The sequence below is a fragment of the Colias philodice genome, chromosome 20, assembly GCF_061535455.1.
Source record: "Colias philodice isolate Cphi_HAF_F1 chromosome 20, ilColPhil1 Martin Lab GWU primary, whole genome shotgun sequence".
In the NCBI taxonomy this organism is placed as follows: Eukaryota; Metazoa; Arthropoda; class Insecta; order Lepidoptera; family Pieridae; genus Colias; species Colias philodice.
The window spans coordinates 1,699,528-1,771,616 of NC_143105.1; the positions used below are offsets into that span (position 1 = coordinate 1,699,528).

General features: G+C 35.4%; 4 protein-coding genes and 1 pseudogene across 5 annotated transcripts; 4 read left to right on the plus strand and 1 right to left on the minus strand.

Moving 5' to 3' along the window:
* Nucleotides 1-1,200: 1,200 nt before the first annotated feature.
* LOC149479269 (uncharacterized) lies at nucleotides 1,201-3,093 on the plus strand (annotated as a pseudogene). The gene is made up of 2 exons (XR_016317226.1): nucleotides 1,201-1,306; nucleotides 1,708-3,093. The product of XR_016317226.1 is annotated as an uncharacterized LOC149479269 (transcript).
* Nucleotides 3,094-3,955: 862 nt separating this feature from the next.
* Nucleotides 3,956-4,885, minus strand: LOC149479270 (uncharacterized). Its single transcript, XM_089708326.1, has one exon. It carries the CDS (start codon nucleotides 4,883-4,885, stop codon nucleotides 3,956-3,958), a length of 930 nt encoding a protein of 309 aa, XP_089564452.1.
* Nucleotides 4,886-14,634: 9,749 nt separating this feature from the next.
* On the plus strand, nucleotides 14,635-22,081 carry LOC149479271 (uncharacterized). The gene is made up of 4 exons (XM_089708327.1): nucleotides 14,635-14,850; nucleotides 17,572-17,673; nucleotides 19,118-19,746; nucleotides 20,563-22,081. The coding sequence occupies exons 1-4, from the start codon at nucleotides 14,635-14,637 to the stop codon at nucleotides 22,079-22,081; spliced, it is 2,466 nt and encodes an 821-aa protein (XP_089564453.1).
* A 13,737-nt stretch (nucleotides 22,082-35,818) lies between these two features.
* Nucleotides 35,819-36,561, plus strand: LOC149479272 (uncharacterized; the record flags this gene model as incomplete). The annotated part of the gene is made up of 2 exons (XM_089707893.1): nucleotides 35,819-36,359; nucleotides 36,461-36,561. Coding segments are annotated over 2 exons (579 nt in total), but the record flags the coding sequence as incomplete, so codon positions are not given.
* Nucleotides 36,562-41,934: 5,373 nt separating this feature from the next.
* Nucleotides 41,935-44,988, plus strand: LOC149479273 (uncharacterized). The gene is made up of 9 exons (XM_089707896.1): nucleotides 41,935-42,591; nucleotides 42,669-42,738; nucleotides 42,822-42,934; nucleotides 43,156-43,232; nucleotides 43,583-43,651; nucleotides 43,738-43,916; nucleotides 44,009-44,202; nucleotides 44,518-44,584; nucleotides 44,852-44,988. The coding sequence occupies exons 1-8, from the start codon at nucleotides 42,403-42,405 to the stop codon at nucleotides 44,560-44,562; spliced, it is 936 nt and encodes a 311-aa protein (XP_089564022.1). The 5' UTR covers nucleotides 41,935-42,402; the 3' UTR covers nucleotides 44,563-44,584; nucleotides 44,852-44,988.
* Nucleotides 44,989-72,089: the final 27,101 nt, after the last annotated feature.

Below are 72,089 nucleotides of genomic sequence, written 5' to 3' on the forward strand. Positions count from 1 at the left end.
GCGAGTTATAGAAATTGTTCATGACCAAAGTGTGCCCTAGGTTATATAAGGGCTTCACCAGATCATGGACAATTCTGGCGGTAGCGTTGGTGGGTAGTGGTGGCATGTCTCTCGACTCGTCAGTCAAGTCTATCTGTCTGTCTGTGAGGTCATTTGTATGTCCGTCTTTCTTTCCAGTAATGATGAAAAATCTCCACAAATAGCCGGTCTCTGATTCGCACAACTCGTAGGATTTTACTCCTACTCTCGCAGCTTTGGTAGCAATTTTTTGTGCGAATGACAGACGACCTGGCCATTTGAGGAGAGATTCATCTATAGCAATCTCCTGTCGCGGAAGATACAGCGAGCTGAACATCTTTTGCAAGTGATTCAACACTGGCTGTATCTTCCTCAACTTTCTTTCGTCATTCGTCAAACTTTGATCGTCAGTCGGGTCACTAAAGTGTATAAGTCGTTTTAGTAACACAAATCTGTTATATGTCATTATGTCACCGAAATATTTAAGTGCGAGATAGCCATTTTCCCCCCAATAATTTTTCTCGACAGGATTCGGGAACAAACCCTGCAAGATAATTATTGCGAGGAATTTGGCTATCTCATCTCTGTCCACATTTTTATAACAATTAAGTCTTTAGTGAGGTGTACAATTTTCGACAATCTTTTTAGTCGCGTATTTATTTTTCCGTGTCACTATGATGTCAAAAAGGTCGTCGTCAAAAAATTTCAAGAAAATGTCGAGTGGGGTCATATTTTCAGTCACTGTGAAGGTCGGTCCTGAAGTTGAGTCAGTGATCAACTGGGCGGCAATAAACTGGGCCACGTGGACCAGTTGTACATAATTAATTATGCCTACTATTTTTGTGGCCAACTGGGCCGAACGCGCTTTGATCTTGCGGACGTGATTTTATTATTTAATTTGCTGTGGTTAAGTGGGCCGAAAGTATACAGTACAGTCAGATACAGATTGTTTCAGTAATTTCAAATAGAATAAATATTTACCTCGTAGGTACCATTTTGTTTTTACTTAAATACAGTATCTACAGCCGTTACGAAAGTAGAGTGCGCTTTCTTTGAAAATAAACAAAGCTACTACAAGACTCTCAGATTACAATGAAAGAAGTAAGACGGCAACAAGGTCCCGATATATTTGTCTCTTTCTACTATTGTATCATGGGACGCGCGCGCCTGCGCTGCTCTTTGCCGGCAGTCTGGTTCATGTTCCTGTGGCGTGAATGTGTTTTTGATAATTTTATATATCATTGATGCTATTCAACGTGGAGAGTGTAAATAATGGAACATAGTGGAGGTAAGATTTATATAATTACATATTCTTAGCATAAAAAAATATCACAAACTTCATTCATTACGTTAAAGAAATTTCAATAAGAAGCTATATCTGCTCTTATTGGCGGCCGCCATTTTGTGGCGTCGTTATTACATTGTCATTACATTTTTAAGAATTACTAAGAATGTTTTACGGTTATAATTTTAGTAATTTCACAGTTTTATGAATTACACATAGTATGCGCTATAGTATGCACATATTTTAAGATTACTAGCAATTTAGATTTCAAATTACTAGAATTATTTTAATCATCCAGCAAAACTCAAAGGCTTTTATTAGAAATGGGTTCATATTAGTAGCGTAATGTGTAATTAGGCTGCCGCCGCTGATGCTATATATAGCTGCCATGAAAATATTTACAGGTGAACCAGGGCCATCAAATTCACAAAATTGTATCCAGTGGCAAATAGTAACATCGCAACGAGGCAAACGAGTGCTTCTTCGTGCAGGCCATAGATACCATGAGAAAAGGCGAAATAAAGATGGTTCCTGTGTTTGGAATTGCACTAAAAGAAAAAAATGTAAAGCTAAATTAATTATTGCCAATAATAATACCATTACACGGGATGACAAACATGACTGCGAGCCGGATTTTGCTTCAAACGAATTAGAAATACAATTTAACAAGTGCTGTGAACAAATCAAGTCTGATTATACTATTTCAATTCCAAGAGCTTATCGGGAAACTGTTGCGGGACTCGTGGATTGGACTTGACTGGACTTGTGGCATTGATTTCATTAAAAAAATACCTACATTGGAAAATATTAAGCATAAGCTCCATCGTAAAAGAAATAAATCACTTGGTGTACAAAAAATATGTTTTAATTCTATCAAAGAGATAATTGTGCCCGAAAGATATCAACATTTTTTATTAGCTGATTACAGTAATGGACCCAGTAGAATTTTCGCTAATCGAGAATGTAAAAAAATATTAACTAATCCAAATTTAACAATTTTATGTGATGGGACGTTCAAATTTTGTTTAAAACCATTTAATCAATTATATAGTTTACATGTAGATTTAGGTAGTAATGACACATACAATAATATTATACCAATTATTTATGCCTTACTGCCGAACAAAAACAAAAATACGTACATAACTATGTTTAAATTAATAAAAAGTCAAATTCCCCAATTTTCACCCCAATTATTTATACTTGACTTTGAACAAGCAGCTATGTCTGCTATTAAACATGTTTTCCCTAAGACTAAAATCAATGGCTGCTATTTTCATTTTGCGCAAAGCTTGTGGCGAAAAGCCGATGAGTTAAATATCACAAAATCAAAATTAGCCAGAAAACATGTTAAACGATGCACTGTTATGGCTCATTTGCCTAGAGAGGCTATAGACAATGCTTGGCTATATATAATGGCACAATGTCCTACAAACAAAAATGTCGTGCTATTTAACGATTACTTTGTGCAAACGTGGTTGAATGATAAGTCATTCTTTGCAGACAAATGGTGTAGTAATCATTTGCATCGAACAACAAATATGATTGAAAATTGGCATTCGATTTTAAATAAAAAAATTTCAAGTAAACCAAAAAACATTGCGCATTTTTTAACAATACTTGAAAAGGAAAACAATTACTATGAAGTTTTATATACCAACGGAACTAGTATTAGAAAAAAACTTCCAGAAACCCAAGAAATAGACCAACATAATATATCGCAGACGATTGAGGAATTTATTAGAGGGGACATTAATATTGATTTATGCATAGAGCGCCTTGTTTTATGATTTTATTTTAAAATTGGAAATTACTTAAACTGTGATTTTTTTTTATTAGGTTTGGAGACATTTATTTTCAAAGAATTTTACAATTCACTTATTCTAAAGTTTCACAGTATTTTACAAAGTTGTACACCTTGACAAAAAAAAATTAAAAAATTTGCGGGTGAGTGGAGATTATTTTGTGCAATAATATCGTCTTATGACGGTATGGCTGTGTTCGTGAGGAATGTTTACACGGATATAAAGCAACTAAATGTGACATCGATTGCATGAACTAAAATAAATATTAATTGTAAGTTTATTTAAAAATTAGAGTAAAAAGTAATTTAGTGTTGACTTAGCTGTTTAAAGTAATTTAATTAATACAATGTTATGTACCACCAGCAATGTAGTACACACTAGGTCAGAGGCGGAAATAAAACACACAAAAACGCTCTGACCGTATATTTCCAAGGGTCGCGGAACTACAACATCATTTTGCTTATATCTAGTTACAAAAAAATAACATAAGCGCGATTTAAAAACACAGCTTCTACAACTAGCGTCATCTATTATCGAATGATGGAACTAAACAATACTAAAAACTTATACTATTAAACCAACGGTTTAGACATACCGCCCGCCAAGGACGAATAGTCCTTCACAATACAAAAAAATACATCTATGCAAAAAGATACAGCAATACATAGAAGCAAATAGATCTCTTTAAACTAATAACTATTCCTTACTTACGAGTTACGGCTAACATGATATACATACATTTATATTTTTCTTTTTTACATTTATGTTTCTCTGACGGGCAACACACATAGTTTCGAAGTCGGTCTCTGTATGTGAGAACCCCTATATCTCAACGTGACAACACGTGTCACCTTATCCTTACCCGGGGGTAAGTCCACCACCACTCCGTACATCCATTTCGCAGGAGGCAAATTGTCTTCCCTAAGATCACGTCTCCTACCCTGATGCCGGGGACCTTACCTTCGGAAAAAATTGGGTAAGACACTCGTGGGACCAATGCTTCCAAAAATACTGGACCATCCTTTGTGTTAACCGCCAAAGACGCAAATTGGAAATTCTCAATTGCAAAAAAATTCCGCAACTCCTTAGAAGCACCTACACTTCGTGTATCTCCAGACTCATGCTTTTCTTCGGGGCGGAAAGGTAAGTCGAAAATATACCTTCCCTCCCTGTCTCTCTTACGTGTCCTCTCAAAAATATCTTCATACGCCTTTTCTTCGATTGTCATTATTTTATTGCTTACCAAACATGGCTCTGATTCTATTTCCCAAAACTTTTTTAGTAATTCATCTTCATTGCATCCAGCGTGCATGCTGACGATCACTCTCGGTTGTTGGTGCGTTCCAGAATCTAACATTTCTGATTGAATGTGCCCAGATAATATCCACCCTAAATGCGTTTTCTGTGCTAACGGACATCCAGGGGGACCCTTTATCATACCGTCCTCAAGTATCTGCGCATATACCTCTGCACCCAGCAACATATCAATTTTGTTTGGGACTTCATATTTCGGATCAGCCAACTGCAGATGTGAAAGCTCTGGCCCCAATTGCACATTGACTCTCCTTGGTAGAAGAAAAGATGTAAACTTACCGAGAACGTGCGCTTGGACGACCATGGTAAGCTTGGGATTGTAAATTGATCTGATTTTTACTTCTACCATAAATCTTGATGCTAAAGAATCTTCCTGAACTCCAACTCCAGAAATACAAACCTTATTTGGAATTTTCTTTAGCCCAAGAGCCTGGACCGTAGATTCTGTGATGAGAGAAACCATTGAGCCTTGATCCAATAAGCATCGCAAATTAAAATTAGCCTTACCTGTATTCGACTCCGCTTCCACAACTGCAGTAGCCAAAAGAACTTGACTACGGACATTCGAGAAACACGTAACAACATCGCGTTCAGATGTGGTGGCTGATGAGACAACCACATTCTTTTGATGGGACTCAACATTTTTAGATTCTTCGGGATGAAGCAATGGATGATGTTTACGCTTACAAACCTTGCATCCGGTGGATTGGCGACAGGAAAATACGGAGTGGCTGCTACTAAAACAATTCAAACATAAGCGACTATCTTGTACAAATTTATGTCTCACATCATAGTCCGACTTCGCAAACTCCTTACAATTATATAATTTATGAATTGCCTCCTTACAATACGGACACTTCGCTACATAAGACTGACCAGACTCAATACTATCCGTCAAAGTATAATTGTTAGGTAATTTTATGACAGATTTTTCTTGATACTCTCTTGACTCACTTGACTTACTTGACTTTACCACGGACCGGCTATTTCCATTTAATTCAATCAAAGCATCTTTCAATTCAGTTTTGTAATCTATATATAGTTCTTCGGTCTCAATATATATAGAATTTTTAATATAACTAGAAGAGTCTAACTCCCTCTTAGAAATCTCGCTAATTATTTGGCGATGAGTATCGCGAAATGATTGCCACTGATTTTCTAAATATTCTAAACGAGTTTCAACATACGAAACAGTAATTCTTTCCTTAGGGAATTTTTTAAAATTTACTTTATTCTTAGAGATAAGCTCTTTACTATTTTCTTGAATTCTATTAAATACTTCCATTATAATATTTTAGAGACTTCACAACAACAATAATATACTTAATACTCTAAAACTTAAGTAAATAAATTTAACTTAATGTTTAAATTGCATAAAACAAAGCTACCTCAAATGTGTAAACTGTCTCCCAACTCTAAAATATTATAAGTGGTAAATACCTTTACAAGTGTCTATTCAATACAACGAACAAAAACTAAGTCAATATAAACATTGAAAATATTCTAAGTCCATAAATCTTCGTTAAAAAACTAAGTCAATGTAAATATTGAAAATATACTAAGTTCATGTAAACAATGCAAATTTCTCTAAGAGTTTTAAAGTAACTTCAGTTCAATTTGGGCATGGATTCCCCGTCGCTTCACTTTATTTTCTTAGACTTAAGGTCCAATTTTGATTAATTAAACTTCAAAGTACTCACTGTTTCACTTCACTCACTACTTGTTAGTCCTTCTCCCTCGCACCTGTACTCCGGAGTCGGTTGACGTCACGGATGTTCTCCCTCTCGCTCGCTCCGCTGGCCGCTGACGTCACGGTTGTCTCTCTCTCGCTCGCTCCGCTGGCCGCTGACGTCACGGTTGTTCTCCCTCTCGCTCGCTCCACTGGCCGCTGACGTCACGGTTGTCTCCCTCTCGCTCGCTCCGCTGGCCGATGACGTCACGGTTGTCTCCCTCTCGCTCGCTCCGCTGGCTGCTGACGTCACGGTTGTTCTCCCTCTCGCTCGCTCCACTGGCCGCTGACGTCACGGTTGTTGTACCTCTCGCTCGCTCCGCAGGCCGTTGACGTCACGGTTGTTCTACCTCTCGCTCGCTCCGATGGCCGCTGACGTCCCGGTTGCTTCTCTCTCGCTCCCTCCAATGGCTGCTGACGTCCCGGTTGCTCTCCCTCTCGCTCCCTCCAAAGGCCGCTGACGTCACCACCTGGACCCTGGTCTCCAATATTCGACTCGAAGGACCAATGTTATGTACCACCAGCAATGTAGTACACACTAGGTCAGAGGCGGAAATAAAACACACAAAAACGCTCTGACCGTATATTTCCAAGGGTCGCGGAACTACAACATCATTTTGCTTATATCTAGTTACAAAAAAATAACATAAGCGCGATTTAAAAACACAGCTTCTACAACTAGCGTCATCTATTATCGAATGATGGAACTAAACAATACTAAAAACTTATACTATTAAACCAACGGTTTAGACATACAATGTTGTTTTTTTTTTATATAATATGTATACCTAAATATAATAATTCATAATATGATGTAATGATTTTTACTCTTTATTTTAAAATAATCATAAAATATATACTTTTTATGTTATATTTAACACTTTATATTAGTTATATTAATTTATTTTTTGAAGTAATTTTACTTTTGATTTTTTTTTAAACTAGGTAAGTAAGTATGTGATCGTTGTTATTTTTATTTATATTGCTGATTTTATTTTATTCACTTATATTTTTAAGTTGTAATTTGTATACACGATAGTTATTTCAGGGCATATTTTCATTTTGTAGTATATGAAGTTTTAATTTCTTTTTGAATAATCCTAATGATTTTACATACTTGTTTTATATCTGTAGGTAGGCTATTATATATTTTAACTCCGTCATGAAGTAAATTTTTTGAGCCATAGTAGGTACGGGCTGGATGGATATTTAGGTGGTCAATACGTATATTTTGTCGTGGATTAGAATTTCGCTTCCTCTTAGTTAAAGTGATATCTGTATGAATTTCCTTATTAAACAATTTTCGTATCAGAATACAAGTATTATAGACGTAAATTTGCGAAATATCCATTATTTTAGTGTCTTTATATATTTTCTTTGTTGGAGTGAGATAATTATAGCAAAAAAGGGTTTTCATTAATCTATTTTGGGCTATTTGTACTTTGTTCATGTTAGTTTTAGCGGATGTTCCCCAATTAATTATTAATTATAAGATTTTAATAATTACTGTTGTACAAAACCGATCTGTGATTTTAAATATTTTTATTAAAAAAATCAATGTTGTATCCTGTTATGCTCATAATTTTTGAATTGAGACTTAAATTATATTAAGCTAAGGTAGAATTTATATTTTTGGTTTTATGGCATTCAAATATCATTTTATAAATTTATATTTAAGCTAAGGTAGTTCTATTAAAATTATACTGAACTGATCTGTGATTTTTAGGATTAACCAATTTTATTTGTATTGTGTTATATGAATGTTTATCGTGTATATGTCAATTTGTGATTGTTTTTTAAAAATTATATTCCTTATTTTAAAACTTAGATTAATAAGAAAAATTATTTACATGTTATATAAAACATTTTATTGTAAGCTAAGCTTTGTCTATACAACTACATTTTGTTGATTTTTGAAATATATACATTGATTGATGATGTTTTGTTTTCCTCTCAAAGTCCCAACACAATATTACCTTTTGAAAAATTTATTTTGATACACTTGTGTTCGTAACTATATGATGTTTTGTTTTCCTCTCAAAGTCCCAACACAATTTACCTTTTGACAAATTTATTTTGATACACTTGTGTTCGTAACTATACCAAACTGCCTTAAATTTTTATTGTCGGCCCACTTAACCACAGCAAATTAAATAATAAAATCACGTCCGCAAGATCAAAGCGCGTTCGGCCCAGTTGGCCACAAAAATAGTAGGCATAATTAATTATGTACAACTGGTCCACGTGGCCCAGTTTATTGCCGCCCAGTTGATCACTGACTCAGTTCCAGGAAATGGTTCACGTTTCCCTCGGAAAGAGTTATGGTCGTGAACCCAGTCAAAAGATAAATGGTCAGTCGGAATCATTTCTGTCAAAACTCGATCAGATTCTTGGTCGTCGTTTATCAGCCAGGTATGTAAGCCTGCCGTGATCTCGTCAAAGTCGTAAGCAGTCGTCATTTCGCACGCTTAGAAATATAGTGACCTAATTCAAGAAACCAAATTTTAGGTAAATGGCGAAATAAGATTCATAAGTCGATACATTTTGTAGAAAATATAAAATATTAGGCTATGTTTTAAAAACATGTGTATTTCAATAGTTTTATATCAAACTTCAATTATTTACTCAGACCATACTTGGTTTTAAAATAAGTGAATAAATAAACTTCTAAAAAAATAGAAGAAATTAAATCGTTGTTCGTATTTAGGTCATTGTATGAATGAATTTATGTTTTTTTTAAAGACCGTTTAGTTTTTAGGTCTGTATATTTCTAAAATATGTTTTAAAATTGTATCCTATTCCTAAAAACGACTGTGTAATAATAAAATTTATGTAATTGAATACAACATTAAAAAAAAACTATAGATAAAAGTAGAAAAATATTTATTTGAAAAATTAAAAATTTTAATTATGTAACGTTAAAATCTTAAACTAACGTTAAACGTTTCACGAAATCAAAAAATAAATCACAAAATTATAAGTAAACATCACAAAATTATAGTTAAAATGTACTTGTAAAACATTTTACATGTCGTCGTGACTTTCGTTAAGAAATAGGTATTTGGTATCTGTTTGTAAATTAAATAGGTAACTCTATAATGCTTACTGTCATGTACTATCAAGGAAATAAAATAATATTATATAAAAAGAAAAATAATATATAAAAAGACAAAAAAATAAACATCTAAGAGAACATGACGTTTCGTAAAAACTAAATTACAGTATACTACTGTAAAAATGTAAATAATAATTAGGAATTAAGTTTTTATTAATGAGATCGCATAAGTCTTTTTGCTTATGTTCACTTAACTCTAGTTTTTGTGTAAATAATTTAGTTGTTGTTACTTCAACAGGGTCAATCATTTTTTTGCGTTTATTTCTCGTATTTACCTTTCTGTACTCTGTTTGAGTGTATGACGTTTTAAAGTAGAAGGCAAATGGTTCGCTCTTACGGAAATTCAATATTTTTATATCGTTAAAACTGAATGTGTTTTTATCTTCATCCTCGTTGAAGTTATAACCCCACTTTTCTTGTAGATTCTTTATATCAATAAAAAAATCGTATGTCAACTCTTTTACAGTAAAAGGTTTCCCATTCTTTTTTGCATTTTTTATTAGAGTCACATATTGGCATGGTGCATAAATTGGTCCCGCCTTCTTATTCCTTTTGATTTCTTTTTCTATTAAGCTGTGCACATTATCACCTTCATTTTGGGTGTGACCCTTTATTAAAAATTTATGGGTAATGCTTTCTATGTTTGTGAAATGTGAAACAGCATAAGAATATAGAGCAGTAATAAATTTATTCTTATTTTGCCCACAGCAGTTATCAGAGTAGAAGGTTACATGGATATTTTCTTTACCTGCATTTTGTTCATTTAAACGTTGTAAATATTCTAAAAGACATGATCCAATTTCATTTGCTCCTCTGTGCCCTTGAACCTCATCCCAAAAATAACTGTATACGTTGCTATAGGCCCCTATTTCATCTTCTTAGTTTCTTTTGCGTTTTTTATTTTCTTCAGATTTTTTCATCATTTCGACAATAGTGAAATTCAAACAGTTTAGTTTTGATTTGTAGAAAAACGAAGATGTTTCTCCCGTGGGACACTGCATAACAGCTTGTAAATCATAAACTGCGCAAATGTTACTGTCATCGATATTTTTTCTATCGATCCGTTTTTCTTCGCGACACAAATCTTTTTCCTTAATGTGCTGGTCATATTTATCTTTAATTTCTATTTTTCGGTTAGGCGTCGCAAGTTCGTCTAGACACAGATCACATCTGTCTTTCTTAGGTTGAAAAAAGCTTATATTAAATTGTGTAGTAAAAACGTCATTCCGCCCCGTGATTCCTAACTTTATTGAAGGTTACATTCATTCCAAGACATAATTTAGCTTCACCTAAGTCCTGAATCCTTATCAATATTTGTTCTAGGAAAATTTCAAATTGTTATAGAAGACATGGAGTCGTGTGGTTATGTAGCACATATGCCTATAAGTAAACGGCGTGGTGAAAACCAGCCAACGACGTTAGAGGCAAATAAAAATCGGAAAGTGAAGATTTGTTGCTGGGTCGTCGAAGTCGTCAACGGACGGTTCAAACGCGATTTTCGACTCTTTGGACAAGATTTTTTTAATCGGGCCGCTGCGCTTATAAATGCATTTCATGTATTGATTGAAGACAGCGCGCATGCAAGCGAATTTTTGCGAATTATTAGTCAGAGAATGAACCAAATCGTTTGGCTGCGTATGTTACACAAAGAAATGTAAATAGACAGCGGGCTAGTTTCCGTAACATCGAAGCCGATGTTATCGGGGCAGACGAGTTCCCTGTACTTACACACCAAGATCTAGTATTGTTTGCACTTGGGACATATCATGTAAAACTTGCGCGTAGCTACTATGCTGAACATATACGCAATGGCTATATCACATTGAAGTAGCAAGAGACGGTGTTTTTAATGATATTGTAGATTTTGGCATAGAACCTGAACATGCTGTGTTGCTACGCGCAAGGTTTCAATCCAGGCACGCACGTGCAAGATTGTATTATACGTATGTAATGGTACATAGTCGAGAAACAATTTCTAACTATTTCTGTTCATGTTTATCTGGTATGCGAACTGTGGGTTGCTGTGCCCATGTGATGGTAATTGTGTGGTACTTTGGATGGGCAAGACACCAAACCACAATTAGGCTTCCAGCTGCAAATCTAGACAATATTATTGTTGATTATGGTTGAGATAATATATAATGTTAATTTTTAATTATGTGTTAATAGTATTAAAAATTATTATTATTTTTTTATTATTTTTGTTATTGTTTATTATTTTTAATTAGACACGAATAAAACTATTGTGTAGCATTCTTGCGTTTTATTTCTTCCGGGCCTTTGAACAAAGTCTATTTCAGCGAGAACCTAACATGGGACACCAAGCGGTATGACATGTTAGTCCAGTCTGTGGGGAAATGTAAAAGCCTCTGCTCTACAAAAGGTGGCGTAGAAAATGTTTTGAAACTATATTTTTTAGGTATGAAAGGTTAATAAAAATCCAAGTTTTCGACCTTGACGGACCCAGGCGCTAGCCGCCATCTTGAATTAAATGTGCTAAAATTAGGTATATTCTAAATAACTTCTCAATTGTTTACTAAATCACAAAAGTGTCAAATGAGGGGTTCAAAGAAGACAAAATTACCTACATTTTTTTCACACATGATTATTCTGTAAGTCTTAAAGGTAAAAAGTTACAAGCGACGGAAATAATAATATTTACAGAAATCATATAATTATAATTTTGTTTAAAAATTGTGCAGCTATCATTTTTTAATTCTTTTTGATGGCCCGGGCTGGTTAATGGTGGCTTCTTCATTATCGTCGCTGAAATTTTCTGTTTCATTGTCTGTATTTTTACAGTCACACAGTCACACAGTCACAGAATTAAAAGTAAAAAAAAGTCAAAAGTAAAAGAGTATTTAAAACGATCGAAAATGACATATCAATCATAGATAATAATGATATTGTCATGAGCCTGTGTCATGAGCCTTCCATCATCTACCAAAGTATTCCAAAAAACGAATTCACAAACGGTAACCTTTCCTACTGACACTGATGTTGTTGAATATAAGTAACAAATAGCTTAACTGTGCTGGTGTGTGTTGAATAAAAAAAATTACAATGATTATGCAAACATGAATGTATGCTATTTAGTAAGTAAGTAAGTAAGTACTTACTTAGATGATTGTTGTTCCTGCAAAAAAATGTTATATACTTTGTTATATTTTCTAATAATAATTTACCTACAAAGGTTTAATTAATATAAAATAGTTAGGCTACGTCCGCACAGACAGGCGGCTTGCTTAGCGCCTAGAGCCTAGCGAGTCACCTAGCGAGTAGCTTAGTAAAACGAACGTTCTAAAATGTTCGCGACCGGCCGCACTGCGCGCTTGGCGCCTAGCTAGTCACATACACCCGTATTCACAAACTGCAACACTGAGCAAAGGGTAACATTTCTCAGTGCGTTCCATTCATCGAGCCTTTCTATTCATAGACAAAACTTAAGTAGGGGCGAATTCGTTATAACCGTTCATTTGATTTGTCGTGGTAATTTTCATATATTAAGCTTACACTTAAAATGTCGCAGCACAACGTGACTGGAAATAAAAAAAATAACGTTACGGACGCAATGTGGTAAGAGAAATTTTGTTTTACTATCTTCACAAATTACCTAAGTATAAACATTGTTATGTTATTACTTTGCTATTATATATGTAATTTTAACTTGGTTTGATATGGCATATTGACTGACAAACTAAGGAAAACTTAAACGAAAATTTAGAGTGACGTATAAAACAATATACCTACCTAATTGTATTCCAGTTCTAAGAAAATACCATTCACCACGTCGGAAAGGGAACTAATCGTGGCTCTAGTACGAGACCGACCCATTATTGAAGACAAGCGAACTAATTCAAAAAATATTGAATTAAAAAAGCAAGCTTGGGAGGACTTGACTGCTGCCTTCAACTCACAGCCATATGTCTCACAAAGAAATAACATGCAGTTGAAGAGATGCTGGGAAAACATAAAAACCAGAAAAAAAAAAAACTCAGAAAAAAAAACTCAGAAAGGAGCTTAGCCAAGAAGCTTCAAGCATGCGACGTACCGGGGGTGGGCCTCCTAATGCAGGAACAAATTCTGACAACTTGGTTGACATCATCTGTCCCTTTATTGATTTAAAAGTACCAAATGTCATCGACTCCAATTCAATTGAAAGTAAGTTTACTTTAAAATTATTATAAGACTGTATATATTTATTTATGCCACAGTATGTACCTACATCACCTATTACCATTGTAATAAACATTGTTTCGATTTAAATGGCTAACCTGCTTTACCTTTTAATCTCAAAAATGTATAAAACAAATAGTGTGTATAGGTATATTCTTGTAAAATAGGCTAAGCTATAAAGAAATAAACATATTTGATTTATATTTTGGGGCAATATTCTGTTAAAACACTTTTGTATGGAAATACTACTTATATTTCTTTATAAAATCCTCATTATACAGGGTGTAATCGTTAAGTGTGCACAGGCGATTTTTCCGTAAGTATTACAGATAACAAAAAACTTTAAACTGATATCGAAAGTACTTAACCTAATGAGTAAAATGGCCGTAATAAATTTTTAAAAATAAATCGAGAAATATCAAAAAAATTATCTTTAAACCCTCCCATACATATTCTGTTCCTACCGGACGCGGGTAGGACGCAAAAAAGTTTAAACGTTTTTTTAAAAGCTCTATACGAAATTTTAAGTTTTTTTATTGTTATAAGCTCGTTTAAGTATAAATTATGCACTAAAAAGCCCCAGTACTTACGGCGTCACATTCTCCTTTATTTTTCACCGCACATCCTCGCTATTTGAATATTACTTTGCACTTCACTGTACATAACTAACTTTTATGATGGAAGCTATGAAACAATCGATTTTGAGCATGGAAGAAATGTTCAATAAGCGGATGACAGACTTTCAGAAGGATCTCCAGAATATAACGTCTTCACCGGCCGCAAATCCACCTTCTCAGTTACGATCCGAGTTCGCCGCGTTTCGTTCTTTGGTCTTGGACCAACTGAAATCATTGCAGTCACAAGTGGACCTGCTCATGAAAATATCAGATGAGCAAGAGATGAAGAGTAGACGCAAGTTTCTTTTGTTGCACGGTGTAGTGGAAGATAAAAATGAGCAACCATCATCCATTCTTTCTCTTCTTTCTAAACATCTTGGCATAACAGAGCTTATGACTGATAACATAAGCCGTTGTCACAGAATTGGTGTGTTGAAGGAAGATAAGCCAAGGCCTATTCTAATAAGTTCAATGACCTTGGTGTGAAGAACAGTGTTTGGGCTTCGAAGGCTAAACTGAAAGGGTCTGGAATAACACTGTCAGAGTTTTTGACGAAAAGGCGTCACGAAATCTTCATGGCAGCCAGAAAGCGACATGGTGTATCCAGGTGTTGGACCAGGGGTGGCCAAATCTTGGTGATTGCTCCTGACGGCTCCCGCCACCGCGTGGATTGCATAGACGATGTGGATGCCATTCCAGTCCTAGAGCCCCAGGTCCCCTCGCAGACTACAGAGCCGACAGTTGCTCAGAAGATGTCCAAAGTAGCACGGACCAAAAGATTACCGCCCAAAGTAAAGTAATGTATGTATTAATATAATTATTGTTTTCACGTTGTTATCATCTTTTTGCATGTATTTCTTTACATTTCATAATCGCTTCTCGCATTATGAAGGTATAGTTTCACTGTAATGCATTTTAGGTTATTGGTATTATCACTTTGTTTTTAGAATTTTTATGTTTTTTGTCACTATATCACTGTTTTTGTTTAAACTTAAGACTCTAAAAATACGTATGTTGACTTGTATTCACTATTTTTATAATCCGTATCTGTAATAATCACTTTGTAACACGTTAGATCCGCACTATAAACTGTGTAACTTGTAAACAACGTATATAGCTATACCTATCACAGCTTTATCTGTATTACCAAGAGAATGAATGTGTTCAATTGCCATTCGTAAACAACTTCCGACTAATGTAATTATTCAAATCATAGACAACATATCTAAGCCTATTTTATATAATATTAACAGGTTATTTTATATTATTCTTATTGTTAGTTTTTATTAACTTTTATTCATATATATTTTTTTACCTAATTGAAAATACTGTAAAAGTGTAAATTACGCGCCGAAGGTACAGGATAATTAATTACCTTAATTAATTGTTTTTCATTTTTGTTTTCATATTTTCAGTATAATCAGTGTTCATTCGTCTTTTTTATTTTATTTTATTACTTCTTATTTACTTATATCTGAGTATTAATAATTGTTTTATATTCAATAGTATTTATTATATTTCTATTTAAACATTATAACTATATATTATTATTTTCATTTTTTTTACTTGTCTTATTAATTGATTTTCTCTCTTATTAATTTGAAATATGTCTACCATAAATAATAGTTTTGTTTATAGCAATAATTCCTCGCCTTCGTCTGATAGTGATTCCTTTCACAGCGCTTCCTCTCCTCCTTTAGATTTTACTCTTTCTAATATTTTCCACAACTCTAATAAAAACTTCAACGTAGTTCATATTAATGCCCAAAGCATTCCGGCTCATTATCCCGATATGCTCGCCTCGTTTACCTCCGAAAATATCCACGCTATCCTTATCTCCGAAACCTGGCTCAAGCCATCCCTTCCTTCAACTAATTTCTCCCTTCCCGGTTTCCAACTCATCCGCAACGACCGCATCGGTAGGACCGGGGGAGGAGTAGCGATATACTTACGCTCTCATATACCGTACTCCCTAATTAGCGCATCCTCTCAGCCCCCCCCTCCGAATGCGGCTGAGCACCTCCTCCTTGAAATCCTTCTCTCCAACACTAAAATACTCTTAGGAGTGTTTTATAGTCCTTCTTTAACTGTTAACTACTTTCCTTCCTTTCAACTCCTCCTTGACCGATTTATTCCACTTTACCAGCACGTTTTACTTATGGGTGACTTTAATACCTGTCTGGTAAAGGATGACTCCCGTAGTAAAAAATTACTCTCCCTTCTAGATTCCTTTAACCTTCAAACCTTGCCTTCGAATCCTACACATTTTAGTCCCAACTGTAATCCTTCACTCCTAGATCTCATGATAGTTTCAAATATTAATTTAGTCTCTAACTATGGTCAGTGCTCTGCCGACGCTTTTTCTTACCACGACCTCATCCACTTATCCTACAACCTACGTCCTCCCAAACCCAAGCCTTCCTACCTTTTGCGGCGTAATTTTGGTGGTATCGATTTAGAAAAGCTGTTAGACGATGCCACAAATGTTAATTGGGATATGATTTATGATGCCGGTTCGATTAATGAAAAAATTAACTTGTTTAATTGCTTGCTTCTACAGATTTTTGATAAGCATGCACCGCTAAGACGTATAAAAGTTAAGCACCTTCCTGCGCCCTGGCTTACTCCAGAATTAAAAACTTTATTGCAAAAGAAGAATAACGCTAAAGCCAAGCTCAAAACCGCTAAAACCGATTTTGCACGGGAAAAGTATAGAAATATCCGGAATCGCTGCAATACATTGTGTAGAGATGCACAAAGACGCCATATTCATAATTCCGTCGAGAACGGCGACACATGTAAAATTTGGAAATTTTTAAAGACTTTAGGAGTTGGTAAATCCCAATCAAATAACCTCCCCCCCAATATTAATATTGAATTGTTAAACAAACATTTTGCATCTTCTTCCCATCTTTGTCCTGATCAAAAAAGGTCAACACTGCAATATCTTTCATCAACTGCAACTCCTACTCATCCACCGTTCTATTTTAATCAATTCACTGTTAGTGATGTTAAAAAGAATATTCTGTCCATTTCATCGAATGCTGTCGGTTGTGACTCAGTTAGTCGTAATATGTTTGTCCCCATCCTTGATATAATTGCTCCCGTCATAACCCACATCCTCAACTTTTCCTTATCCTCCAGTGAATTTCCTGACATTTGGAAAGACGCTAAAATTATCCCTCTCCCGAAGAAATCTAATCCAATTTCCTTCTCAGATTTCCGTCCAATCTCCATTCTACCTTTCCTTTCCAAAGTCCTTGAACGCCTTATCCACCAACAGTTAAGTTCCTTTTTATATAAAAACAGTATTCTCAGTCCCTTCCAATCTGGTTTTCGTCCAGGACATAGTACGACTACTGCACTTGTTAAAGTCACGGATGACATTCGTAATGGAATGGAAAAGAAGCAGTTGACAGTTTTAACTCTCCTAGACTTTAGTAATGCTTTTAACACCGTCGATTTCGACATATTGCTACAACTGCTTCATTCTATTAACATATCTCCTACAGTGGTTGATTGGTTTCACAGTTACTTGCACGGTCGCCGACAGCATGTATTATTGGAGGACAAGTCATCGTCCTGGTGTGATGTTGTTGCAGGTGTACCGCAAGGTGGCGTTTTGTCTCCTCTCCTATTTGCTATTTTTATAAATTCCATAACCAAAAACTTATCTTCTCTCTATCACATGTATGCCGACGATCTCCAGATATACACCCAGTCAACCCTCGAGAACTTATCCTCAGCAATCTTAAACACCAACACCGATTTGGAAAGAATTTCGACTTGGAGCCGTAGGTACGGTCTGAATATTAACCCAAGCAAGAGCCAAGTCATTATCATCGGTAGCCCCTGTTTAATCTCCCGGATTGACTGGACATACATCCCCAAAATTCATATTGATGGCTACGTCATTGAATTCCAAAAATCTGTCAAAAACCTGGGCGTACACTTTGACACGACCATGTCTTGGTCGTATCACATAAAAGAGACGAGTCGCAAACTTTACGCAGCGGCAAGTTCTCTTAGACGTTTACGGCATTTCTTACCGATTTCTACCAAAATTATGTTAGCTAAATCCTTACTACTTCCGCTCCTTGATTATGCTGACGCCTGTACCACTGATCTTAGTGAAGAGCATTTAAATACACTTGAGCGTCTCCAAAATTTCTGCATTCGTTTTGTTTACGGTCTTCGTAAATATGACCACGTATCCCAGTTTCGCAATAAACTCAAGTGGCTTCCTATAAGACTTCGCCGGAATGCAAATGCGTTGAAGCTGTTATTTTCCATCCTCTTCGATCCCAATTCTCCCTCCTATTTAAAAAAACAATTTAAGTTCCTTGATTCAGGTGTTTATACTCTCCGTTCCGCTGATAACCTTCTCCTTAGTTTTCCTTCTCACCACACTAGTTTCCTTGGTAAATCCTTTGTCATAACCGCTATCAGACTTTGGAATTCTTTGCCTATTGCTGTTAGACGAGCTTCCTCGAAAACTTCCTTTAAAACTCTTTTATATAAATATTTCTCTAATTTAGCTTTTCCTTCTAAATAAATATGTATGTATTATATTCCCTCTTCTTTTTCATATAATATGTATTTAGTTTATTCTCTATTATCTTTCGGGACGTAAATAAAATTTATCGCATCGGGAAAGGAAATAAAGATAATAAACCAAGGCCAATAGTGCTCTCATTAGTTAGCGGATGGCGGAAGAGTGAGATTATGAAAAACAAAAAGAAACTAAAGGAATTATATTTAACCAATGATTACTCAAAAGAAACTTTAGAAAAGAGGAAGGCACTACAATCTAAGGTAAGGGAAGAGAGGGAAAAGGGGAACTTTGCCTACATAAAATATGATAAACTCGTAGTAAAAGAAAACCCAAACTCTAAAGACAAAAGAAAAAGAGAAACCTCGTATTCCCCTCAAGAAGACGTGCAACCTAGGAAACAACAAACATTGACCTCAGCATCAACAAGCAGGAAAAATGCATTTGACATGATGAGGATTCGTTCTAACTCCTTTTCAACTAACCCGACTGTAATGAAACAATAGCAACTAAGCACCGGTGATCGGAAACATCAACTAAATATAAATCAAATTAACAAAGAAACGAAACAACCTCCCCCAAGCCGACCGGTCATCGTGGGGGAAAATGACCACGACCCTCTAAAGACAAAAACACTTACATCGGATATATATATAGCTACCTTTAATGCTCGATCATTACGAACGACGGAGAAACGCCTTGAACTCGAATTAGCCCTAGCAAACATTAAGTGGGATATAATAGGAATAAGTGAAATGAGAAGATATGGAGAAGGAATTAATGATTACGGAAACTATATCCTATATTATAAAGGTGAGACACAAGGTCAGTATGGTGTAGGATTTTTAGTTAAAAAGAATCTTGCTAATCGAATTGATGAAATAAAGGGAATTTCTGAAAGAATAACAATACTAAACATAATGTTACCTTTAAATAAAGAAGAAAAATGGTCGATCATCCAGGCTTATTCACCACCTGAATCAAATAAAAAGAAGGACGTTGCAAATATTGAAAAATTCTACGAAGATCTAAGAATGTCTATGCAATACTGCAACAAAAATGTAATAGTAATGGGCGATTTCAACGCACAAATTGGAACAAAAGTAAAAAGTGGAGAAGAGTATACAATAGGAAAGTATGGACAAGGCAAAAGGAGCAAAAATGGATCCAGATTAGTCACCTTCGCTTTGGAAAACAAATTTAAAATATTGAATAGTTTTTATAAGAAAAAGAAAACGAAAAAGTGGACGTGGATGTCACCAAATGGACTATATAAAAATGAAATAGATTTTATCATGTCTAATAATTCAAAAATTATCAAAGACGTATCCATAATTCACAATTTAAATTTCAATTCGGACCATAAAATGGTTCGTGCGACACTAACAGGAACACCAATTAAGAACAAAAGACGATTCTGTACACATAACTCAAGAATTTTTTGTACCGGAAATATCACCCAACTCATAAATAATCTACAGGAACTAACTAATAAAGATATAAACAGATGTCAACCGATCCAGGAACAATACGAGAAACTTATAAACATACTGAAAACAGAAACAAAGAAAATAAACGTCAACAACAAAAGAGCCATCTCAGATGAGACAAAACAACTATTAGAAGAAAGAAGACAATTATTACAAAAGAAAGAAAATAAAAATTACCGTCATAAAATATCGGAGCTTAGCAAAAAGATAAATCAAAATATCAAAAAAGATAGGAAAACTAAAAGGAATATTACACTAAAAAATTATATAGAGAAAACTGGAGGCGTAAGGAAAGCAATAAAAGAGTTAAATTATAAAAAACATTGGATGCTTAAAACTAAGACTACAAAAGACAGTTATACAAATAAAAGAATCGAAATACTTAAAGAGGCTACAAACTATTATAGAAATTTATACCAAAGCAAAAACAAAAATAAAATTATAAATAAAATAAATAATAGTGTTACTGATTCTGAACCCATCCCCAAAATCTTAGTTAAGGAAACGATTAGAGCAATCAACACGCAAAAGATGGATAAGACACCAGGAGCTGATCAAATAACGAACGAACTTTTAAAATCGACGACATCAGTGATTGCTCCTATTCTCACAGATATATTCAACAATATTATAGATTCAGAAATTATCCCAGCAGACTGGACAAAATCTACAATAACATTATTACATAAAAAAGGGGACAAAGGGGACATAGGCAATTATAGACCTATTAGTTTAATGTCTAACGTCTATAAAGTGTTCTCGAAAATAATCCTATCTCGTATTACTGCTACGCTAGATGCAAACCAACCTAAAGAACAGGCGGGTTTCCGGAGTAAATATTCCACAATAGACCATATTCATGTTTTAAGGCAAGTTCTGCAAAAATACAACGAGTACAATAAAATTTACTATCTGGGTTTCGTTGATTATAATAAAGCTTTCGACTCCTTAGAACATGATTACATTTGGGAAGCTTTGAATATTCAGGGCATTCATGGAAAATATATAAGAATTCTTCAGAATATTTACTCTAGAAGCACCGCCCAAGTCCGGCTTGAAAGTATGGGAGACATATTTCCGATAGAGAGAGGCGTGCGGCAGGGTGATCCTATTTCACCAAAACTGTTTTCAGCGGCTCTGGAGATCGTGTTCAGAAAGTTGCAGTGGGACTACGAAGGATTCTCAATTAATGGTGAAAGGTTGAACCATCTACGTTTTGCAGACGACCTGGTCTTATTCTCTGAATGTCCAAAGAGACTGGAAAAAATGTTACAACAACTGTCAGACGAAAGCGTGAAAGCAGGGCTCACCATGAATATAGCGAAAACAAAAATTATGACTAACGCTTCACAGGCCTATAACATAACAGTGAATACAGAGAAGATAGAATATGTAAAAGAGTATGTATACCTAGGTCAGCTTATAACGGTAAAAGATACTATGCACAATGAAATAGAAAGAAGGATAACAAATACATGGAGAAGATATTGGTCTCTTAGCGAAATTATGAAAAATAAAGATATGCCAATCAAAGAGAAAAGGAAAGTATACAATACTTGCATTCTACCATGCTTAACATATGGTTGTCAAACATGGGCGCTGACAGACAAACTTATGAATAAGGTGATGGTATGTCAGAACGGAATAGAAAGAAGTGTAATAGGTGTCAAAAGAAAAGATAAAATTAAACTAGAAGAAATAAAAAGAATAACTAAATTTAAAGACGTAAAAAAAGCATGTAAGATTTTAAAATGGCGTTGGACAGGGCATATGCTAAGGGAAACAAATGGGAAATGGACAAAAACAATAACAGAGTGGTATCCCAGGAATGGTAAAAGAAGTAAAGGACGTCAAATCAAACGTTGGGAGGACGATCTGAAAAAAGTGGCAGGCTCAGAGTGGATGCGAACAGCGAGAGACAGAGAAAGATGGAAGTCTTTAGAGGAGGCCTTTGTCGAAAGACAAACTGTTAATCATTGAAACCTATTAATAGAAAAAAGTAATTGTTTAGGAAAATTGTAAATATTATTGTAAAAGATACGAAAGTTGTAACTATTGTAAAATATTTAACAGTAATAAAGGCTTATTTTATTTATTTATTTATTTATTTCTATTATCTTTACTTTTATTGCCGCCCGTGTACCTATAATTCATTAATTCATTATCCTTTACCTTGGGCAGCCTGGTAGAGATCGCTGATAAGCGATAAGGTTGCCTTATGTGCTATGCATGTTTTCCATTTCTTTTAATATTATGTAATGTTATGGTACATAAAATAGTTAAATAAATAAAATAAATACATTAAGTATGAAATATGAATATCCCACATACATTTAATATGAAAGATTTTAGCTTTCTTTTTCTTTTTTTGGTTTTCTGCTTTAATTACTTCGCAAATTTGAAGTGGGATTTTCTACGCCTTTTCTGGACATTTTCACGCATTTTCCAGATATTTTCCGGGGATTTTCCGAGCATTTTCCGGGCATTTTCCACACTTTTTTCGGACATTTTCACGCATTTTCCGGATATTTTCCAGACATTACCCAGGCATATTCCAGGGATTTTCCAGGCATTTTCCACGCTTTTTCCGGACATTTCCACGCATTTTCCGGATATTTTCCATACATTTTCCAGACATTTCCCATGCATTTTCCGGTTATTTTCCGGGAATTTCCCAGGCATTTTCCGGGGATTTTCCGAGCATTTCCCGGGGATTTTCCAGACATTTTCGAGACATTTACAGGCTATGTCAGGGAAATGTCCGGAAAATGTCCGGATAATGCGTGAAAATTTCCGGAAAAACCGTGGAAAATATCTGGAAAATCCCTGGAAAATATCCGGAAAATGCGTGAAAAATGCCTGGAAAATCCCTGGAATATGCCTGGGTAATGCCTGGAAAATATCCGGAAAATGCGTGAAAATGTCCGAAAAAAGCGTGGAAAATGCCCGGAAAATGCTCGGAAAATATCTGGAAAATGCGTGAAAATGTCCGGAAAAAGCGTGGAAAATCAAACCACTTCAAATTTGCGAAGTAATTAAAGCAGAAAACCAAAAAAGAAAAAGAAAGCTAAAATCTTTCATATTAAATGTATATGGGATATTCATATTTCATACTTAATGTATGGGAGGGTTTAAAGATAATTTTTTTGATATTTCTCGATTTATTTTTAAAAATTTATTACGGCCATTTTACTCATTAGGTTAAGTACTTTCGATATCAGTTTAAAGTTTTTTGTGTAATACTTACGGAAAAATCGCCTGTGCACACTTAACGATTACACCCTGTATAGTCATTCAGTGTAATTTTCATTTCTCAACATTATTGTGACCCAAGATAATACATAATATAATGTTTACTTTTTGTGTGTTTAACCTCAAATTAACGTATGAAATATATTAAATTGTTAATGTTTCTTTTTCAGTATTGAGCGACTTGAATGTAAAGATAGAAAACATGTCTCAACATGGTATGTAATATTTACTTTTTGTTTTCATAATCATATTGTCCTTGATGCTAGTGACAATAGCAACAAAGCTGCTCATAGAAAAGTGGTAAAGCCACCAAAAACTCTAAAGTTAAAGACGAAATTATCATCAGAACGGTCTGACATTCAAGCAGCCGTAAACGAACTCAAAGAACTAAATAGTAGTTTAGTAAACGTGTCTGCCCCGATTACAAGAGAATTAGAAGATGAATGTGATGTTATTGGAAGACATGTAGCACTGCAGCTGAAACAGTTATCTTCGATTGATAGAATTGATGCGACAGATGAAATACAGGCGATACTCTCTAGATACCGTAAGAGAGCCCTCTGTGGTAGATTTGTGTACACACCTTCTAATTACAGTTCCGAATGTACGCCATCACCACAGCCTACAGTAAATTATGAAATGTCTGCAGTCTCTATGCAAGTGGAACAATCTTCACAATCTATACTCCATAATGAATGTACGCCATCACCACAGCCTGTAGCCTACCAGCTTGTAGAGGTCGCTACTGAAGCTTATCAACCTGTTGAATCTACAACATCTACATTCTCTGCGCCACTGCTGGATCAATTTGAATCTATACCCCAATCTAATGATGTACTTGCTGCAGCAATATCAATCTCTAATATTAAAAAATAACGAACTAAGCTATGTAGTACTGTAGTTATTAAGTATTAATATGTAAAGTTCACGTTTAATATGTACAAAAACTTTACAAAACCATTGTGAATTTGATTATGAATAAAAAAAAAATACTTACTTTGATATAATCTTTTAGACTTTCATTGATAGCAGCACACACTTCTGGTATTATTTTAATAATGGATGCTTTTGAAACTCTGAAAAATACCGACAACAGTCTTAGATACGATATCCCAGAAGAAAGGTATACTAGGGTTATTTCCAACTCCACCCTCGCAGGTATCGCATCCCTCATTAGTGTATCATCACGTTGAATTTTTGGAGCAATCAAATTTAAAAGTATTTCCACTTGTTCAGTTGTCAATCTCATAACCGCTTTATATTCTCGGGGATCTTCATCATATAGCTCTTTAAATATTGAATTCGTTGCCCCTTTTCTTTGCAGCCAAGTCCTGACCCAAACACTTCTCTTCTCTTCCAATTTGACTAGATTGGCAATCAAATTGGGTCGTCTAGACGGAAATATGAAATTCACGGTCAAATTGGGTGGTGTGGACGCTAATTGGCCAATTTTTTGACGTATTCACCGAGGAAGCGGCGTGTCAAGCGGATGTTGTCGTTGATTTTGTCTTCTCTTTGACTTTGATTAGTTTGATTTTTGTGTTCAACAGCTGTGTGTGAATATAATTATGAAAATCGAGATGGAGGAATATGAAAATGTTCCAAGCGATGTGTCTATTCGGTCCGAACGGGAAATATTGGAGGAAATTTTGGATTTGTATAAAAATCTACAATGCCTCTGGGACGTGTCCCACCAATTGTATAAAAATAAACAGGCAAGGCACAATGCCTTCGAGATTTTGTTAAATAAGTGGAGAAATGTTGACAAAAAAATAACCTTGGAGTTAGTAAAAAAGAAACTGGAAAACATGAGGACCACTTTTTTAAGAGAACATAAGTGTGAAATTACAGTAGAAGCGGGCGGGGCGTATGAGCGGGTGACGCGTCGAGCGGAAAACGCTCATTTCAATAAATGAACACAGTAGTCAGTAGCAACGGAGCGTTTGAGCGGTTTGGACGTGTTTCGTGTGCAATTAATATTTGCTTAAATTAAAATGTCCGATTATTTGGAAGCTAGCGCCTATATAAAGTGGGAGCTTTTTTTTTCTAAAAGCAATTGTCACGATATTAATAGTGATCGGTATAGACATGGTGAATTTCATACTTTATACAAAAGGCTACGAAACCATGAAGATAAATTTTATGAATACACTCGAATGACCGTAACAACTTTTGACTACATAATATTAAATGCTGTACAAACACAGTTATCGAAACCCGAAACTAACTTCATTGCCTTAACAATATCTCCTGAGCAGAAACTTTTGTTGAACAACCGATACAACATTAGAGGAGCTGCAGAATCCAGGTTCTGTGCATACTAATTCTTCTTCAGAAACAATTACAAGTGATACACTAGGATCTCAAAGTTATAGTCAAACATCACAAAGAAAGAAAATTCGTATGAATAGAACCGAAAACAATGATCAACTTTTAGGAATAGAAAAGACGAAACTTGAGATTCTCGAGAGGGAATGTATCAAAGAAAAAAGCTATGATTTACTGTTTTTTGAGTCTTTTGCCTTATTTGGAAAATATTCCACTAATGCGTAAACTAAGGTTAAGATCGAAAATTCAAGAATTAATTTTGGTTGAAATTGAAGCTGTAGAAAATAATATTCAACAATCGGTACCAGTGATAAATATTCCTGTACCAAATATAAATACTCAACAATCAGTCTATGAATTGCACGTCCAGAATTCATCTGAACAAAATTTAATTAATAATATACCCACCCATGCAAATGGAGAACGATTCGGCTTTGATTAGTTACATAAACAATTACAAATAATTATATGAAGAATTGTTTTTTTCCATAGATCTTAAATTAGTGTTTTTTAAGTTTTTTCGAATAAATAAAAATTATATGTGTTTCGTTACCGTGTAATTGATCGTGGTGTCTATAGTCCGGGATACATCGCCCATTTTTGCAAGTGATTACTATCAAGCTAATTTTTCGTGAGTAGCTTTATTTTGATGAGATGCCCTATAATTTCATGTACGAAACTCTCGATTGTGGTAGCTTACAGAGGTAACAAGGATAAAAATTTTTGATTTGACGGTTCTCAAATATTTATTACGCAATTTGTAGGACAATATGTCTGTTGAGTTATATAAGTATTAAATAAGTGAAAATAAAAAAATCAGCTGGTTAGTAATCATTTATGATGACTTCGTTATCGATACACATTGGAAAGGGGGACTCTTTGATCAAACCATAGATTTTGTAGGACAAATATTTTTTCGAATAATTTAGATAATTATCTTGAGATTGAACAAAAAAAAAACATTCAGTTAGTAATTAATATTTGAGAACCATCAAAGCAAAATATTTTATCCTTGTTTCCTCTGGTAGCTACCACAATCGAGAGTTTTGTACATGAAATTATTGGGCATCTCATCAAAATAAAGCTACTCACGAAAAATTAGCTTGATAGTAATCACTTGCAAAAATGGGCGATGTATCCCGGACTACTATTATCGATGTTTGGCATAGAGTATGCAAACTAAGGTTGTCAAATTATTTTGCAACTGTCATGCACCACGACACTTGTACTTCCGCCTTCGATCGGGCCGCTCATCTCATAGAGTATAGTAATACATTGGAAATAGAGAGCCGTCTTGGTTCTTTTTTTTTTTAAGGGCGCGTATAAAGTCAAATCACCAATCAACTTTTAGTTGATACGTGTAATATTCAAGACCAAATATAAAAAATAAAATATATGTAAAACTTGATGATATTTTCGATTATATTGTCAGATCAAAAACATAAAATATTGAAATTGACTCGATAGAAAAAATTCACGAAGTTACCTCTAAATTTCACACTTTTACGTTTTTTACTGGACATGGTAATACTTATTATGATTTTTTTTTCATAAACAATTATATTAAAACATTTGCAATATATTTGTCAGAGCATTTTGTGTAATTACTTTTAGTTTTGGTTTAATCACGATAAAACACTTTTGGCGCTTACTATATTTTTAATTACGCAAGAAATCATCTTCCATCGCACGTTCCGGGAGCTAAAAACATAATTCTATTTCATACATCAGACGCTATCGCTCCGTTGAGACGAGTAGACCACGCTAAAATTGCTGCGCCGTGTTTTATAATTACGCCGAATATTGATTTGTTGAAAATGGTAAACAACAAAATGAAAAGACTTAAGAAACGAGAACTAAAGAAGATTCAAATTGAAAAGATAACTAAATGTCGAAGGTAATAATGTATATAATGTATAATATAATAGTATTGTTATAATATTAATAAATAATAATTATTATAATATAAAAAGATAAGTCTTGATTTACCTATTTGAGAAAGGTTAGTTTCTGTAAAATAATTTCCGCGCGCTGAGTATTGACGCGATAGCAGCAGCAACTATAGATAGGTAAATAAAATTCATAGTGGTACCTAATTCTTACAGTCGCGGTGCAATCAATCAAGTCAAGAAAGATTTATATTATTATTATTACTATAGGCAGATCCTATGTTCGCTCCAGTAAATAATAATATCAATAATATGTAAACCGGTTGTGAATAGTACATATATATTATATGTATTTACAATCTGTATTAGATAATCATACATAACATCTATACATAGGTATAACAAATTCGTACGAAAGTCAAAATTGTACTTACATTGAATAGGTATTTTTTTATAATATACATATGTATATGTATATATATAATATATTCATAATCTGTATTACATAGTAATATGTAGTACATATCTATACATAAATATAGTTTTTAGAATTTTTGTATGTGTGTCTGTATGTAGGTATGTCTGGGCTCTAATTTTGGTGCAGATATAGCTTGAGACCTGAGAAAGGTCATAGGATGAGTTTTATCCCGTAAATAAAAAAAACTGTCTGTGTTTGTCTGTTTGTTTGTACACGCTAATCTCCGGAACTACTGGACGGATTTGAATGAAAGTTATTTTGTTGTGTAGGTACTATTATATTATCCGGGAAATATAAAATAATAATTTATTTTGAAAACTGAAACACCTGATGCAGAACCGCAACAGACCACCTAAACTATAGATTCATTTGAGAAAGTTTATCCAGGCGAGTTTGGATATTATTATTTGTGTAAATTCTGTAAATTCGTTTCCACGAGTTGAGTATTCATGCGACGATATTTATAGATACCTACATTCATAGTGGGTACCTACAATTTACAAAGACACTTTTTATACTTAGTTATGTAGGTACCTAATTCCTACGGTCGCCTTGCAAATGCAATCAATCAAATTGACCCTGTTTGAAAGTAATTTACTAATTTCACAGAACAATTTTAAATTTGGAAAATGTGGACCCTCACTCTCAACCTGTGTCTACTGACTATTGCCACGCAGAAAAAAATACTCCAGAAAGGTACCTGCTAAAGTTACCAGCTCTCGATAAAATAATACGTAAATTTCGAAGAACTTTGTAATATTTTATAAAGGATAATTTTTATTTTTATTTTTAGAATAATTGCTGAGTCGAAAAATGTCGTACAATCTAATAGTCCATTGAATAAAAAGTTCTAGAGTGCGTGAGTTAGTAACGTAAGATGTTTCTTCGGAAACATGTCAAGAGTCCCTAGGTAATAAACATACTAAAACCCCGGGCCACTAGGAGGAGCCCCGGAGTGGGGGGAGGGGGAAAATGGGTCCATTTTTTCATTTTTCGCTTAAATCTCAAAAACGGTACATGTTAGAGAAAAACTTTCAAGGAAAAGTTGAAAGGCCATAAAATTATCTACAAGTTGTACCTGAATCATTTTTTCCTATATCCTACCGTTTCTGAGTTATACGCAGTAAAACATGATTTTGGCTCAAACAATTTCCACATCAATCGATCAAAAAATATTTCTTTCTTCCAAAAAACTCAAAAGTGCTACTTGTGACCGGTACTGATAGATTGCTCTTAATTAGGTCTATAATTGGTAAAATAAACACATTCCTCCATGGAAGCCTTTAGGAGGAATCGATTGTCAAAATATTATATTATGGTAGTTTGAGTTACTGAACTTGATCTTTTTATTTTTTTCTTCCAAAAAACTCATAAGTGCAACTTGTGACCGGTACAGATAGATTGCTCATAATTGGGTCTATCATTGATAAAAATACCAGATTCCACCATGGAGGCCTTTAGGAGGTATTGAATTTTATTAGGGTAGTTACGATACATGAACTTTTTAACTAACTACCCTAATAAAATTCAATTCCCCGTAAACGCCTCCATGGTGGAATCTGGTATTTTTATCAATGATAGACCTAATTATGAGCAATCTATCTGTACCGGTCACAAGTTGCACTTTTGAGCTTTTTGGAAGAAAAAAAATAAAAAGTTCATGTATCGTAACTACCCTGATAAAATTCAATTCCCCGTAAACGCCTCCGTGGTGGAATCTGGTATTTTTAGCAATGATAGACCTAATTATGAGCAATCTATCTGTACCGGTCACAAGTTGCACTTTTGAGTTTTTTGGAAGAAAAAAATAAAAAGATCAAGTTCAGTAACTCAAACTGCCCTAATATAATATTTTGACAATCGATTCCTCCTAAAGGCTTCCATGGAGGAATGTGTTTATTTTACCAATTATAGACCTAATTAAGAGCAATCTATCAGTACTGGTCACAAGTTGCACATTTGAGTTTTTTGGAAGAAAAAAATATTTTTTGATCGATTGATGTTGAAATTGTTTGAGCCAAAATCATGTTTTACTGCGTATAACTCAGAAACGGTAGGATATAGGAAAAAATGATTCAGGTACAACTTGTAGATAATTTTATGGCCTTTCAATTTTTCCTTGAAAGTTTTTCTCTAACATGTACCGTTTTTGAGATATAAGCGAAAAATGAAAAAAATGGACCCATTTCCCCCCTCCCCCCACTCCGGGGCTCCTCCTAGTGGCCCGGGGTTTTAGTATGTTTATTACCTAGGGACTCTTGACATGTTTCCGAAGAAACATCTTACGTTACTAACTCACGCACTCTAGACCCCCCTTGGAGGGACTCATTCAATGGACTATAACCAAATTAATCAAAATAAAGTTCTGGAGGAATGTGTGTCGTCGACTGCGTATGTTTATTTAAAAATAGTATCTATACTCGCTATTTCGACAGACTTTTTTTACGGATTCGTGCTCTATACTGTTTCCCTAATATTGTTTTTTTTTATATATTACATACAGACAGTTTTTACTTTTTTTATTGTTTTATAATATGTATAGATTATCATTAATAATTATAAACAAATAATAATAAAAGACATATTACATAATTTGTGATGATTTCAACTTCACTGTTTTATACAATTATTTTAGACAACATACCTACTAACTACCGAAAATACGCGTTGAACGAGCGAAGAATATTGTGTATAATTTAGCGTGCGATGAACTTTACGTACGTTGGATGAGCCGGGTGTATGAGGGTATTGTGAGGGCGCGCGGCATGGCGCGTAATGTGCGGGGCTTAATCGTAGAATTATCTGGCTTTATATGCCCTCTTAAGGCACCCGTCATCACAGGGTGTTCGCGCCACCTCTGGATTATAGTCCAGAGACATTTTGTGCTTTATTTTTTAAATACAATAAAAAAATTTTAAAATACAATAAAAAATACAATATAAAATAATACTTTAAACAAGATAAAAAATACTGGTATAAATTACGATAAAATGACTAAATAAGTACAATAATTGCTTAAAAATACGATAAAATTGAAATCAAAATTATTATAACCAATTTAATAAAAGACGGCACAAAAACACTCAACTTAATCCTATATCACAGTAAAAGAGCTAAAACTAACATCACACACTATTCCTTTTGTTGACTACGACTACAATATTTCTACAATATCGTAGGAACGCATCCCTACACTTGTCCCCCAGGGCGGAAGGCAGATTCTCACAAAAATAATGTATTTAGTACACGGACGCATTCGCGTGCGGCAGCGAAACAACGAAAAATCTGTCAGTAGTGTGGCAGGATTTCGCATATGATATGTCTCACTCTAGCACATAGATGAAATAGTTGCATCCTTGTCAGTATTGTTTCGCAAGGAACTGCGAAATGGCCATTACACAGACGCATTGCGAAAAAGTTGCGAAAACGTTGCTGTGTACTAACGTTCCGCAGATATTTCGCTACGCAGTAGCTTCGCAGAGATTCGCTGCCGCACGCGAATGCGTAGGTGTACTAACGGCGATATAGATATGTATAGCTAAGGTAGATTATTTAATTCAAACAGCTACTGTTTAAATATCTAGCTGAACCTTTACACCAGTAGCAAAGATAAAGCTAGATATTTAACAGTAGATACTACAAAGTAAAGAGGTTTCTAATATTAAACAACGAAACATCTCTATTTGTAGTATTTACTGTGCGGTTCTTTTTAAAAGTAGCGACTCGTATTTTACTAATCTTGCAGACAAGATTACCCTCGAAGTATTTGTCAGCGAGAAACTCCCATCTCTTGAAGTCTGTGTGATTCAATTTCTCAACATTAAAAGGATTTGGATTTTTTCTTGCCGTCTGAAAAACTGTATACCATTGCGATGGAGCCCAGATATTAGTATTTTTTACTTGGTTTTCAATTGTTGCGTGTGCAGAATCGACTGTCATATACAGGGTGTCCCAAAAAGTAGTGATATACTGAAGCTGGGAGGTAGAGGACTTAGAGGGCTATCCGAATCACCCCCATGTGTGTTATGCGATTTTTCGTATTTTCAGAGTTATTACATTTTTTTCAATTTTTCATCTATCGCCGAGTACGATAAGATTTTTATTTATGGTGACGTGAATTATTGCGCTAGATGCTTGATTTTTTTTGTGTGCTAAGCTGAAAGATAGGCCAATTCAGTATGGTAACATTTACTATCGTTAGATCTTCGAATAGAATAAAAAAAAGAATTAAATGCCAAGAAAGATAAAATTACCCAGTATGTTCATAACTTCAAGGGACAATAAAAAAATAAAATCACATAAAAAAGGTTTTCCATTTGGCTTTTAAAAACTTGCTCTATCGATCAGGTAGCTACCCTAAAAATTTCACTTTATTATTCTGAAGGCTTCAATCGAAAAATTGAAATCTAAATGTGGTAAGTGGAAAATTTTTATTAACATGATGATCATTAAAACCAATAAATAGGTGTTAAATTACCAGATTTTTTTTAAAATAGCCCCGCTGTTGCTCAATGCAAGTGCGACATCACCGTAAAAAGTTGTCTTTTTAATGTCTGAATGCTCTTTTATCATTTTTAATGGTTTCTTCTGCAACTATGAATTTCCGGGTTATTTCGTCCAAATTGTGGCAGTCTCTCGTCTTTGTAGTATTCCCACGGAAAAAATTCAATAGGGTTTATGTCCGGAGACCGTGGAGGCCAGGCTAAAGGGCAAAAATACTCTGAAAGATGGATTGGTCGTTGCAGCCTGCGCATGCGCCGGTGATGCCTGCTTTAAAGCCTGGCCTCCACGGTCCCTCGACCTAAACCCCATTGATTTGTTTTAATGGGGATACTAAAAAGACCTTGGCCACTTGAGAGAATGCCACAATTTGGACGAAATAACCCGGAAATTCATAGTTGCAGAAGAAACCATTAAAAATGATAAAAGAGCATTCAGACATTAAAAAGACAACTTTTTACGGTGATGTCGCACTTGCATTGAGCAACAGCGGGGCTATTTTAAAAAAAATCTGGTAATTTAACACCTATTTATTGGTTTTAATGATCATCATGTTAATAAAAATTTTCCACTTACCACATTTAGATTTCAATTTTTCGATTGAAGCCTTCAGAATAATAAAATGAAATTCTTAGGGTAGCTACCTGATCGATAGAGCAAGTTTTTAAAAGACAAATGGAAAACCTTTTTTATGTGATTTTATTTTTTTATGGGCCCTTGAAGTTATGAATATACTGGGTAATTTTATCTTTCTTGGCATTTAATTCTTTTTTTTATTCCATTCGAAGATCTAACGATAGTAAATGTTACCATACTGAATTGGCCTATCTTTCAGCTTAGCACACAAAAAAAATCAAGCATCTAGCGCAATAATTCACGTCACCATAAAAAAAAATCTCATCGTACTCGGCGATAGATGAAAAATTTAAAAAAATGTAATAACTCCGAAAATACAAAAAATCGCATAACACACATGGGGGTGATTCGGATAGCCCTCTTGGTCCTCTACCTCCCAGCTTTCGTTCATCACTACTTTTTGGGACACCCTGTATGTGTGCCCCGTGAGTAAAAAAATTATTTGAACTGATTCAATGTTTTTGCAACGTTGAACAGTTTCGTGGAGCATTGTCAGAATAATTTCGTTACGATTTCAGAATCGTAGGACCAGGACAGCAGTCACAATAAAGAAGAAGTCGTTTTATGTTCCCACGTTCATCAAGGTCTGTTATGTATTTTCTCAAAATGAAATTATTTTCTGCCATTTCGTTAGCACCGCGATTACCTTGGCTCTCGTCCCAATAGTAGCAGAAGACATTTCGTGTGCCGTTTTCGTATATCACTGCGTTATAAACGCTAAGCTTTCTTGAATAAAATAACAACATACTGTCACCGTATGGTGTATTCAGAACTTTCTGTAGGTCAAAACTTATACAAATTGATGCTGGATCTGTTTTATGAATATTTTTGTGAATCTTATAGCGGTTATATGTATGCTCTTTTTCAGCAAGGTGTTCTTCGTGAGCTAGTCTCTCTTTGGATGTAGGGTCAGATAGATTTTCAAAGCGAGAGCATTTGAGGTATTTATCTTTTTTGGGAACGTGGAATGCTATATTCAAATTTTCTTTGAAAATTTTCCGGAAAACACATTCTGAAACAAAATTTAGTCCTTCGAAACTACGGTGTTCTTTATACTGTCTATACAAATTGGTCAAATTTTTGTACTCAGCTGGAAGGTATACTCGGGTACTGTCCTTCCTACAGTAATTTTAAAGATTTATGGGATTTAGCATCAAATGATTACTCCAATAAAGATGTTAAGCGGCAGTTGTAGCTTGAAGTGGTCGATATATTTGGCGGTGAATCCATGGAAGATAAAGAAAAGGCAGAACTTGGTTAGTATTTTATTTTATTATGCCTAAGTAAATTAATAATGCGATGAACTACAATAAACGCAGCAGGTGCTGTAGTAGCATTCGACACGTATATGTGACATGAGTGATTTTTTTTTAAAGTTGTTCCGTTCATTCAAAATCTAAGAAATTTTAGCAAATAGGTAATTGTCAAAAGTATAACTATTTTATTTCTACTATTTTTCGCTTTGCACATGAGTTTTGACAATTATTTGCTAAAATTTCCCTGGTTTTCGTAATGATTGGATAACTTTTTAAAAAGATTACTCATACCGCATGTGCGTTCGACGCCATTTTGTTTACGGCACGCAATGGCGGCTAGCAAGCGCGGCGAGCAAGTGCCTCAACGCACAAACTGAGCAGCCGTCGTAGGTACGCACCCATATATTTACAAATTGTGCCAGGGCAAGCGACCATCGGTACTAATGTAGTTTGCGAATATATCTCGATATTCGGTTGATGTTCTATTTGCTCTATTAGGTAAACATGCAGGTATTTCTAATAAAGCCTCTGGTACAGTTAACGTGTCCTTGAAATCATATCCGTCTCTTTCTCGCACAAAATTATGAAGCACACATAGAGCTTTTATAATCACAACTGCAAATTCTTTCTTGACGTTTAGGGGTCGGTGAAGAATCTGCCATTTATTGGCTAATATTCCAAATGTACATTCAATATAGCGGCGGGCACGGGATAGTCGATAATTAAAATTAGTCTTTACATTATTCAAGTTTCTCCCAGCATACGGTCGCATCATATGTTCCGATAGTGAAAACGCCTCATCACCCACTAAAACGAACGGCATTGATTGGCCATTTTCTTTGATGGGGTTATTGCTCGGAATATCGAGATCATTATTTAAAAGCCTATGATAAAATACAGAGTCTTTGTAAATTGACGAATCACTGCATTTGCCGTATGCTCCAATATCTACGTAAAGAAATTTATAATTTACATCACATATTGCAAGTAGGTAACACGATTGAAAAATAATTCTTGTAATTGTAATAAAGAGATCCCGAATGTTGTGGTTTGATAACTCTAATGTGCTTGCCGTCGATGGCTCCGATGCAATTAGGAAATTGGGCGTATTTTTTAATACCTTCAGCCGTTTGAATCCACTTGTCTCTGGTCAATTGTGGCATCACAATTGGTTTTAATATCTCCCATATGATTCACAAACATCAAATACTATTTCCGATACTGTAGGAAGCCCTATACGGTATTCATGACTTATATGAGATAAAGAACACCCAGTAGCCAAATACTTGAAAATAAAATTCACATTAATAAACATAATATTAGTTTTGTAATATGTACTACATTTTTTTATTGATTTACAGGCATTACTCCCCAAAAAAGATGGAAAAACCTTAGAGACTGTTTCACAAGAGAGCTGCGCCGTCTTAAAGATGTCAAAAGTGGTTCTGCTGCAAAACGTAAATCACAATACACCTATTTCAACCAATTTCTGTTTTTGAAATCAGTGCTGGACACAAACGCAACAGAAAATAGTCTCGAAGAGGCAAGTCAAGAAAATGAAAGTGCAAGATCTTCTGATCTTGAGACTCAACAGTCTGCATCAAAGTCGCTTGGAACAAAAAGGAAGAAAAAAATACCAAACGAAGAATTCTATATAGACCCTCTAATTTCAGTTCTGCATAAGACCATAGCGACTACACAGAATGATTCAAATTGTGACAGACTGTTTCTTTTATCCCTCCTCGAAAGATTTCAAACAATCCCTGCTGCAATGAAGACCAAAGCGAAAATGGAAATCATGGAAATTATAGAAAAATACCAACTGAACTGTACACCTACAACAGCGCGCATAAACTATTCAAGTAATTTCAATACTCTTAACGACCAAGAATATGACCCGCATCGACCGAGTTATTCAGGTTATTCTAGACCTAGGTTACTATAAAAGTATAAATTATTACACTATTATAATTTATAATAGCATATAATATTATTATACTAATAAAACATTTTGTTATAGACTGGAATTGGGAAACCAGAGTACATTCCACCAGATGAGGCGCTAGATAAAGTGGCAGGGATTTTAGGGGCAACCTGTGAGGGTTACACGCTACCCTTTGGTGGTGATGCGGAGGAGGCGGTGGTGATGCGGAGGAGGTGGTGGTGTTGGATAGTTTTGATGTGGTCACCTTAGTGCCATTTTCTGATTCTGATGATGGAATGGTAATGAAAAGCAGTGGAAGTGCGGGACACAGAGATCCAGTACCTTTGCCAGAATTATCTCCAAGATTGGATCATAATATGGAGACAGCCAAAAATAAAAAATTCTTCTTCACTACAAACAAAATCACAGGTATATAAAAGTGTTGTTACCATCTAATGATAGGGCAGGGTCTCAATCTCCTCTTGAGCTTTCCATATTTTTATAACTGGTAAGATAATGGTTAAAAATTATAAATGAGGATTCGACAATCTCAAGCAAAGTCAATCCCTCCCAAGACAGTGACAACGAATCCAGACCAGGTACATCAGCTTCACCAAATTACTCGCAAGATACTGAGAGGCAAGAGTATGATCTGCCGTGTCCTCCGGGCAGGCGCACCAGTGGTAAGCCCGTAATGCTGGATTCCCTCATCGCGACTTTACACAGATACCGCCCGAAGCAACAGTGCCCGGACAGTACCTGTGTAAGGCGGAAAATTATGGCCCCATGCCGCCTGTCTATGTGTGTGTACTGAATTAATGGTGGTATAAACTACTTAACTAATTAAGGTATAAAATATACTATTATTACGAATACATGTTTTATTTAATATTCTTAAAAGTAAAACAAACACTTGGTAAGTACATATAAATCCAATTTAAAGATTTTAATCTAAAATAAACGCTCAAAAACTGAAACATAAAACATAGTAAATATTTTATTTAAGCTCTTTTAAAAAATTAAGATATACATATACCATATACAATTAAAACAGAAAATATTGTACTTAAACTATTATAGTTCAGGATCCATCGCCCATTTTTGCACTTGATTACTTTCAAGTAGGGGTGCATCCGATACCGATACCGATACCGATATATCGGCGATACTTCGGGTTAGCCGATATATCGGTATCGACGATATTTTTATGACCGATACAACGATACTTTTTAATTTAAAAATGTAGTGTAAACGAGCGTGTTGTCTCGTCTATTCCGTTGCAAATGAGGCATGAACAATGCTCGGGGAACCCCTGCGCTTGTGAGGGTGTTGTTGAGTTGTCCCAATATATCGAGATATGCAGATCCATTCGTTTTCTGGCGCAATGACGTTTTATACCCAAACTTCTGAGAGACTATTTTCCACCGTAGGTCTTATTCAAACAGACTTGCGAAATCGCTTTCTCCGCAAAACTTAAGATTATGTACTTTGTTTTTTAAACAAAAATCTTATCAATGTTAATTTTCATTACTAAAATTTTTAATTGCCTACTTATGTCTCTACCTATGTCTCTACTTTTTATATTAATAAAAGGAAAATCTGACTTGTGATTTATTTATTATACCTTCATTTTTAACCGACTTCAAAAAAAGGAGGAGGTTATCTATCAATTCGGACGGTATAATTTTTTTCTATGTATGTACACCGATTACTCCGAGGTTTCAGAACCGATTTACGTGATTCTTTCTTGGTTCGATGCGGGGTGGTGTCGAATTGGTCCCGTAAAAATTTTATTCGGATAGGCACAGTAGTTTTTATTGAAGTGAAACTTCTTTATCGGCGTTGGACAAAAATTAAATGTAACATTTTTGCGTTACGCCGTACGTGTGACATTTTTGCGTTACGCCATACTCGCGACATTTTTAAGGTCATAAAGAAGTTTCACTTCTTACGTGTGTACTCTAATACACGCATACCTTTTTTTTATGAGCATTTATGTCTGTACTTGATGACTTATTTGAAATGTAGCAAGTAAATTTGATTCACTTCCCGGTAACCGATTGAACTGAAATTTTGTATACGTATGTAAATTGGATAGCGATGAAACATTATCAGAAAGAAGAAAAAAGAAGAAGACCATCAAATCAAAAAATTTTATCCTTGTTACCTCTGTAAGATACCACAATCGAGAGTTTCATACATTAAATTATTGGGCGTCTCTTCAAAATAAAGCTACTCACGGAAAATTAGCTTGATGAATGGGCGAAGGATCCTGGACTAATAAAATTAAAATATTAAAATCTAATAAAACAGTATATACCGGGATTCATTAGTTTGATATATCGTTTTGTTAATTAGTGAAGCCTAAAGACTGAGATATTATTCTGTTATTACCGAAAGTATGAATATTTATATTTTATCTTATTTATGTATATTACGGGTATTATCTCTATGAATATTTCGGGTTGTCAATTTTTTTCCTATAATAACACAGGCGTAGGAAGCGTCTAAACGAATAAAAAATAACATGTATGTCGAGATATCAATGTATTACCGCCAGCCACGGATACATTGATAAAAATACATATTTTTCAGGCACCACCAGTGCCAAGGAAAGAACCCACTCCAGAAGATGTGGAAATTGAAATTCTTGTACGCTTAGAGCATTAAAATAAAGGGAACGGGAAAAACTCCTCCATGAACGGGAAAGGGAGCGTGAGATGCTCCTCCATTAAAAAGAAATGGAGCGACTGCGACTGGAGTCGCAAAAGGTTGAGGCAAATCGCGAGCAATCTCGCGTGATGCAGAAAATAGTTGTTATCAGGCAAAGGTAGCTCGAGATATTGCGTAAAGGGCCCTTAAGTTTACCTTAAATCGGACGAAAACCATCCCGATCGGCCACAAAATTGTGTAAAACACAACATGCTTTTACAATGGCAGTAGCAAAATCATAGGACACGTTTATCGGTCTGTGAAAAATGCGCCATTTATTTGTCATGATCCCAAAAGCGCATTCAACATATCTTCTGGCCCTGCTAAGATGATAATTGACCATTTGTTTGACATTGAGATTTTTACCACCATAGGGACGCATAACATGTTTGCTCAATCCAAAAGCTTCGTCACCTTAGAGTATAGATAGTATCTATAGAGCGCGAACAACCAAGTGGGAACAGTAGGCACAGGTGGGAACAACACGACGTTCCCGCCGCGCGCGCTCGTAGTCGTGGTTGAGTGCTGACGAAGTGATTGCTCTTGATTTTTATTCATATCTAGGAATAAACATGGTGAAATGTGCAGTTATATCTTGCAAAAACGATACTAGAAAATACACAAAATTTAAATCCAGTATCACTTTTTTAAAGGCATTTTGCCATCTATTGAAGATTTTACGGAACTTCAGACTCTGACGTTCCAAACTAAAGTATTACAATTAATAACGGAAATGCGTTATGGACAAATGACTCCACAATCTTCATCCTATAATAGGTATGAAGAGCAAGCACCACAAGCACCACACGGGTATCAAACCCAAAATTACCAAAGCACGAGCAGCAATAACATAAACTCGAGTTCTAGTGTAATTCTATCTCCAATTCAAACTCATTTTTTTGACCTTTGACCTTGATTTAATTTTATTTCCTTACAGGGGAATGATGGGGAACTTCTAGACATTGTTTATCATATGTTTTGAACAACTTCACAGAAATTCAGCTTGTTTGGACTTTATGTAACTTCACTCTCATTTTTTGGTCTAAATTGACCGGACTAAAGTAAAATTCAAATTTACGTCAACTTTGAAGCCCGCGATACGCTCCCCGCGCCTCTCAGTCGAGCTGCGAGCTTGAAATGGAGTGGACACGTATAGCGTTAAGTTTACATTTCATTCCTTCACATTTGTCATCCAAAAAGTCATTATACTTTTGCTGTTTGCTGTTGCCAATAATAATTATCATATCCATAATATTATTTGCTGCTTTTATGTATCTAATGTGTACTTATTCATAGATATCAATTTGGTTCGGTGCAGGTTCTTTTCAGATTCGACAGGATAAAACTTGTTTTCTCAAATTCGTCAACAATTTTATAACGATTATGGTAATAGTACTTTCAAGTGCTGCTAAAAAAGAGTTAGTGACAAAAAACAAAGTAAAGATGCAGAAACGGTATTTGAATGCTCCTCTAAAGATCCTTTATCAAAAATTTATTTCTCAAGCAGGTATTAAAATAAGTTATGCGACCTTTTGTAAGCTACGACCCTTTTGGACCGTTTTTCCAAAGCCTTCCAATAGAGATACTTGTCTCTGCTCACGACATATTTACATGGAGTTATTGATACAAGGTTTGCATAGGGCTGGCGTAGTAAATGTAAGAACTTCTGCGGGCCTAGACAAAAACCATTTTCTGTAAGCGTTAACACGTTAACTGCCGTAGTGGAACGGTCAAAATTCACATTTTTTTTTTGGTGCTCCTGGATTTAGTTTAATAAGAAATGAATTTATGTCTAGTTTAGGCTGCAGTCGTGTGTATAGTTTATGAAATAATCTCGAAAAACCCTATGAGGTCACCGGTGCCCTACGCGGCGCTGTGATGTTGAAAATTGCATTTTCGTTATTTTGGCGCCAGATAGGCCACACCTCCGGTCACCCGCTCCGCAGTCGAATACTTGCACTCAAGTGGGATGCACGTCATTTTATTTTTTATTTAGTATTCGCGTGTTCGTTCCTATGATGGATTTTGACGGTTTTGATATAGTAGATTTAGACATATCTCAAGAAAATTTGCATCGTATTGACTTATTAGAAGCCAGTATTTTCCGTGAGATTGAAAAAAGATGTTCGGAGGAAAAATGCGAAGAGGAAAGCGAAGACGAAATCATCCGTCCACCGAAGCGACGTGCACGAGTTGTTATTAACAGTGACTCGGAAATTGACAAAGATTCTGTGGAAGACATGGTTCGAAGTCAAATCGACAAGCTTCGGGATATCTCGATTCAAAGGTGGGGAGAGGCAAGAGGTCACCAACCATCTGTAATCGCGTTTACGGAACCTACAGGTGAGAATTTTATATACCAATTATTATAAAACTGAAGAGTTTGTTTGTTTGTTCGGTTGATCGCGCTAATCTCAGGAACTACTGGTTTGAATTGAAAAAATACTGTTTGTTTTGGATAGTCCATTTATTGAGGAAGGCTATAAGCTATATAACATCACGCTACGACCCTTAGGAGCCGCGAAGCGGGTGACACCGATTTATTATCCATAAACTTTTTGTTTCAGGCATGAAAGAACCGTTTGCAAGTCAGCTTCGAAACAGCCCACCTGGAGAATATTTTAGTTTAGTAGTCCCAGACAAAATATTTGAAAGTATTGCCATACAAACTAACTTGTTTGCTGAACAAGCTGGTCAAAGTTCCAAACCTTCATCACGCTCACATTCATGGAAACCAACGACGATCAATGAAATAAAACAAGTTTTTGGATTAATCCTTTACATGGGCCTCGTCAAATTACCAAAAATAGCAGACTATTGGAGTACAAACCAAATCTTTGGTCAAAAGTTTCCTGGGCCCCAAGTCTGCTATTTTTTATAAATTCGTCATTCCAACACGATCCCATTGTCATTTTGATAAAAGTTTGTAATCTGCTAAATTCATAATGGTCGATCAGTGGTCGGTCAGTGGTCTCGTAATGGAATCGTGGCAGAATGACATTGTCGTATTGCCATTATTATAAAACCCGGTAGTAGAAATGATTTTCGAAAAACTACTACTAAATTTTAACATTTACTCATGCCAGATTTCATTTTTAAACATTTTTACATATTATTTAATAATGTTATAAGCAATCTGAAGTAGTAAGAAGTTCGTAAATAGCAAAAACATTAAAATGTGTAACGCGGATAAAAGTGAAACTCAATAATGTTTTATCTGTTTAGCTGTCAAAGTCAAATGTGACATTACTACTTGTTTACAATTCTAGCGGCCGGTGTTTAGCTATTTATTTTCATTGTGTTTTATTTATTTATAATATTGAAAAATGGTGCTAATAGAGCAAATTTCGGCTCTAATTGATTTTTTGGAAAACCACCAAGACCTGGCGCTTGGCTACTGCAGCCGCACCAATGAAGGGCGAAGTTTAAGCAAAAGATATTGGATGGAATGCGCCCAAATTTTAAATTCCATATCGGTGGACTGCCCCAATAAAACTCCCGCAGAATGGCGCACAGTAAGTACCTATATACAGTATTATTTAATAATAGGTATGCAAAATGTATCATTAATATAATTTTTGCACTTTTTTAGTTCTACAATGAATACAAAAGCAAAACCTTAAAGAAAATTAAATCACAGAAGAGTGAAATAAGTGCAACAGGTAAGCAATTCTTTTCTTCTGGCAGCCTTGCTGAATTATAGTGGAAAGCATATAGTAATAATATTGTATAATTTGCATTTAAGGTGGTGGTCCTGCAAAAAAAATATCATTAACCCCACTCCAAGAGCGCTTATACTCAATATTAGGGCGAGATGTAGGAGAGCCACTTCCAGGTGTCCGACACAACCCACTCACTGTAAGCATTTGGACATTGGTTTTATCTTTTATCATCCATAACTGTTGTATTGCACATTATGAAGTACTTCTAACTTGTGAACAAAACTAATATGTCACAGTCTGTTGTTTAATATGTGCTTTTTTATTTGCATGCTTAGGTATCTATATTATTTATTTGTTCACCATCACATTTTGTGGACTTGCTTACTGTTTTAACAACTGCTTTTTTTTGTTAAATAGCCTTCTATCACGCTTCCTGTGGTGCCTGCTAGTCCTACTACTAGTACTAATTTTCAATTTGAGAACAATTCTTTCTCGTAAGTAGTACTACCTTGGTAACTACTTTCTTAACTATTTTGATTTTTATTTATTTATAGCCTTATATCAGAATGCAAAGTGTATGACATGTTATAATGTTAACAGTTTATTTCATACTACGGTAACTGATTCTGTGTGCCTGCGGGCAAAGGCCTCCCCCATTCTTCTTTATAGTGTGGTAGTCTAGTCCAGGTTTTCGTCTTACCAGCCATTTCAATAATTTCATCAGCCCATCTTTTAAATTGCCTACCCTTATTTCTTTTGAAGCCTCTAGGGTACCATAATGTTATAATTTTGCTTACATTGATAATCGCTAACTATTTTGATTACATTGTTTTTATTATTACAGAATATTAGACAATTACGAAGTGCCTGTGACAATTGTCACAGATGAGCTTGGGGAAAATGTAGAAATAAGGTATACTTACTACAACTTTTTGCAAATGGGTCTAAATAAATAGGATAACATGTAGACTAATGTCATTGTAATTGTTTATTTTTCAGCATGGAACAGGAAAATTTGGGTGAGCCATCTACCACCGACCAGCCTTTGGGTCAGCCATCTACCACCGACCAGCCTTTGGGTCAGCCATCTACCACCGACCAGCCTTTGGGTCAGCCATCTACCACCGACCGGCCTCCAAAGCGACGCCATCGCCCTGCACGGCGTTATGCAGCGGAAGGTAAAGATCTTGCAATTATTTGTTTTGACCATTATTGCCGCGCTAGGGCAAAGTGTGTTGCCTGATGTAACAAAATAAATATTTTTTTATAGATAGAGATAGAGACCATACAGCTCTCGAAGCTGCTCAATCAAGGCTGGAGGCTATTGAAGCCAGGAACGCCGAGGCTACTTTAAAACAGGCTCAGGCAACCAACAACTTAGCTGCAGCCATTGAACGACTGAGCTCCACCACAGAAAAGATGGTGGACCTTATAGGCCAACTTGTGACATCTGTGCCAAAAAAGGTAATTACTGTTGATTTATAGCTAATTCATCTTTATGGTTTCACCCAAAATCTGAACTTCTACTCATCATGTGTGCTACAAACATACCCACAAAAGTATTAAGGAGCATTGAAAACAATACAATAAAAATTATAATAATTAATATAAACCCCTCCAGCTAAGCTTAAAAGCTTGTGTAATGTGTGTAGGCTCACTTCAGTAGTAGCATTGGTCAGAATTTGACATCTTGATTGTAACTCTGATACTAAACACTAGGATACACATGCTGTAAACGAAGTTGCATCTTTTGTATTAAAGTTAAATTTGTTTTCACAGAAACTCCGCAAAATCCTGATATCATCAGATTCTGAATCTGACTAAAGCAGAATGAAGTATGCAAGAGGTAATTTTGGCAGATTATTAAAAGATAAATGAAATCTATTTTAGGAGGAGTCTATGTCCAGCAGTGGATTCCAAATAGCTATATATTAAATGAAACAGTGTTTACAAAAAGAGAATTTATTTTAAATCTGTTTTGTGCAATACTGTGGATCTGTAACAAAGAGTTAAATCATTTTAATAATAATTAGAGCTTTTTCGTACTGTACTAGAATATTGAGGTGGGTTTACATTACATACCTGCTAATTTAATTTATGCATTTCTCCACAGTCTGTCAACAAGAGCCTGCTGCAGTGCCCGACCTTCAAGAAGATCCCGGTTCACCCTTCGATGGTCTTGATAATTAGGTGCTGCATAATTATTTTCCTCCTAAATTAAAAGACTGATTAGTGATTATCATGTTATTCTTTTTATTATAATAATATAAGGTGAAATTTGTGTTTATTAAAATATTGAAGATGTTTATATTTTGTATGAAGACTGATTATTGATTTCTTATTATTATTACAACTTGATATTGTAACTTGGATTTTATAATTTAAATGACAAAATGTCTTTTTGGTTTTAATATAGTATATATCTATAGATAAGTATCAGATTTTTCAATTGGTTTGAAAGTCTAGTTTAATATTATAAAATAAATATTTAGTTTATGAGAAATAAAAAGTATTTTAAATGTTGATTTTTTAACATAGTAGTTTTATTTAAAATTTCAACTTCATTATATTTCAAAATAGTGGAATAGAGATCACATACCTGTTGCAAGCGGAGTGCTTCTGCATAAACTTCATCAGGTGGCAACGGTGCTCTTGCCATGTTTGCAATATTGTGCAATATGCAACATGCATTCACAATCTTGCCTGCAGTTGTTGGGCTATAATGTAAAGTACGTGCTACAAGCAAACACCTGCAAAAAAATCAATTTACCTTTATACAGCCCCATTTAACTAAATGTCTTAATAGATTTACTTTTATATGCTTACTGTTCTTGACATTTACAAGAACTATTAAATCGACATTTCTAAAAGAAGAAATTCATACAATATAAAAATAGTCACTCTTTTTGAGCCTATAAAACAAATGCCTAGAAATGCTCTTTACCTGAAACGTGCTTTTAATACACCTATGCAACGCTCCACTGTATTACGTGCAGTCACATGTTTCACATAATAATGGTGTTGTGGTGTCCCATCTATAGTATTAAGGATTGGAGTCATCATTGTTTTCCTTAGTGGATACCACTGTCACCTGAAAATTATAATCATTTTTCCAACAAACACTAACACATGAACATGATAAAGGTCATAGGATAATATTCATCAAAAAAATATTGTAATACAAACATAACAATCACGCCTTGTTTCCCCAAAGGGTTAGGTAGAGGTGTACCTATAGTACACCCACAAAAAGAATTGTAATAAATATGTACCTAATAAAAATACTTGTTCATTAGTATTTTCTGTAATTTCCTTTAAGTGGTGACTGAGTGGATGATTCTGCCATACAGTGGAATCATGTGCAGAGCCTGGGCTGCTTGCGTCCACACATAAAATATTTAAATCAGCATCGCAAATCTGTAAATGGATTAAATATTACATATTATTACTTATTATTATATTACATATTATAATTGAGGAGGTGAAGAACAAAACCTCACTTTTCCATTTATAACAAAAATGTTTTTTTTTAGTGGATGTGCAAAATGATGTTAAATTGAATAAAGCAAATAAGTAAAACCTTATCAAAAACACCTCTTTTCTTATATAAATTTTCATTTGAAATAGAGAGTTTCGAACAAAACCACACTTTATACTTTAAAAAAATCAGTCTCCCTTGATTATTTTCAAAAGCTCACTTTATTGGAGTAAAATTCAATGTTATCACTGAGACTTCATCAAAACCACATAAAAACGTTGAGTTTACGTTGAGTTTAGAATAAAGGTGTTAAACTTCTAATGCATGGTCTTTTTGCTAAATAGTTTATGGTAGTTTTATTAGTCTTAAGTGTGGCAAAAAAAATTCAGTTAACTTACTTTTCAAGTTGTCAAAGTTTTTCGGATTAGAACTTTTTGTAGTCGGTGGTTTATCTAAGTGATAAAGTGCGGTTTTTACTGTTATTTTTTATTGAAATGGATGAAGACGGGACTGCTGAAGTTGTAACCATCAATAATAATTGTGGCACAAAAACAAGGCCACGGCGAGGACGTACACGAATTACAATATCAGCTTCCAAGTGAGTGACATTTTACATCAATTTGAACGGGAATTTTATTTATAAACCTAAATAATATTCTATAATACCTATTTTTCCCTGTTACAGGTAAGTGGATTCTGATCCACTTGCACTTAATTTGCAGAGAAAGTGAAAAGTGTTTTCAAATGCAATAAGTTAAGCCTTCCTATAGTACTCAAGAACAGAAAGCTTTTTTTCAAAACCACACCTTTTTTTTTGGTAAATATCATAACCTCGCTTTTCCAGAAGTCTTTATCAAAACCACACTTTTCCAAAAATGTTTAATCAAAACCTCACATTTCCAAATTTAATTTCAAAATCTTAGCTAAGATTCTCATCATTTTTATCAGTAATTTGGTACATCAGATTGACTGAAACACTACTTTAGATGACACAACTAAAACAAAATGCAGATGTTGTAGTCAGTTAGTTATTTACATTTTACTGTTTTCTCCAAAATCAGAAAAAGTGGAAAAGTGAGGTTTTGTTCTTCACCTCCTCAATTAGTAAAAGTTTGGGCAGTAGGTAGAAATTTCTACTTTCTACCCAATACTTACAATCATAACATTAAGAGAATGGAAGCCCTTTCTGTTATAATATCGCTCCTCATGTATGTGTGGTCTTAATATTGCTACATGTGTGCCGTCAATACAACCCAGGACGCCAGGAAATTTAAATTTCTGATAGAACCTGAAAACTTTTTAACTAAGTAATTCTGATAAGGTACAACAGGCAATACAAACAAAACATCAGGGTATATTTAATTTCTCACTTGGCCTTTATAATATTCCTTTCATCACATTGTGTAGGCCATTTAATATATTTGTGGTATATTTTATTGAGTGCCTTTGTCACTTCATTAATTGATCTTGACACAGTAATTTGTGCAACATTATGGAGGGCACTCTGTCCAATCAAAGTTTGATAGGACCCTGATGCATAAAATGCAAGTGCTATTAGAATCTGCAATAAAAAATATAACAAATCAACTATTTCGTGTTTATAGCTACAGAACAATAAATCAATGAAAATCAAATTCAGATTACTAACCTTCATTTCTGCCGATATGCTATCGTTTCGACGCGGTCTGGCCATAAGGGGAATGAGTTCTTCAATTAACCCCCTTACTGAGTCCTTTCCAAGGCGAAACGTTTTTACAAATTCCGCCTCGGAAATATCAATAAAGGGGTTTGTACTAATTCTCGTCAAGCGACGGGCTCGACGACGTCTTTTGCATTCCGCCCGTCTTCTTTCTCTAGCATCCACTGCGGCTAGCTCGAGAATATTTGCTCGTAGTGAATACATTTCTCCACTCAATATTTCACAAAGTACAATACAAACACGATAGATAACAAACTCTTTTCGACAACCGAGCTATTATAAGCAATGACTGCACAATGACGATCCAATGGTAGGTCAATGATCAAAGGAACTGTCAAAATTTTAGCAGATTACCCCATACGTCAGTCATTCATTTGTCATGTACGAGATTACCATTCTAAGCCATTTCTTTCAATGGAATGTCAGTGGTTGACCATTGGAAAGTCATAATGACACCATTATAATAGTAGATTACCAAACTTGTCAAAATCAACAATTTTGAAATCAATGATAGACCATTCTGACACTATTGTAATAGCAGACTTGAGGCCCTGGAACTGTGATGAGCAGAAACAGGTTTGAATTGATCTTAAAAAATCTACACTATGTAAATAATGAAACCGCAGATAAATCGGATCGTATTTACAAAATTCGGCCTCTTATAGAAGAACTCAACGAAACATTCCAGAAAAGCTATGCTCCGAAAGAAGATGTATGTGTGGATGAAAGTCAAGTCCCATTTCGGGGCCGAATTATATTCCGCCAGTATAATAAAAGCAAAAGACATAAATATGGGATGAAATTATTTAAGCTTTGCACCCTACCCGGATATACGTGTAAGCTACAATTATACGCAGGCAAAAACCATGAATTGTTGAATACATCTCCTACTAATGTGGTTATGGGTCTATGTGATGGACTACTAAATTTAGGGCATACTGTATCAACTGATAATTGGTACACAAATCTTGAGCTTGCAAATCAATTACTTGACAATGATACTCACCTGGTTGGCACCTTGAGAAAAAACAGAAGAGGATTACCAAAGCAAGTAATTGAAGCCAAACTCAAACCAGGTGAGTCAATAGCGAGGGAAAATGAGCGGGGTATATGCGTCTTAAAATGGAAAGATAAGAGGGATGTGCTTATGCTGTCCACTAAGCATTCTAAGGGGTTCAAAACTGTCATGAAAAATTATCTGTTCTAAAATTAACCAGTTCGTATTTGCCCTAAGAAAACTAAGAAAAACAATTTCGTATGAAGCTGCCCTGACAGCATATCATGCTTACGTTGCTTCTGTGCTAAGGTATGGTATACTGTTTTGGGGAAACTCAACTAATGTAAAGAGTGTCTTTATTGGACAAAAGAAATGTGTTAGGGCTCTCTCTCTGTAATGCGTCCCCAATGGACTCTTGCCGACCACTCTTCAAAAAATGCAAACTATTAACATTAACTGGTTTGTACATCCTGGAATCTTGTATTTTTGCTAAGAAACATAAGGATTTGTTTAGATCTGCAAAAGAGGGATATCAACTTGGCAATAGAGACCCTACAAGGCTGCTGATGCCTAAATGCCGTACGGCCTTATACCATAAAAATGCATCTGTTATGTGTATAAATATATTCAATGAAATTCCCAAATCTTTGAGGGAATTGCCATTTAATATTTTTAAAAAGCGTTTAAAAGCCTGGCTAATTGAAAAATGTTATTATGACTTAAAAGAATTTTTTCAAAAAATCAAAATATGACATAATATTATAATATTGTAATTACTTATTTATATAAATTAAATTGTATTTGTAGAAATGGACATTTAATAGTAAAAAGCGTAATAATTGACATATTGACATATATATTATATAATTGTAAGTGAAAAAGGGTACATAATAGTTGACATATATAATTATTATAAAAATGATATTTATGTATAATTGACATTCTCTTGTTAATTTTTGCATGCCAATCAATTGGCGATTTGTGCTGAACAATGAATTATGCAACATCTGTAAATCTACCACATTTCTTGCAAAATAAATCATTTCATTTCATTTCATTTCAAAAAGGAAAGATAGTTCGAAAGCCAAAGATGGTTTATGCATATAACATGGCAAAAGGTTCAGTCGATCTTAGTGATCAAATGAATGCCTATTCATCTCCATTAAGAAAGACGGTAAAGTGGTACAAAAAGTTAGGGATAGAATTAATTTTGCTTTGATGAACACTGAACACTTTAACACTGCTTTGATGAACTCTTGGGTGATGTTCTGTGAGAATAAAAAAACTAAAATGGGGATTGTAGAATTTCGAAAGCAGTTGGTGGAAGATTTTACTGACACAAAAAATAAAACTGTTGAAGAGGTTAAAAGACCTAAAAGACTGAAGCATAATCTAACTCAAAAAGAGGGACCAGTTAGAAGCACACAAGTAACGTTTAATGCATATATTGTAACTAGCGCCTTCACAAACAAAGAGTTAGACTTACCTACTTGTGCAAAATTACGAAAATTGTAACACTAATATTCACCGCTGAGCACAAACTAAGACAAATCACATTCACGAACTTATTACTGAATACCTTTCCCATAGCCCAGTAATAATATATTACGTTGTTTATGTGACAAGACCCACTTACAAGGGTTATCGCAAAAAAAAATCCCTGGAGTGGTCATGTTGGGATCCATCCACTTCACAAGTTTCTTAACTTTCTTAATAGTTTTTTGCTAACGCAGATGTGACGCAGTTATGAGAGCGAGTATTGTTTAATGTTTACAAACATACGTAGTACCACCAGTTGCCACCTGATTGTGAGTGGCGCTGCTTTCCATACAAAATCAAGTGCATCGGTCGCAGGAAGCAGATGTTGTGCGACAGCGGCGCAACAGCTTACATAATACGAAATTTTTTGACGTTTCGCGACCAGTCGCAAACCTGTCGCGTTGCTGTTGCGCGTCGCTTGCTATCTGCTAATTTTTAGCTAATAAGGCTGCTGGTCAATTCCAGCACGAGTTTTCAATTAATGTATGGGCAGGTTTATTGAATGACCAGTTAATTGGGCCTATTATTTTGCCTGATAATTTAAACGGTGAGAGATTTTTGGAATTTCTTCAAAATGATTTCCTAGAAGTCGTTCCGCTCGTGTTCAGACAGCGTCACTACCGTCGACCTTTTTATTTTCAAATGGACAGAGCACACGTTGATGCTCGATTTGTGCCATGGGTTGGACGAGGTGGCACCATCGCCTGGCCACCTCGTTCACCAGATTTAACTCCCTTGGACTTCTTTCTTTGGGGAACCATGAAACAAAAAGTTTACCAACAAGTACCAAATACAAGAGAAGAGGTTCTGCAAAGGATAATGGCCGAGGCAGAAGAAATAAGAAACCAAAGTGATATTGTGATGAGAGCCACTCAACTTGTTGGGTTAAGGGTAATGGCCCGCCTTCAAAATAACGGTGGCCACTTTGAACAACTGTTCTAACTTGTGTTTTTTTGTGTTTGATTATTAAATAAAATTTTTTTAATGCTCACATTGTGTGTGTTTTTGTCTTACTCGCACTTACACACAGTCACATTTATGTGTGTGGACATAATAAAATTAATAAATGAAACAGTTTTCAATTAACTCCATAGAATAAGAGACACTAAAACTAAAAATTGCTGCCATTCAGAGGGGTGAGGGGTGCGACCCCCCAATATATGGTATTTTGTCGTTCATCAATATTCAAATTTGCCGCGCTTCACGCGTTCATGTTATCTGTGGCACGGTATTGACGTAGCGGTAGGAAAAAATGGAGATACGATTAAAGTATTGTGTGCTGGTGTGCAACGCAATTTATAATAAAACTTAAAGATAGAATGAATATAATTGGGGATTTACTATATTATGTGGACTTTAAATGTCGTTTCTTTGAATTTACAGGTGAGATTACATATTATTTTAAGTTGTTGTAGTAACAAACTTGTATGTTAATTATTGTGAAAACTTTTTAAAATAAAAACTTTTAATTTACAGAGAAACAAATTGGTTTTCTTGAAAATCGTCAATAACATATCTTATAAATATAATGAAAAATACGTAGGTAAAGTATCGGAAGTCCGATCCCTAACACACTGTATAATAATTGTTAAATAATATTTTTCCTGTGAACAGGTATGCGACATTAATTTAAAAATTACTAATGTTAATCCAAAGTTTGGCGGCGCTACCGATGACTTTCATATGGGCATCTAGCAGAATGGAAACATTTATGAGAGAATTGCACCAAAATGGAGAACAAGTGTGGTTATTAGCTAGGTTAGTAAATAAGATTATGGTATATTTTTAGATAACACTTGTTGAAAACATTTTATTCGCAAATAATCATTACATAGTACAAATATTTATTTATCTGTTTTTAGGTGATTCTGGATATCCTCAGCGGCCATGGCCATTAAATGCAATTCCTGGCTCTGTTGAAGATACATATACTCAGCGTCATGTACAAGCAAGGAACTGTATAGAGCGCTGTTTTGGATTGCTCAAGTCACGTTGGAGGTGTTTATTAAGACACAGGACCTTGCATTATCATCCTGTGTTCACGGTGTTCACGGTGGCTGACAACAGCTAATAGGATACTTCGACTATATGTTTCGACTAGAGAACCTTCGCATAATTTACGTATCTTAGCAGAATTCTTCATCAGAGTGTATGCTCCGATGGTTTGAAATTAAAAACAAACCATTTTGCGTGTACGGATCGAAACACCTGCACAAAATGATTACAAATGAGTACATTATCGAGGTACCTTCCTGCAAACTTATGAAAATAGTTGATCCTGTGCAATGGGTACGCAATGGGTACTTCGGCCACAGCGAAAACATTTTGCTTGGTATGCTTGCGGACGATCGCAACCATATCAATTCGACGCTAATTAACGACGCTAAGGAGGACGGCGCATTGTTAAAATACGAGAGCAGACTTCGGGCTTCGGGCACCGATACGAGTGTTTAAAGTATCAGCATTTAACTTCTCTACCACCGAATATACAGATCAGATACAAACCGACATTATTGTAGAGCTATTCGGAATATTGAAATAGTCGAAACGGAGATTCTGCCTACATTTCGCAAAATGCCATGCCACTCACAAGCAACTGAAAGATGCATTAAGCTGGTCACTGAGGCATGTGTTGCTGTGTGTGGACCAGTAAACGTGAAGGATGGATCCGAAACAAGTTAAAATCGTGCAATATCATGCCGGCTTAGCCCGAAAGGGCGCGAGCACCTAAACTTAAAACACCAGAATAATAGTACTGGTGGTGGTCCAAACAACAGACATATTTTAACAGCTTTGGAAGAAAGGGTGGTTGGCTCTTATTGGAGTCTCTGCAGTGGTGGGTCAAGAAGATGTGGCATAACTTGGGTTTAATGTTAGTATAAAAATAAAGCTGCCGCAGACCATAAAATTACACGGGACACGGTTTATCGCTGTCTTCTGTTCATTTGAACATGGACCCGTCAATGATAACTGCGCTTGCAGCTCTTATATTAATAGAATTATTAAAAAATAAAGTAAAGCGCAATGTGTGGGTGGAACTAGTGTTAAGTAATCGCTTAACTTCGGGAATATTTCATTCAATGTTTAGTGCACACCGCGATAACCCTCATAAGATCCTCTCTTACTACAGAATGTATGTGAACTCATTTGATGAACTTCTATCAATTATAAGCCATTATATCAAACAGGATACAAATATACCGAATGACGTAACATAGCGGGAAATAGCCCGTGTAGTTTAAAGCGCCGGTTATCAGCGGAGTTTGACGCTGCATGCGGCGGTCGTATTTGTCCCGCCTATGTCCCGACAATGGATGGATAAATGGACCGGCTTTTTTAAACTAGCTCCAATTTTTTGTCGAAAAGACCCGTCCAAAAACAGACAAGAAGGTGTTGTTACTTCTAGATAACCACGAATCGCACAAATCCTTTTGAAAGAAAGAAAGAAAGAAAACGTTTATTTAATGACACATAGCTTCACAAGTACATAATGAAAACAATTTACACAATACTTATATGGTATTAAAAATACACATTGAAGTGTGAAGTGTCTGTGAAGCATGATGCCATTAAAAGGGGAAATCAGTCGGTGAACATCTGTGACGTAAAAATGTCACAGCACCTATTATGAGTTATTTTCGATTTTGTTTCAGTTTACAGATCCCACCAGGTCTCGCTCCAAAGATGAAGCACCAAAACCACACCATCACATCGTTAAGAAACCTGGGGCTGGGATGTTGAGCACCCGAATTGGATATGGTGATGGCCCAGACCTCAATCAATACTGGAAGTTCGGTGAAGACGCCAATCCTCGGGGGATGTCCACCCGAATTGGATTTGGTGATAGCCCAGACCCCAATACTGAGCCTTCTATCCACAATCCATTACTGTTTAAGATGTTACTTGTTTCCTCTATCGCTTCTGTAACTTTTAAGATTCATATTTGAACCATTATTGTTTAAGATGTTAATCATTACTACAACTTGTAAGATTCATAACTAACCCAATACTGTTAAATGTAATATGAAATATTTTTATATAATATTTAATGACATATGGACATTGGTCCCGTCATCACTAACGAAGCTTTTAAGTTTCATAATTAACCCAATATTGTTTAAGATGTTAGTTGTTCCCATAATCACTACTGGGACTTGTAAGCTTTTGTAACTATACTTCCTATCTACCTCGGTATTATCTAACTTTCACTATTATTATCTAAATTTCACTTTCTCTGTTTCTCCGTTCCCTCGCTCATCAAAATCTCTGAACAGCAAATTCTATAGCAATTCTTTTGCAGTTCGCGCTGTTAAGCTATGGAATGAACTCCCTCTAGTAGTTCGACAAGCTCAAACTTTGGGCAGTTTCAAAAACCTCCTCAAGGCACACTATCTATCACTTTTTTGACCCTTCCTCCATTTTATTGCTGTTGTCCTTTTCTTTTCTCCTCTTACGCTGTATTAAGTTATTCATAATTATTTATTTTAGGTATATAATATGTATTATCTGGTTTATTATATTTTTATTTTATATAATGCATGCTTTTTGTAGTTATACGTAATAAAATTTATTTATTTTTCCCAACGCAATAATTTTTGCTCACCCACCTCCTTTAAATGTGTTTCCCTGTTAATATTAATGGTAGTCTGGAAGAGATCGCTGCCTAGCGATAAGGCCGCCATTTGTATATACTTGCATCTATTTGTCTTTTTCTGTGTTTATTGTAAATCTTGTGTGTGTGCAATAAAGAATTATCTATCTATCTATCTAACATGTTACTTGTATTTCCTCTGTAAACGGTGCGGTTTATAAGATTGCTCTGTAATGCTTTATTTTTTCTACTCTTATAAATAAACATTATTATGCAATATTTCATGGTATCATTGACATAGAATAAGCTGACGCAACACCGCGTCCAGTAGGTATCCCAACTCACGTAAATGCCTAACAGAGCGTAAGGTCACGATCGGCCCACTAGGCTGCATGCAATGTGCATCTGATCGACATTCAGAAATAGACGTCACGCTGCAACTTGTTCAACTGCACTCTTAAAAAGTCGAGCGTAACGGCCTAGGAATTAACGTCATTGCATGATGGAGTTTTGTCTCCTGATTCTAAAATACCTCTCCCCGCTACCCCCGAGCCTTAACTTCTGTAATAATGGTTTCTGATCGCCGGCAACAGACGTATGCTCTACGTGCTTGACTTTAGACGAAAAAATAAAACGAGAAAAAGATCAAAACAAAAAAAGAAGCTTTGATTATGAAAAGAGTACACAATTTGGGAGCTAAAGCTTTCTACAACCTTTCTTTATTGACCTTATCCATAATAAAAAATAAAAATTAAATTATAACAAATAATTTTAACAGCCACTTTCATATTTTATTGAAACAAATCATCACCAAATCTATAGGACACCTGCATCAAACCACACATGAAAATCGTCATTTATTTTTAAAGGCTTGCCAGCAGCGACACATGTTTTACTTCGTGATGATACAGTAAAACGTCCGTTACAACCTCCTTACACACGACCGTATAGAATATTAAAGAGGAGAGATAAAACCCTTACATTGGAAGTAAATGGGAAAGAGACAACAGTTAGTGTAGACCGTGTTAAGTCTGCGCATTTAGATTCAGAGGAAACACCCATTCTAACAGCCCCACGTCCCATAGTTTGGCTGACAATACAGTTCCTTCACCCACCCCAATTTCCCTAAATTTAGAAACCCCATCTCCCACTGCATCTGTCACCACCAGATCTGGGAGACGTGTTAGATTTAGGAATATGCTAGATTTATAAAATTGTTATAACCTTTTTTTATGTGTATACATTTTGTAATTTTCTTTGTTTTGTATACTTTTATTTTATTCGTAAGGGCGTGGTGTGGTGTTCATTATTATTTATCTGTTTTCCATAATGGCAACATTATTCTGTGACGTCTAACCAAGGCACTTGGCTTGAGAGTTTCAAAAAGGACGGTTAATTTTCATAAGATTTATGGGGATTTAAAGGTAAAATAGTTGAAGAAAATAAAATTGAGGAGACGTGTTGTAATACACAAATATTATAATCTGTATTTTAACTATTGTATAGTCTGTGTAGTATCACAGTAAACAGGGTGATACCTTTCATGTTTTGCAAAATGTTGTTCAAACAATGCCAATTTTGAAAAATCCAGAATTTACCATCCCCGATTCGTTATGACATTTAGCTTCGAGTCGCACTACCACTCCGAAATCTATTAAAACTCCTAAAAATTTATGTTCGATAAGTAGATGCAGCTCCGTTAGTGACTTGTCATGTGCTAATTTCTTGACTTTCTTATGCTCCTAGAAAAGTACCAAAGCATATTGAAGCCTGGAAAGTTTTTAGTAATTGATGAGAGTATGATCCCATGGCGAGGAAGACTAAGTTTTCGCCAATATATTAAAAACAAATCACACAAATACGGTGTAAAGCTTTATAAGCTTTGTACTCCAGAAGGCTATACATCTAACTTAATCATTTATACAGGAAAAGGTGACGGTGGTAGAGAAATGGACCATGGAAGAACAACTGTTATGAGATTGACTAAAAATCTTTTGAAAGATGGGAGAATTATTATTACAGACAATTTTTATAATTCAGTAGGACTTGCAGAAGAACTTCTCAATAACAAAACCTTTTTGTGTGGAACTTTAATTGTCAATCATTCATCATACAAATATTATCCAATTCCAACAATATTACATACATACCTACAGATCAAACTGATAACCTCATTTTAAAAATTACTGCGATTTCATAAAATATTTAAATATTTTACGTTTTTATGAATAATAATTGCTATTCTTACAGTCATAAAACCGAGCGGGGCAAAAATAAAAAACGGAGGACCGGGGAAAGGGGAGGGTGATACCAATGCATGCAGCGGAGAAGCGACTCTCATGCAAAGCCAAATCGGGAATTGTTGAAGGAGTGATAGGTTTTGGTATGTGGAAATGAGACCTAGATTCAAGCTCTCAACCTAAGGTCGCTGTGATTGCGAGTGCAAGAAGACTTTACTGCTAACCTGTAAGTGCACTTTGGTTTTAGGTAGCAATATCGATATCATCAAACCATTACAACATAAGCGCGACCACCCGTAACCGCGATAACGCTGTTATCGCAAAACTTAAATGGTATTGATATCATTTTCCTCTGATTCAAATATGTCATCAGGCTTAATAATTAATCCATCTTATCCGGTCAGTGGGGTTTATTAGGATATCAATCGTTCGGGGAAAAAAAAACAATGCACTATTGTTCGATAAGGTTTGACGTCATACCTACGGTGAAACAAAGGTACACCTATGGACTTTACTAGGTGTTCATTACCGGTGATGTGGATGGATGATTGAATATAAACCTAAGTCTCTCGAGTTGGCTTGGTAACTTCATTGCGGAAATGAGTGTGCGCTGCAACGCTGTATTGGAATACTTTGGCGGAACAGATCCTCAAGGATAATACATTGCCAAGCACGACTGCAGGTCACGTAGCAGGTCTCGATGCATGCTCAGCATGCAAGGTTGCTTGCAGTTAGAGTTTGAACAATCTTTGGTTGCATTCGTATCGTAACGGGCACCTCCCGAAGCTTACTCATATTTTTTTCATACGAAGCATGATTGCGCAAGTAACAGAAATGTCAACACAGTATGTGATATGACTCCCGGAATAAAATGTAAACTACATGGATTATCCTCATCATTTTTCCTTTTTCAGATAAAAATAATTGGGTAATATCCATATACATTATCCGTTGGCATTGTCGATATTGCCTCATTTTGACCATAAAAATTACTTTCCTCCAGCTAAATTCGATATGAATCCTATTGTTACTACGCCACCCATAACGTTATGATGTTTCAATTTTTCCTCGTTATGCTATAATTAACCACAAACAAATTCCCTATCGATCCATATTAGGCAGGGTTCGAGTTAATATAAATTTCGGAAGGATCTACACAATCAATCATTACCGCATTACCCTCGACGAAATCACCAGGCACCATACAAGCAATCATCACTGATACTCTGGACATAACAGTCACCATGTGGGGAAGCAACAGTGGACTCTCTAGAAAACCGGCTCGACGGGACGTCGAAGACAGATTGTGGAAGAGCAGCTGGAAGAATAGCAGAGACAAGACCAGGAGCGTGAAGAGAGGAAGCGGCAGCAGGAGGAACAGCGGCAACTTGAGGAGAGCTTAATGCAGTACGCAGTAGCCTTGCGCGGACACTTTGGAACATCGGCTCGACGGGACGTCAAAGACAGGAAGCGGCAGCGGGAGGAACAGCGGCGACTTGAGGAGAGCTTAATGCAGTACGAAGTAGCTTTGCGCGAGCAGGCATCCGGGCGCAGAAGACATATCCGATCATCGTCACACCCCTAGTCGTATATGTCATAATTTGTGCATCTCTATACAAATGTTGCGACGCACCGGCTTCCGCCGTGATACTAGATATTCAGGTAGTTAGCTTAATAATGATAATAATATATTCTACTAGTTCTATTCACCAAGATGTTGTACAAACTGCATCCTATGCATAGATAACCGTTGTCACTACACTTAGTAACACAATTATAGCGACACCGTGACATACTATGCAGCGATAAGTGGTACGGTGCACGTCGCATAGAGTTTCTAGGTACGATATCTGATACTATAATCCTAACATTATAAGAAAAATAAAAAGTTAACATATATTATAATAATGTTTCATTTCATCATCGTTATATCACATCATATATATTCGTTTTGAAATACACGCTGAGAGTTAGTACGGTTCCGAGCCGACTGTAGCCAATATTCTTAGCTCAGTAAAGACAGCAGAGAAGAGGGCACGTCCGTAACAATCACAAAGGAACATCATCCAGACGCAGGTGATATCCAGAACCTTACCCGGTGGACACCTTCATACCGCCTGGCGCCCCTTTCAGCATCGGCGAATTTATGCGTTTCAACGCAGCATATCAACAGTTTCTCGCATCGATCCGAAACCTGGACTTGACTTTCCTGAACGGCAAGGCATGCCCCGTCCGCTACAGCTTCGATGCAACAAGGCCAGAAGAAGATCGCCTGCTGATAAATTGGGACTGGCTCACGCCTCTATTTTGGGAGCCACCGCCGGGTGAGAGAGATTTTGTGAGGCTGCCCGTGATACTACAGTTCGTCGAGAACATTCGCTTCCAGAAGTGCAAGGCGGTCGCCAGCGACACCTGCTCCTGCGGGAAAAAACCCAATAAAGTGGTTTCACCTGGACATGAGTGCAAGAACAAACTCCACTGGCATCGTTTCTGTACGGCGCACGTCTCCGCATGGTTGACTAAATATATGATACCCGCGATTCTTATTAAAGAATCTAAAGAGATGTTAAGTGAGATCATTGCAAATGTGCATCGAAACAATCCAGACGTCTTAGAATATTATTCCGCTGAACGTACGGACACACAAGTGTTGCTTGACTCGGCTCGCAACAGTTCCGGCCATGGTGCAGCTGAATCTGAGTAGTGTTAATAGTGCAACATATAATGTTTATTTATTTTATTAATTCTTTATTGCTTGCTATTGAAAGTTACAATAAAACTTAACGTAGGAATACATTCAAACAATTCGCGGTCTTATCGCTATGCAGCGATTTCTTACAGACAACCAGACGTACGGAGTGAAATTAAATTAAAGGAAAGGCAGAGCATTAATATAATTATAATATAAGTATTAACATAATATATGTATAACACAAACACAATAATATAAAATTTACATAATAAATAAATACAATATAATACATACATTAAATACTGTTCCTTAGATTGAAATAAAAGTTTGTGTTGAATGTGTTTACTTTTATTTTTATTACCCTCATTAGTGTAGGATGATGGAGACTTGTGTAGGTAAGGTACTGTGAGACCGTTCCTTCTTACAGTGCTTCAAGTTTAAATGTAGTTACGATCATGAAAACTCTATGTTCGATGCAATCAAATCAAGCTTGGACGGCACTGGAGGTGATTGCTAGGTATAAGGTTTTACTAGCCGCTGCATAGCATGTAACATCACTTACAGTTGTGTTGCAAGGCGTAATAATAAGAATGCAAAGCTCCCTTATCTCAAACAATGCTTAGGAACATGCTTATCATATGTCTTTAGCAAAGTCTGAGTGTGCATTCGCTTCTGAGTACTTGGATCTACTAGTTACGGAGCAGACCATAGAGGAATATGAGCCGTCTGAATAAGGTTTTTCTCACTTGATGCAACCGCAGATAAGCCACAAACAGTATTATGACATGTACTAGCGGCAATTAGCGTTCTATCTACAACTCGATATGGACATAGATTGCCCCATAAACATGTCACCACATGGCACACTATCGTCTAAATATAAAACAAAGCATGTGTCATTACTCTCAAAATGATTGTGGGATCCTTATCAAAATATTATTATTGGCTGCCATATTAAAGTAAGTAGCTCTCTAGGGCAAAACCCGTGCTATATTCATCTTATGATACGTGGCTAAATCAAATTCCAGTATAAAAAAAAATCGTTTTGGAGATGGAGTATTTGCAGATTGCCGGAAGTCATTTTTGTCAAATTCAACTGAAACCATAGACGTATTCACAAGCTTTAAAGAATATAACACAATAAACGCTTTAAACTACGTTCGCAAAGAAATTATACAATGTGTGGAAACGATGGCCACTTTAATACAAGAATATTTACAAAACGAGGATTGGAAAGAAAATATTAAGAAAAATATTATCGCTGGTCTAGATATTATAGACTTTTCTTTTTTGTCTGGTTGTCAAGAAAATCTTAAAATAAATACACAGCATTTAAAAACAATTGCTTTTTATATATGTTTAAAAAGATTTATCGTTATAAAGAACAGAGAAATGGGCGAAGAGGAAAAACAAAAGGCGCTAAACAGGAAAATTTCATATTGTTTTATTTGGGTTTAAACATGCTTGACTATCCAAATATGTATATAAAATGAAAATATCATTCGAATATTCCCGCTCCTTCTTCAGTTTTTATTGCTAATTCGCAATGGCGCTAGTGTGCGTACGTGTTAATTCGTGGTCGCTTTTTTTATAGAGTTGGTAACTCTATGGAAATATTCTTCTCTCGGTAGAGAGTAGTATATTCCTTGCAATTTACCGATCCTACCAGGTCTCGCTCCAAAGATGAAGCACCAAAACCACCAAAACCTGGGGCTGGGATGTTGAGCACCCGAATTGGATATGGTGATGGCCCAGACCCCAATCAATACTGGAAGTTCGGTGAAGACGCCAATCCTCGGGGGATGTCCACCTGAATTGGATTTGGTGATGGCCCAGACCCCAATCAATACGGTTGGGCCTTCTATCCAAAATCCATTACTGTTTAAGATGTCATTTGTTTCCTCTATCGCTTCTGTAACTTTTAAGATTCATAAAATACTCATTACTGTTTAAGATTTTGATCATTCCTATAACTTGTAAGATTCAAATTTGACCCATTATTGTTTAAGATGTTAATCATTACTAGAACTTGTAAGATTCATAACTAACCCAATACTGTTTATGTAATATGAATTATTTTTATATAATATGTAATGTCATATGGACGTTGTTCCCGCCATCACTAACGTAGCTTTTAAGTTTCATAATTAACCCAATATTGTTTAAGATGTTAGTTGTTCCCATAATCACTACTGGGACTTTTGGGGCTTTTGTAACTATACTTCCTATCTACCTCAGTACTATCTAACATGTTACTTGTATTTCCTCTGTAAACGGTGCGGTTTATAAGATTGCTCTGTAATGCTTTATTTTTTCTACTCTTATAAATAAATATTATTATGCAATATTTCATGGTATCATTGACATAGAATAAGCTGACGCAACACCGCGTCTAGTAGGTATCCCAACTCACGTAAATGCCTAACAGAGCGCAAGGTCACGATCGGCCCACTAGGCTGCATGCAATGTGCATCTGATCGACATTCAGAAATAGACGTCACGCTGCAACTTGTTCAACTGCACTCGCAAAGTCGAGCGTAACGGCCTAGGAATTAACGTCATTGCATGATGGAGTTTTGTCTCCTGATTCTAAAAATACCACACCCCTCTACCCCCGAGCCTTAACTTCTGTAATATTGGTTTCTGATCGCCGGCAACAGACGTATGCTCTACGTGCTTGACTTAAGACGAAAAAATAAAACGAGAAAAAGATCAAAACAAAAAAAAAAAGAAGCTTTGATTATGAAAAGAGTACTTTCACTTACATATAGTATACAGTCACTTTCATATTTTATTGAAGCAAATCATCACCAAATCTATAGAACACCTGCATCAAACCACACACGAAAATCGTCATTTATTTTTAAAGGCTTGCCAGCAGCGACTCATGTTTTACGTGATGATACAGTAAAACGTCCGTTACAACCTCCTTACACACGACCATATAGAATATTAAGGAGGAGAGATAAAACCCTTACATTGGAAGTAAATGGGAAAGAGACAACAGTTAGTGTAGACCGTGTTAAGTCTGCGCATTTAGATTCAGAGGAAACACCCATTCTAACAGCCCCACGTCCCATAGTTTGGCTGACAATACAGTTCCTTCACCCACCCCAATTTCCCTAAATTTAGAAACCCCATCTCCCACTGCATCTCCATTAGGAATTTTAAAATTGTTATAACCTTTTTTTATGTGTATACATTTTGTAATGTTCTTTGTTTTGTATAGTTTTATTTTCTTCGTAGGGGCGTGGTGTGGTGTTCATTATTATTTATCTGTTTTCCATAATGGCAACATTATTCTGTGACGTCTAACCAAGGCACTTGGCTTGAGAGTTTCAAAAAGGACGGTTAATTTTCATAAGATTTATGGGGTTTTAAAGGTAAAATAGTTGAAGAAAATAAATTTGAGGAGACGTGTTGTAATACACAAATATTATAAGCTGTATTTTAACTATTGTATAGTCTGTGTGGTATCACAGTAAACAGGAATTATCTTTGTCCTCCTCCTGTCTCTTGTCTCTTTGGTTCGTGGTGTAATGTCGTGTGCGCACAATGTAGCTTGTAAAAATAAAAATATTAATTTATATTTAATATTAATATAGCTGACCTGATATCCACAAAAGGAATCCAGAAAACCAGCTGCTGCAAAAATTAACCATTTTTAAGTCATTTGTGTCTGTAATAGAAAAAATAACTAAATGAAATACAAACTTTTACCAAACTGCTGCTCAAAAGTTAAAAAAAACCAAAAGGTAGAAGATTTACTCTAGCAGAGAAAATTCTGTCTATGACAATTTTGAAGCAAATTAATGCAAACATTGTCCTTCCTTCATTGTCAACTGTCACAGTGGATGATAATTGTTATTGATTCTTTTCTGACCTGTTCAACGGTTTAGATTACGAAGAATCACAGTGAATTTTAATTATTTTTAAGCGAGTTACAACGACTGGTGTTTACTATTTGACACCGGAAACCGTACTCCGTACCGTATAAGAGAGCTTAAAAGTGTTGTTCAAAGTTTGCCTGTAGAAAAAAAGCTGTTACACTTTTATTTGTTGAAATCTCTTTGGCACCAGAAACAGAATGTAACATGACAACAGGTCAAATTATAGGATTTGAAGACAAGGGGAGTGATAGCAGACACAAAATTCTGACTGATCATGCAGTGTGTCTGTAGTGTGTCTTCATGATAAAAAACATAAAAAGTAAAAGCAAACATGCCATTAGTTTCACATTTTGCAAGAGCTACACAAAAGCATCTGACATAAAATAAATTTTAACAGAAGCTATGAAGGAACTTCATATTGGGTTTAGGGTTGTGGCCACCATTTGTGACCAAGCAGCATCTAACGTAAAAGTTACAAAATTGCTCCAAGAGGAAACAGAAAATAAACATAAACAAAGGGAGATCATTTATAAGTCAAAGGGAGATCATTTATAAATGGAAAAGAAAGTGAAAAGTGAAAGTTTTTTTATTTGACACACCACATTTGTTGAAGGGAGTTCGCAATAATTTATTAAAAAAAGATGCAGAGTTTTTGCAAAATGGAGACACTAAATGTGCTAAATGGGAACATTTAAAGCTTTTGCTTGATATTGATGATGGAGACGATGAAATAAGGCTACTGAATAAGCTTACAGAAATTCATATCATCAAAGACAAAATACCAAAAATGAAGGTAAAATATGCTGCACAAGTTTTCAGTCAAAGGGTGTCAAGTGCATTAAAATGGCCTCTCGAAAATTAAGTGACTCGGAAATGACACGTTTGGTTGGTTATCTACTTAGGTTATCTAACATACCCATCGAATGATGTAGTCACACTGTGTTGCAGCGCTGAAAGTTATTTCCGACAAAATGTGAAGAACAAAAGAATGTATGATTTGATTTATGCTAAAATTGTATTACATAAATGTTCTGCGTAACAATCAGGCACTGATGTGTATTGTATGCACATCGAATAGACACTCACATCATTATAACATTTTTTTATACATTATTTTACAATTTTACTATGGGATTAAATCAAACCAAGGAAAGTGTTGTCGTTAACGAAAGTATTTGCAATGTTTCAAAGCTGGAATATAAAATTAATATATTTGGAATCGTAATTATTTTCATTGCTGTTACATTAATTATTTTTGTTTGTTGTAAAATTAAATTAAACCACTGACAAGGGTTTAAAAATTAATGTCCATATTGTAAAGATGTCTTGACTACCAAGCCTGTCTCCAAATGAGGATGATTATAACCAGAACGCAAAAACCTTGTATGTGAACCGATATACAGCATTAACATCCTTTGTAAATAGTTTGTTGTAGTAAAAAAAATGAACATAAATCCGCATTTGCAAATTACAATGTTATGAAAAGATGAATGAAGGAATGAGGATGAACATTTTTATGAAGTTTTGGAATATTGGCGAACAGGAACAGTTAAAAAAATTACAATAGAACGCAAACATACACTGTTTGCCATCTCACTCCAATGCCGAGAAAATCAATATGTTACCAGTACAGAATAAAGACGATGACATCGAACAAATCGATAATGAAGACGATAATACTACTGAAACGAGTGACTATGAACTCTTAAGTTTGGAAGAGACGAATAATTTATCCAAAGAAAAAAAGATGATGCAGAATATGGGTTATGTAATAAAAAAAAATAACAATTCATTTGAGCGATCAAATAACTACACATACTCGTACACAGGAACCTGTCAAGACTTGTGGCAGTAATAAGAATTTTTTGCTATAAAGATACGGCAGATTTAAGACCATTCACGATGATTGGAAACTGAATGCTCTGATAGAAATATTGAATGTAATTCAAAAATATCACACACCTACACGTAATGATAATTACAGTGAATATGGACAGTATACGACACCAGCTTACCAACCGTACGAGCGACCATCAACGTCTGGGTATTGGCCGGATATGGAAACAGGCGGTCCACAGCTTCGCAATTTGCGTACTACATCCACACCAAGAGATGTTTCAGGGCCAGCATCTCCACTCAGCGTTTCGTCTCAGGCTTCAAACTATAATGATCCGATTATATTAATTCTTATTTTGTAGTAAATTATATAAAAAATTCTTGAAGTGGATATGGCCTGGCCTGAGAAATAATAAATTTCCGTGCTATCTCAGTGTGATGACAAGATTCGTCGGGAACTAAATTCAGTGGTTATAAAGAACAGAAGTCAGCTCTTTCGAACATTGCGTAGTTTGACGCTAAAGAGACGTAACGAACACTGGTTCAAGCGATTTGGACTCAAAACGCTTTAGGAGCGCAACTCCGTTTCGTGGCAGCTGCCACTTTTGCGGGATACCTGGTCATCGAGGTCAAGACTGTCGCGACAAAAGATTTGCCATGAAGAACTCTTCATTGGCAATCAAGAGGGAGCCACCACGCTCTTCAGCTTCTCCACAGGATCCTCGACCGTCTGTCGCCTGCTACGTCTCGTCGGTCGAATCACGAAAGGGTGTATCCAACATTTTTTCTGATTTTAAGTTATTACAATGATAGAAATCAGGACGTCAAATTTTATTATGTCACGAAGAGGCGTAATCAAACTCGCAATGTAAACTGACTTAAAAGCAGGCGCGAAGAGTCGTATCTACTATTCCTCTAATTTTCGTTCATCACGAATAGTAGGCATATCATCAGTTACGCCTATACATGCACAGTAATATTTTTTCACGAAGTGGCGTAACGTATTTAGTCGCGAAAGAAATAACGACATGTCCGAACTTGTCACTGTCATTCGTGCGATTTGTAAGCTGCAAAGTTTGTTTGTAAAAGTTAAAATAATTCATTTGTTTGTTTACAGTGCATAAATACTGAAATAAATAGTTACTTGCAGGTGTTTTCTGTACAAGGCACAAGGTAAGTTAATAGTTAAAAGAGATCATTTTCGATTTCACGCAAAATAAGTACCTACGAAAACTGCATAATTTGAGGTTATATATTTTTTAATCGCTTACTATGTTATTGGAAGATTATGATTATAAAATAGATAATTATTACTTGTGTAGTTTACTCGTGTAAAGTATATACTTGAAAGAGTAATTTGTGAATAAATTTTAAAACCAATCGTAATAAAATAAGATTAACCCTTGGACCTTGAAAGCTGCAATTCGGCACAGAGGTTCCTTCTGTAACGTAGGTAAAGAATAAGAAAGGATTTTACAAAATTCCCAAGGGAACAAAGTCCCGTCCATTCGCTTTACATAATATTTATATTTATGGATATTTCAGAAACAAATTTATTTTTGAAGTGAAAACTTCTTTAGCGGCGTTGAGCACTTTTTCTGTAATGGGTATAAAATCTTAAACTCGCGTCAAGACACGTGACCTGATCGAAAAAGCGTAAGACGGATACCATTCCAAAATATCAAACATGTTAAACGGAGTGTTCCCGGAGTGCAACCCGTCTTTTTTCTTACAGATACGTTTTGCAATCTGCATTTCTTTCAGAAGGATTAAAAAAAAATAAGTATGGATGGAGTAAGACTAAAAATGTAGTCAGTAGTCGAAGATGGTGGTACGGTACAGTAACTATGATAGAACCATTGGCATCCTCATCATCTAAAGATGAACCGCTTTCATTATTTGTCTCTAAGAATCATAATAGAAATTGCTGCGAGTCCGTCAATTGTCATAACCCCATTTTGACTACTTGTGCTGAATGTACTGCTTTCTTGTGCATAGAGCATTACGAAAATGGAGGTTCCTGTACTAATCATGTGCTGAATAAGACATCTTTACCAGAAATTAAGCGTGACTGTTATGATTCTTTCAGTAATATTATGGACCAAAATCTTGACACTCTCATTGAAGATACTAGCACAAGACATGATTACCAGAAATTCTGTGAGTTTTCTGTTTGTATGGGAGAGGTATTTAGTGCTTGCCCTAAGTTTTTGTCTCTGCTTTGCTATGATCATTTTGTAAATGATTCTAACTGTGACCATCATCTAACCTCGTTACCTGGCATGATAATTACAAACTCTACTACATTTGAATCTAACCAAAATGAGTACAGACGTGTGAATTCGCCAACTGCACTCACCTGATTTTAACAACATGCTTTGAATGCTCTTGTTTATTGTGTGATATTCATTTCAAGACAACATAATGTGTTGATCATGCTAACAATTATATGAGCAAGTTGAATCACCCATCTGCTGATTTAGGTATTCAAAATGTGGACAATGTTTCGTATGATTCTGATGCAACTATTGCCTTATTTGACTCTCGCAGCCCATCGCCTCGTATTTTAAGACAGGAACAACAATAAGGTGTTTTAGCTCCTGAAGACTTTGTAGTTGATGGCACCCCAAGAGAAGGAGAAAATGGAATAAAATTTTTATCAATCCTCAACTCATGTGACTATTTAAAGTTTGAAAAGCCCGCCAGTAAATTGTTTAAGGGGATACAAACTAGATGGCGGATCAATCGTCTTCCTTTAATTTTTTTTGTATAAAGTTGTCATTCTTCTCGCCGAAGGTGGGTAGTATATTCTTTGGTTGAAATCGTACCAGCTGGGCGGATCGGATTTAAATTTTTATTTTCTATAAAATATATAAATTAGATATGTCTTGTGAATTTTTGAACTGTATGAATAAGAAGACACCAAAGAATAATATCAGTTTTCATAAGTAAGTACACTAAATGGTATTATGTATGGTCTCCGGTTATTATGTATGGTTTTCAGTTTTCACGCATAAACTACTGGACCGATTCCAAAAATTCTTTCACCATTAGAAAGCTGCATCTTCACTGAGCAACATAGGCTAGGTTTTATCCAGGAAATCCCACGGGAACGGGAACTATGCGGGTTTTTCTTTGAAAACACGGGCGAAGCCGTAGGCGGAAAGCTAGTAAGAAATAAAGTATGAAGGAAAGTGTGCTAGTTTATTAACAACTATATTTGAGTACAACTATATTTCTTGGCATTAATTCCAGAATTTGTTAAGCATATGTTTGTCCTTTATTATTGTAAAGTGTGTGTTGCCCTTAAAGTGTCTTTATAAAAACTAAGTGAGTAGTACGATTATTTTTATTAAAAAGTACCAGTTGAAGTTGTGATACGGAAACGTCATCGAGGTAAGTAAATGATTTTAGATTTTTTCAAGTAATTATTGATTCTAAGTGATTTATTTCGATTTATATTAATGCATTAGATGTAAAAGAATGGTAATAAAAACTATTACATAAATTACATATAGTTACCTAACATAAAACTAGAATCTTGTAACTGTAACTGTACTCAGTTGAGTACACTGACGACATAAATAATCAAAATAACCGTTTACTTTTTGATACTTTACAATGAAGAAATAGCAATATACAGCTCAAACTAGTTACCGTAGGCTTCAGGAAGCTGTTGAAACTGTGTTACAGGGTAGCGAAGATGATGAATGTGACTTGGCTATCATACCACCTGATCCAAGCATATTGACTGATGAACCCTGTACAAATATTTAAAAATAATGGACAAACAACCTTCATCTTTCAGTTTCCTTATTTCACCTGTAGACAATGTTCACTGAAAATAGTGGTGGTAGATACTATTTACATATAACTATTATTATGATAGATATGGCTGTTACTAATGCGTCCTGGCGTTAACGTGTAATATGTGATAACCCTGGATCAGCTGATGTTCTGACGTCATATTGCACGATTTTATTTACGCCAAAGTGTGAACCAAGAAAATCAAGCAGCATCAGTTGTCGAAGGGTATACGGTATACCTCAAGATGAAGTTGGACACTAACCCCCCAAAATTGTTTAACAGCTGCGGTGTGTATTTTGCAGTTCAAGAGTGTTGGCAATGTAAGAAGTGCCTGAAAACAGTTTGGGGTTAACAGTTAACAGTTATAAGGACCATCCAACGATAAGCGAAATGAAAAAAATTCATATGAAACATGGCAGCTCACAACGTGCAACTGTGTTGTAAACTGTTGTTGTAAAAGGCTCAAAATATTTTAATTTTGAGAATGAAACAAAGACATTTGTAAGCCTAGTGAAGATAGGAGTCAAACATGATCGTTAGAACAGATTTAAAATGTCGGTATGGAGAGTCCTCAAAAGGGAGGGATTACATCCCTATCATTTTAGGAGAGTGCAGGAGATAAATGAACCGGACTTTTCAAAAAGGTCTGTCTTTGCTTCGTGGATAATTAGAAGAGTGCGTTCGGATCCAAATTTTTGTACAAAAATTTTGTGGACCGACGAAGCTACCTTTACGCGATCGGGCTACATCAACCATCGGAATGAACATCTGTGGCTCCACGAAAATCCGCATGCAGTTAAAGAGATTTCCTTGCAGCATCAGTTCATAGTCAATGTTTGGGCAGGTATGATCGACGACGTTCTGATTGGACCAATCATTCTACCGTCCACAATGAACGGTCCAAGATTTTTGGAGTTCCTACACACCGATTTATTTTGATAAACATTCTCTTCTATCGTTCTTACATAAACAATTAGCAGTTTAATGCACTAAATTTTTCACAAAAAGCCAATAATTAAAAAAATACTTACACAAAAAAAATCTAAATTTTTTAGACTTTAATTATTTTTTCTATTTTTTGTTCCATGAATTAAATTGAAAAACGATGGCTGTGTAATTGTGGCCTTATTATGGCATTTATTGCACACAGATGTTGAAGATGGCGACTTTTTGATAAGAATTTCATGGACTGACGAGTCAAATTTTAGCCATGAAGGCATAGCAAATCTGCATAATTTGCATCACTGGAAGAAAAGAGACCAAAATCCGCACAAAAAAAGGCAGACTTCCTTTCAGCGAAAATTCAGCGTAAATGTTTGGGTTGGTGTTATTGGGCGAAATCTTATCGGCCCATTTTTTATCATATTTATTGCCAAAAAGACTCAATGGATACAATTATTTAGAGTTTCTTCAAAATGATTTACCTGAACTGGTACTACCAGTTTTAGAAGAACATGTGCCAATTGTTTTTTCAAAATGATGGCTTTCCGGCACATTACCAACGAACGGTACGAGAGCATTTAGATAATGCATTTCCAAACTCATGGATTGGTAGAGCTGGCCCTATTCCATGGCCGGTCCCCAGATTTGACATCCCTGGATTTCTACGTATGGGGACGTGCAAAAGAGTTAGTGTATGCAACAGTGGTGCCCACAAAAGAAATTTTTTGTGGAACGAATAAACACAGCATTCGTAAAAATGCAAGAGGAAATGCGGCTTTTAACTAAAATCTCGGAAATAAGAAAAAGGTGTCGTGCATGCATAAGGTGTGGAGGCGGCCAATTCGAGCAAACTTTGTAATTTTAATTTAATAAAAACAACTTAACATAAAAAACGTATTTTCATTATCTTGACTCTAGCAACAAAGTATCTCTTAGGTCGACCCCTGATGATTTCTGTCATGTAGTATATCGTTAGAAAGGGTAATAAGTAAAGAACTTTTTACAAAAAATAAACCAACATATTCAAGACGTAACACAAGAAATCTCGATATCGAGATCTTGATACATACCGAAGGTCAGGACTGGCTATGGACAAAAATGCATTACATTTGAAGGTGCCCAATTTTATAATAAACTCACCAGTGATATAAAAACAGCTAAATCGATGTATGTATTTAAAAGCGCCTAGCTGATCATACCAAAAGGATGTACCCAATAAATTCTATTTCGCCGAATACGCTGATTTCGTCGTCTTCTTCTTATTAATAAAAGCCATAACCTCTAAAAAACGCAACCCCAAATGTAACTTTTCAATGAACTAGTTCTTATTATTGCAATTTTACAATTATATAATATTAGCTTTATGTTAAAATTAAAATAGCGATTGTTTTATTGTTTAATGTTAGCAGTAAGATTTAACTGATTGTTATTAGTATACATATACATATAAGTTACTCCTTTGTTATCCTCATTCACATCATAATGTTTTTTTTTTTTTGTAACGTAACGTTTTTTTTTTTTGTAATTTTAACGATAACGACGACATGTGTGCGGTACTCCGAGGCCAAACTATTTAAAATACGGCCAATACTGTCACATTTAAACAAAAAATTCCAAGACCTATTTTATACACCAGCTCA

What these genes read in the sequence shown, in the direction of transcription:
- LOC149479270 (XM_089708326.1), bottom strand. Translation starts at nt 4,885, where the DNA reads ATGGTTTCTCTCATCACAGAATCTACGGTCCAGGCTCTTGGGCTAAAG.
- LOC149479271 (XM_089708327.1), top strand. Translation starts at nt 14,635, where the DNA reads ATGGCAGCCAGAAAGCGACATGGTGTATCCAGGTGTTGGACCAGGGGT. An exon ending in CCAAAAGATTACCGCCCAAA is followed by an intron (nt 14,851 to 17,571) that starts GTAAAGTAATGT and finishes TATCTCCTACAG; the next exon opens with TGGTTGATTGGTTTCACAGT. An exon ending in TGTTGCAGGTGTACCGCAAG is followed by an intron (nt 17,674 to 19,117) that starts GTGGCGTTTTGT and finishes ATGAAACAATAG; the next exon opens with CAACTAAGCACCGGTGATCG.
- LOC149479273 (XM_089707896.1), top strand. Translation starts at nt 42,403, where the DNA reads ATGGTGCTAATAGAGCAAATTTCGGCTCTAATTGATTTTTTGGAAAAC. An exon ending in GAGTGAAATAAGTGCAACAG is followed by an intron (nt 42,739 to 42,821) that starts GTAAGCAATTCT and finishes TTTGCATTTAAG; the next exon opens with GTGGTGGTCCTGCAAAAAAA. An exon ending in TCCGACACAACCCACTCACT is followed by an intron (nt 42,935 to 43,155) that starts GTAAGCATTTGG and finishes TTTGTTAAATAG; the next exon opens with CCTTCTATCACGCTTCCTGT.